General features: G+C 32.8%; 6 protein-coding genes and 1 pseudogene across 8 annotated transcripts; 3 read left to right on the forward strand and 4 right to left on the reverse strand.

Moving 5' to 3' along the window:
- The first annotated feature begins 550 nt into the window (after positions 1 to 550).
- On the forward strand, positions 551 to 1,800 carry LOC142542060 (thioredoxin-like 3-3). Its single transcript, XM_075648508.1, has 4 exons — positions 551 to 733; positions 1,047 to 1,172; positions 1,251 to 1,276; positions 1,435 to 1,800. The coding sequence occupies exons 1-4, from the start codon at positions 551 to 553 to the stop codon at positions 1,652 to 1,654; spliced, it is 555 nt and encodes a 184-aa protein (XP_075504623.1). The 3' UTR covers positions 1,655 to 1,800.
- An 11,149-nt stretch (positions 1,801 to 12,949) lies between these two features.
- Positions 12,950 to 16,859, forward strand: LOC142543519 (uncharacterized). Of its 3 annotated transcripts, XM_075650827.1 has the most exons (11): positions 12,950 to 13,153; positions 13,253 to 13,360; positions 13,586 to 13,965; positions 14,260 to 14,346; positions 14,431 to 14,874; positions 14,962 to 15,097; positions 15,185 to 15,347; positions 15,443 to 15,568; positions 15,738 to 15,932; positions 16,096 to 16,218; positions 16,491 to 16,859. In XM_075650827.1, exons 3-11 carry the CDS (start codon positions 13,686 to 13,688, stop codon positions 16,602 to 16,604), a joined length of 1,668 nt encoding a protein of 555 aa, XP_075506942.1. In that variant the 5' UTR covers positions 12,950 to 13,153; positions 13,253 to 13,360; positions 13,586 to 13,685; the 3' UTR covers positions 16,605 to 16,859. The 3 variants fall into 3 exon arrangements, with proteins under 3 accessions (XP_075506942.1, XP_075506943.1, XP_075506944.1); XM_075650828.1 differs by lacking the exon at positions 12,950 to 13,153 and having other exon boundaries at positions 13,172 to 13,360; positions 14,263 to 14,346; XM_075650829.1 differs by lacking the exon at positions 12,950 to 13,153 and having other exon boundaries at positions 13,173 to 13,360; positions 14,431 to 14,853.
- Positions 16,860 to 17,538: 679 nt separating this feature from the next.
- Positions 17,539 to 20,948, reverse strand: LOC142543520 (putative WRKY transcription factor 3). Its single transcript, XM_075650831.1, has 4 exons — positions 20,369 to 20,948; positions 18,783 to 19,399; positions 18,538 to 18,696; positions 17,539 to 18,177 (listed from the first exon to the last, which is right to left on the reverse strand). Exons 1-4 carry the CDS (start codon positions 20,813 to 20,815, stop codon positions 17,904 to 17,906), a joined length of 1,497 nt encoding a protein of 498 aa, XP_075506946.1. The 5' UTR covers positions 20,816 to 20,948; the 3' UTR covers positions 17,539 to 17,903.
- A 2,348-nt stretch (positions 20,949 to 23,296) lies between these two features.
- Positions 23,297 to 25,604, reverse strand: LOC142543521 (eukaryotic translation initiation factor 5A-2). The gene is made up of 5 exons (XM_075650832.1): positions 25,353 to 25,604; positions 24,389 to 24,511; positions 24,241 to 24,297; positions 24,085 to 24,159; positions 23,297 to 23,705 (listed from the first exon to the last, which is right to left on the reverse strand). Exons 1-5 carry the CDS (start codon positions 25,473 to 25,475, stop codon positions 23,604 to 23,606), a joined length of 480 nt encoding a protein of 159 aa, XP_075506947.1. The 5' UTR covers positions 25,476 to 25,604; the 3' UTR covers positions 23,297 to 23,603.
- Positions 25,605 to 26,461: 857 nt separating this feature from the next.
- LOC142542061 (cell division topological specificity factor homolog, chloroplastic-like) lies at positions 26,462 to 28,501 on the reverse strand (annotated as a pseudogene).
- Positions 28,502 to 29,619: 1,118 nt separating this feature from the next.
- Positions 29,620 to 32,575, reverse strand: LOC142543522 (uncharacterized protein At5g01610-like). The gene is made up of 3 exons (XM_075650833.1): positions 32,178 to 32,575; positions 31,443 to 31,497; positions 29,620 to 30,189 (listed from the first exon to the last, which is right to left on the reverse strand). Exons 1-3 carry the CDS (start codon positions 32,277 to 32,279, stop codon positions 29,810 to 29,812), a joined length of 537 nt encoding a protein of 178 aa, XP_075506948.1. The 5' UTR covers positions 32,280 to 32,575; the 3' UTR covers positions 29,620 to 29,809.
- A 15,177-nt stretch (positions 32,576 to 47,752) lies between these two features.
- Positions 47,753 to 48,798, forward strand: LOC142542062 (uncharacterized). The gene is made up of 2 exons (XM_075648509.1): positions 47,753 to 48,049; positions 48,139 to 48,798. Exons 1-2 carry the CDS (start codon positions 47,753 to 47,755, stop codon positions 48,796 to 48,798), a joined length of 957 nt encoding a protein of 318 aa, XP_075504624.1.
- Positions 48,799 to 51,617: the final 2,819 nt, after the last annotated feature.

The raw sequence follows: 51,617 nt of genomic DNA on the forward strand, positions 1-51,617 counted from the left end.
ACATTGGTCAAAATTGTGTAACTATCCGTCAAAATTAAGTAATTATCGGTCATATTTTTCTTTTAATTATGGATTCATGTGTTAGAAAAAAGGTCGACCCAAAAGCAACCTTGATCAACCTAAAATCAACATGGGTCGACCCAGAGATCAACATGGTCGACCCAATATCAACATGGATCATCAAGGTCGACCCAGAAATCACCAAGGTCGATCCAAAAACTGACCAACAACAAAATTCCACCATAAATACTTAAATCGAAATAAAAAAGATCAATACAATGTCCAATAATTAAAAGATCAATACAATGTCGAATGATTATCAAACATAATACAATGTCCAATAATTATAAAAATCAATACAATGTCCAACGATCAACAACGATCGACCAACTTTGGTCTTTGACCAAGCTTTTGATCGACCAATTCTTCAAAGAATTGGTCGACCAAAGCATTGGTATTTGACCAAGCTTTGGTCAAAGACCAAAGCAATGGTTTTGAATTGGTCGACCAAAAGCTTTGGTCTTTGACCAAGTTTTGGTCGACCAAAGCAATGGTCGACCATTGTTTGGTCGACCAAAGTTTTGGTGGACCATTGTTTGGTCGACCGCATGGTAGACTACTGTTTTTTGGTCGTTTCGACCAAGAAGAAATTGGTGTTGGTCGACCAAGAAGAAAATTTCTTCTTGGTAGACCAAATGGTGGTCTTCTTCTTGGTAGACCAAAGGACCAAAATGTTGGTGCACCAAGAAGAAATTTCTTTTTAGTCGACCAACAAAATTTTGGGTCGATCAATAAAATTTTGGATTAATTGGTCGACCAAAGCAATGGTCGACCATTGTTTGGTCGACCAAAGTTTTGGTGGACCATTGTTTGGTCGACCGCATGGTAGACTACTGTTTTTTGGTCGTTTCGACCAAAACGTGGTCGAAATTTTCTTCCTCAACCAGTCGATCGACGAACGAAAATAAACAATAAATCGAAATAAACGTTAATATTATCAGATTATATGTAATCAATTTAATGATATATTTATACTTAAAACACAGAGACATTTAAGTAAATTAACTTATGAATCCTTTTCGAAGAAAAATTCTCAAGGTGACCTTGTTAGTGCCACTAGCGATGATAATCTCAAGGAAATCCTTCGCGAAGTCAGAACTTCAAAACTCCCTGTAAGCAATAAATCAGGCAATTTATATTTTTGGCTATAATTTGTTGCTGAAATCTATGTCGGAAATTCTATTTTTCAGGCAGTAATCAACTACGGTGCATCATGGTTTGTCGATACCGCTCTTTTGTTTCTTTATTTCGATGTCTTCGTGTGTTAGAATTGAATTATAGAATAGCGGGTACATATGCGCACCAGGTATTTGTTGAAATGTTGAGATGGAAGAAACTCATTCGTCGCGGTAACTCGGGTTTGTTGTTTTTCAGGTGTGGAGTGTGCAGTCAGATTCTTCCTACATTTTGCGAACTGAGCGGCAAATTTTCAAAGGTTTCTTTTGTGTATGCTGACATAGATGAGTGCCCTGAAACTACTCAGCATATTCGGTATACACCCACCTTTAATTTCTACAGAGATGGTGAAAGAGTTGATGAGATGTTTGGTGTCGGAGAAGAGCGTCTGCAGGATCGCCTCTGGCTGCATTCTTGAATAGGTTCCTTTTTTTTGCCTTTATTTTCTGGTGTTGTGGGATTGAATACCATGATTTGTGCTTCCATGTGAATTTCTCGAGTCTTTGTTCTCTTAATACAAGTTTGAATGGAACGATAGATCGCCAAAGATACGATTTTAAATTATATGTGCAAAAATTTGTGTGACAGATCTCTTATTTGGGTCATCCATAAAAAAGTATTACTTTTTATGCTAAGAGTATTACTTTTTATTGTGAATATCGATAGGATTGACCGTCTCACATATAAAGATTCGTGAAACCGTCTCACAAAATGCTTACTCTATAACTTGAAGTGCAAGATTCATAGTATAATATAATCATAGTTACTGAGGATTCTACATCTGTATATTTTTTAAAATCAAGATTTCTCATTGCTTCTGAACATGATGACTAAATTGCATGTAATATAAGCCTTCGTTCATTTGTTGTTTACTTTGTTATGGATGTAAAATTAATTCCGTACATAAATTATTGGTTAAATGGTAAATTGGTACACAATCTTTTGTTAATGATTTAATTGATAGAGATGCGTGTGTGAGACACCAAATTGAGTATGTCTCTTGTGAGACGATTTCATGAATATTTATCTGTGAGACTGGTCAACCCTACCGATATTCATAATAAAAAATAATACTCTTGGCATAAAAAGTAATAATTTTTCATGGATGACCCAAATAAGAGATCCGTCTCACAAAATACGATCCGTGAGATCGTCTCACACAAATTTTTGCCCACCAAATTAGTTAGCTTCACAAAAAGTGCAATTTGATATGAAAGTGTCTCTCAACAAATATGCATAAATATTTACGTTAATAAATCATTTATTGGAAGGTACTCATCAATCAAACTTCGTGCAATTTACAATACAATAATTTTTTTAAGGATTCTTCGATCAGCTTACATAAAAAAATAAAAATAAAAAGAGCCCTGGACCAAATATTATTCATAAAAAAATTGTTTCAATCTGAATGAAGCACGCAACCACTGCCATATATATGTGTACTGACAAGCCCAAAGAAAGAATGGGCTAAATATATGTTAAAAATTAAAGCCCAAGAGCTATACTGGGCTAAAGGCTACCATAGCCCACACGAGTCTGTCTTCACTATCAGACTACTGCAAAAATACACACGTAAAAACTTAAATTCAAGATCTAGCACAAGAATGTTAAGGATAAGGAGTAACAAACCAAACAGTATTCGTCAACCTAGGTGAGATTGGTAAAAAGAGGAGGAGCAAGTACTGCGTGGGTTCGAAGAAGCAGGAGCAGCAAGATGCACGAATACAATATGAAGAGAAAATGTTGGAATATAATAATTGTCCATGTTTATTGGAACAATCGAAACATGATGTTTTAAGTTGTTGTACAGTTCAAAAACTTTGAGTCGCACCGTTACCACCAGTTATATTTTTTGATAAAGCGGTAAATGCTCGTACCTACAAAAAAAACCTGAATCGAAGTTGAAGTATAAGAACTTGAAGGATTTGAAAGGATGAAAAAGAATATTGAATTTCATACATTCCTCTCAAAGCAGATAAAAGGATCCAAATCAGGCCAATTTAATTTTGAGGACCAAACAGGTGGAGTGAACGTGAGCTGTGGATTGAAAATCCAAAGCAGCTAAAATCCAATTTCTCACGAATCCTACACTATTCCATTATAGCCCCGATTATAATGGACCAAAATCAAATATATATTCCGAAAAGATTTCTAAAATTTTAAGGTTAACTGTAAGACATGGTTTTCCTTTTCACTACTTTGATACACACACACAAAAAAAATAATAATAATATTTGAGACAATCTCACAAATCAATTTTGTGAGACGCATTTCCTAAATTTGTGAGACAGATCTTCTATTTAGGTCACTGTAAAAAATATTATTTTTTACGTCAAAAGTATGACTTATTATTATAAATATGAACAAAGTTGATTTGGTCTAACGGATAAAAATACGTGAGACGGTCTACTAAATTAATTATTGATTTGGTACCACAATTTCCCTTTTTTTTTTTTTTTGTGGAAAACTTATCTTCTTGTTCTTGATACGGAATATAAACGCCAAAAGTGGGTGTGTACAACCTCCACCACAATAACACGATTAGGCCAAAAAACAAATGCAAAGCATATTATTTAATTGGATTTGGTCTCAAATTGAGGAATTCATACGACTACTTATTTTGAATATTTTTGGTGGCATCCACAGTTTGTGGGGAATATTTAGCTAGTTGATGTTGATGTACAACAAATAAATAAATAAATAAATATATATACACACACACACACTTACTTTATAATATATGAAAATATACTTCCAAAATTAAAATGCTTCAATTATATTTGTGATTCGTGCTTCTTTTCCCGTGGAATAGTTTACAGTCGTCGTGCTTGAGAATATCATTGACCAATCAAACATGTTTTTTCCATAGAATATTTTTTTTATATTTTATGAAAAAAAGTTAAACAAACTGATATCAACAAATAGAAGAAAGATGACACCCTTTAATTAGCAACGAAATTTGTAAAATAAATTTAGTAACTATTTTTTAAGAAAATGATATTTTTAAATGTATATGTCGACAAATAGAAGAAAGATGACACCCCTTAACTAGCAAGGAAATTTGTAAAATAAACTAAGTCAGTGTTATTTTTTTAGAAAATTAATTCATCAAATACACTTGAGAATATCATTTCCTTATAAAAATAAATAAAATTGACCAGAGTGAAAAAAATATATATATATATCTTCTTAACTAGATCATATTGATATTATAACAAGCATTTAAAATTCAAAGTTTAACTAAAGTTAATTAAATTTTTTTTATGAGTTGAATTTAAACTATGATTTTCTTTGACATGCCTTAAAGCACTGAGGATTTGACAATAGAGGATGCAAAATTCAATTTCATTTTCACTAAAATTATGGTGTTTATATTTTTAAAAGATTTATGTATGTATATGTGTGTGTATACGAAGATATGTGTGTATAGGATCGAGCGATTGCCGTTATACCAAAAGCTATAGCTGGTGGTAATGGTGCGACTCAAATCTTTTAAACCGCACAGTAGCTCAAGAACCACGGTTCGATCGCTCTACCAAGCAGGGACAATTATTGCACCCAACAATCTCCCTCTCAATAATTGCACATCTTGTAATCAATAAGAATCGATCACGTGACCTTGGCTCTGATACCAATTGTAGAACCGAGCACTTGCTGCTTTGCCAAAAGCTATAGCTGGTGGTAATGGTGCAACTCAAATCTTTTAAATCACATAGCAGCTCAAGCACCACAGTTCGATCACTCTACCAAGTATGGACAATTATTCAATCCAACATTGTGTAATACTGTTAGGACATGCTTGATATAGTCTTGGAATGGTCTATTCCCATTAACAATGTTGGTTGGATTTATCGATTCCATTTTCTCAACTTTTATATGTATAAATATATCTCTCTTTAATTTTTTGAAATCTTTTGATAATAAATATTTTTTATTTATTACTTAAAATATTATTAAAATTAATGAAAATGTATTATTTTAAATATAATAAATATTTAAAATTTTAATTAAATTAGAGAATAATAATAATAATAATAATAATAATAATAATAATAAATAGAACAATAATAATTAACAATAATAGACGTCTCCATATTTCATCACATAATTGAAATTCTTTTGAAATTTTTGAGTTGTCCTAAATTTATGTTAAACAAATTGAAGTGGTGCGTTGTTTTAAATATTAGGCTAAGCTATAAGCCTATAACTATATCGTGTACCCTTTAAAATCTTTTAAAATCGAAGATTAAGTTTACTTTGTACCATCGTATATTAAGGTATAGTTTGATACATTATAGGATAAACATGTGATATATAATATAATGATAAGTTAATGATAAATAAGATGTATGATATTATATTTAATGTTTGGTATGATTTTAATAAGAGTGATTAAATTTATATATTAGATTGTAATGACAAAATTAACATTATCATAATAAATTTTATAATTTCAAAGTTGTTACTTGAGTTCATATATTTTATATGTTTATACACCGATAGTGCTTGCATGATTTATTTATTTTTACCTAAATTTATATATTATATAATATGATAATTGAGCCCTTGATTTTGTGAGTCAAGTCAAATATCAATTTTTAAGGTTAATGGAGTGATACTAATAATTTTATTGATATTTATAAAAATTATTTATATAATTATCTCGAATTCATTTATATAATTATCATAATATATAATATATAAAAATATTTATTTGATTTTAATTTCTACCTACTAATATAGATTTATAAAAAATCATTTATAAATTGAGGACAATTAAGTCATTTGTAGTGTATTTTATCATTAAATTAAAATTATCACACCTAATAGAAGAGACATTTTATCCTTCTAAAAAATTATTTATCAAGGGCTTTTTAAAAAGGTACCAAACATGAGATAACGAGGATTATTTATCAATCTCTCCCTTATCCCATGTACCAAACTATGCCTAATTGATTCCATTAGAATACATAAAATCTTAATTTGTTGTGAAAAAGTAAAAATTTATGGTAAAAAGTAAAAATCTCAAACTCTCAAAATTTACTAAACTACACACTTTATAATATTTTTCTCTCTACTCAATTGTGATTTCCTTCACAAATGAGAGATCTATTTATAGGAAATCTTTACAAATAATCAATAAAAAAAAATACATCATTACCTACATCATCACACACTAATTTTCAATATTTACAACTCTTATTTTCAACATTCAAATATTCAATACACACATTTTAAATATATTTTTCAACACTCCCCCTTGTGATGATGATCATAATGATTGTCTTCATTACGTGTTTTTATACTGTCCTCGTTAAAAACCTTACTAGGAAAAACCCAGTGGGATAAAAACCATAGCAAGGGAAAAAGAGTGCAGTCACGTAAACTCCCCCTCATGTTGACACGAACAATTCTTCACAAATTTCTTAGATTGCGCATCCCAATATTATATATATGCTTTCTGAATATTGACGTAGGAAGCGCCTTTGTGAAGAGATCTGATGAATTTTCACTTGATTGAATGTGAGGAACATCAATACATTTATTCTTCTCAAGCTCCTTGGTGAATGCGAAGAACTTAGGAGGAATATGTTTAGTTCTGTCGCTTTTTATGTATCCTTCTTTCATTTGAGCAACACATGCAGCATTATCTTCATATAGTATCACAGGCTTCTCGTCAAATGATAATCCGCATGAGATTTGGAGATGTTGGGTTATTGATTTTAACCACACACATTCACAACTTGCTTCATGTAGTGCAATAATCTCGGCATGATTTGATGAAGTTGTTACGAGCGTTTGTTTCTGTGAACGCCAAGAAATTGCAGTGCCTCCACGAGTAAAAACATATCCAGTTTGGGAACGTGCCTTGTGTGGATCAGATAAGTATCCAGCATCGGCATAACCAATTATACTTTGATTAGCATCTTTTGAATACAAAAGTCCCAAGTCTGTCGTTCCTCGTAGATAACGGAATATATGTTTAATTCCGTTCCAGTGTCTCTTTGTTGGATATGTGCTAAATCTTGCCAACAAATTTACGGCAAAAGATATATCAGGCCTTGTACAATTTGTTAGATACATAAGGGCACCGATAGCACTTAGATATGGTACTTCTGGACCAAGAATATCTTCATCTTCTTCACATGGTCGGAATGGATCCTTTTCTATGTTTAATGATCTAACAACCATTGGAGTACTTAAAGGATTTGATTTATCCATATTAAAACGTTTAAGGATCTTTTCTCTATAATTTGTCTGGTGAACAAACATTTCACATTCTTTTTGTTCAATTTGTAAACCCAGACAATACTTGGTTTTTCCAAGATCCTTCATTTCAAATTCTTCCTTCAAGTATGACACAACTTCTTGAATTTCCTTATTCGTTCCAATGATGTTTAAATCATCAACATATACAGCCATAATTACGCATCCGGATGTTGTTTTATTAATGAAAACACAAGGGCATATTGAATTATTTACATATCCCTTTTTCATCAAGTGATCACTTAGTCGATTATACCATATTCGACCAGATTGCTTTAACCCATATAATGATCTTTGTAATTTCACAGAATAACATTCTCTGGGTTTTGAACTTTGTGCTTCAGGCATCTCAAATCCTTCAGGGATTTTCATATATATATTACTATCAAGTGATCCATATAAGTAAGCTGTAACAACATCCATAAGACGCATTTCTAAATTTTCAGATACCGCCAAGCTAATCAAATACCGAAACGTAATTGCATCCATCACGAGAGAATACGTTTCTTCATAATCAATTCCAGGCCTTTGAGAAAAACCTTGTGCAACAAGTCGAGCTTTATATCTCACTATTTCATTTTTCTCATTTCGCTTTCGAATAAAAACCCATTTGTATCCAACAGGTTTTACACCTTCAGGTGTAAGGACTATAGGTCCAAAAACATTACGTTTATTTAGCGGATTCAATTCAACCTGGATGGCTTATTTCCATTTTATCCAATCCTGCCGATTTTTACATTCACCAAAAGATTTTGGTTCATGATCTTCATTATCATTTATGATGTCGATTGTCACATTATAAGAAAATATATCATCAATTTCTTCTATATCTTTTCGATTCCATATTTTTTCAGTATTAATGTAATTGATAGAGATTTCATGATTCTCGTCAGTTTGTGGTTCTGACAGAATATTTTCATCATCATGTGTTTCTTCAGGAACACCATTCTCTATTTTGTGATCATCATGTGTTTCTTCAGGAACATCATTCTTTATTTTGTGATCATCGTGTTTCTCTATAAATTTTCTTTTTCGAGGATTTTTATCCTTGGAACCGACTGGCCTTCCACGCTTCAGGCGTTTAATGACATCATGAGTATCTTCAATTTATTTCTTTGGAATTTCAATTCGAGCAGGGGCATTTGCAGCATGTATATATGATTTAGTTACCCCTTTTGTGTCAGCAAATGCATCTGGTATTTGATTGGCTATTCTTTGCAAGTGTACAATTTGTTGTACATCTTTTTCACATTGTTTTGTTCTTGGATCCAGATGTAACAATGATGATACATGCCATGTAATTTTTTTTTTCGATATGCTTCTGTTCTCCCCCTAACATTGGGAAGATTTCCTCATTAAAATGACAATCAGCAAAACGTGCTGTGAACACGTCGCCTGTCTGAGGTTCAAGATATCGAATGATTGATGGACTATCATAACCGATATAAATTCCAACCTTTCTTTGAGGTTCCATTTTCTTTCGTTATGGTGGTGCAATAGGCACATACACCATACATCCAAAAATTCTCAGATGAGAAATGTCTGGTTCTTTACCAAATGCAAGCTGCAATGGGGAGTATTTATGATATGCACTTGGTCTGATGCGAATTAATGAAGCAGCATGTAAAATTGCATGTCCCCATATAGAAATATGGAGCTTTGTTTTCATAATCATTGGTCTAGCAATCATTTGCAGACGTTTAATCAATGATTCAGCCAATCCATTCTGTGTATGTACATGAGCAACAGGATGCTCAACAATGATTCCCATAGACATACAATAATCATTGAAAGTCAGGGAAGTAAATTCACCAGCATTATCAAGTCTAATTTTCTTGATTGTATAATCGGGAAACTGATTCCTCAATTTTATTATTTGAGCAAGTAATCTTGCAAATGCAACATTTCGAGTTGACAATAAACATACATGTGACCATCTGCTGGAGGCATCAATCAATACCATAAAGTATCTGAATGGTCCACATGGTGGATGGATTGGTCCACAAATATCACCCTGAATACGTTCAAGAAACATTGGTGATTCAGTTTGGATTTTGACTGGTGATGGTCTTATAATAAGTTTTCCAAGAGAACATGCTTTACATTGAAACTTATTATTCTGAAATATCTTTTGGTTTTTCAGTGGATGACCATGTGTATTTTCTATAATTCTTCGTATCATTGTTGAACCAGGATGTCCCAATCGATCATGCCAATTGGTTAATATCGAAGAATTATCAACTACCATGTTTGATTCAATGGGACTTATATGTGTATAATGCAATCCAGTAGGGAGCATTGATAGTTTTTCAATCACATATTTCTTTCCCGATTTATATGTGATAAGACACATATATTTCTTATTCCCTTCATTCATTGTTTGAGTATCATACCCATGGGAATATATATCATTAAAACTCAACAAATTTCTTTTCGATTGTGGTGAATATAAAGCATCATTGATCAAAAATTTTGTACCATTAGGTAACAAAAATTGTGCTTTACCACATCCTTTAATCAAGTCTACAAGACCTGATATTGTATTCACCGTTGTTTTTGTTGGTTTTAGTTCCAAGAAATATCTTTTATCTCAGAGGATAGTGTGCGTTGTACCACTATCGGGTATTCAAACTTCAGCTTTGCTCATAGCATTTTCCATTTTTTGAACTTCAAAAAAATATGCAATGAAATAAAATTACTGGCAATAAATATTTAAATATAACACATATCGTAATTATACAATAAAACATTATATGGATACATGGAAAATAAATTATTGTACATTTATATTCTACCACTATATTGTTCATTTTCAGAGAAATCGTTGAGAAAATCTGCAGCATCAATATTGTTCATTTCTATCCCACCAACATATTGATCATTTCAGAGAAATCATTCATAAAATCACCAGCATCAAAATGAGTTGAATCACTCAAACGGTTACTGCGTTCAGTGAAGTTGGTCTCCTTTTCTTTCCCCTTTAATGATTCTTTATAAAGTTTACAAAGGTGCTCAGGGGCTCGACAAACTTTGGACCAATGTCCTGGAGTACCAAATCTGTAACAAGAACTTTCATATCTTTTTGAGTGATTCTCATTAACACTCATATTTTCATGATGTCTTTTCTGTGGATGGTTTGGGACGTTCTTTTGAGATGAGTTATAAAAGTAACTATCTCGATTATTTTCAAAACCACGGCCGCGTCCACGACCACGACCACGACCACTTCCACGTCCACATCCACGACCACGACCTCGATTTCGTCCTCGACCAAAATCTTGTTTATAACTTTGATTTTGGTTTCCAGATTTAAATTCATTTTTGCTTACGACATTTACTTCAGGAAATGCCGTTGAACCAGTGGGTCGTGCCTGATGATTTCTCACTAAATTCATTTGTTCGAATCTTTCTTTTAATCCCTTCCACAAAGTCATGGGATGTCAACGCAAAAATATCATGGCTTTTGCCTTTTCTTGGAATGTCGATATGCCATTTTCTTTTATGGTCTCATTTAGACCCAATGACTCAAGATGCATTTATACATCGAGAGTCCATGGCATATAATTTTTTTTCCGTGATATCAAGAGCAATGAATTCGAGTTTTGCCAAGTTTGACATGATGGTACTAAAAAAATTACGATGCATTTTATTAGTTAATGAATATTGCAATACAAAGTAATGGATAAACAACAAGTACAAGTATTTGTAAAAATAAAGAAAACACACGAGGATGATATTCTCCGATAAATAAAAGACTCGTGAGTATGATAACCAAAATAATTAAAAATAACTTTGAGAAAGTCATCTTCTTTTTTCTTCGAAAAATTTGATGAAGAATAATTTTTAGAGAAGAAGAGAAAGTTGGAGTGATTGAATGTGTTTATGAGATCATATTTATAGGGCAAAAACTAGCCGTTTTGTTACCGTTTATGACCGTTGGTGTATAAAAAAATAAAGGTATGTATTTGTATAATTTTATGGTAATAATGTGGTTTATATAATATTAGACATATTTAAATAATTATGTATATCATATCATAATATTATAATGAGTGTCATAATTTATTTTGTTTAAAAACCTTATATGCTTTTATACTTGTCGTATCCCTTACCGGGAGTGTGGGATGTCGTCTTAACATCCTCCCAGGATTTATAACAAGTTTATGAAAAATTTATTTTTATTATTTCTAATAATAACATTATATTGTATATTAAATAAATACACAATAAATAAATAACAGTAAAAAATATAATTACTTTTGTTACTTTTTTCTTCTGTTTGGAGCTTGGAAAAGTATGTAGGACTTTTAGAGTTTCGTGCTGATAACGTGTTGTGAAAAAGTAAAAATTTATGGTAAAAAGTAAAAATCTCAAACTCTCAAAATTTATCAAACTACACACTTTATAATATTTTTCTCTCTACTCAATTGTGATTTTCTTCACAAATGAGAGATCTATTTATAGGAAATCTTTACAAATAATCCAAAAATAAAATACATCATTACCTACATCATCACACACTAATTTTCAATATTTATAACTCTTATTTTCAACATTCAAATATTCAATACACATATTTTAAATATATTTTTCAACATAATTGAATTTCTTCTTGAACCGTTACCTTATTATTATTATTATTATTATTATTATTATTATTAAATGAGAGACTTGAGGCCTAATTTCAATCAATTTTTCTTTTATTGATAGGTAGGTAGAAATTGAATGCTAGCGGGACAAAGAGTTAGTGGTCAGCTACTTAATAAATAAATTTTTTTCTCTAAATTAATTGCTATTTAGGAATAGAAAAATATATATTTTGTGCAATAACATAGATTATTGGTTGATTACGCGTCTTGAAGGTCCTTGCTACCTTACATTTGCAGAACAAACTGATTTCTTACAATAACTTTGTCTAGCAAATCATGATCAATGAAAATGGTAGACGTGTACATAAAAATACAAGTGTTTATGACTAGCTTAAAATAATATTTTGCTTCTTGATTTTCACCTTGTAAAAAACTTATGTGGAATAATTATAGTAAGACTGAGCGTTGTCGTTCTACCAAAAGTTATATATGGTAGTAACGATGTAATTCAAATTTTTAAAATTATACAACAATTCAAATATCACGTTGAGATTGTTCAACACATCACGAGCAAATATTGCACCCCTAACAATTTCCTCCAAATGACTAACAAGTTATGAGAATCAAACATGTGACATTTTTTATAGTACCGATTGTAGGATCGAGTGTTGTCGCTTCATAAAAAATTATAGTTGACGGTAACGATGCAACTCAAATATTTTAAATCGTACAATGACTAAAACACCAGGACAATTATTGGACTCAATATTATTAATTAAATTAGTACAGCACATTACATAACTTAACCATTGGAGTTCCTTTCTTTCTTTCCCTTTTTATTAAGAAGAATACTGGAGTTCCTTTCCTTGACATTTATGCTATTATTTATTCATAGATTTGACGTATAATTCTTGAAAATGCTATATCACCAGTTCCTAAAAATTATTCAGGTGGAGAAGGGCCAAGTATCAAAACATGTTCAATATTTTATATTTTTACTTTTTTTGGTAAACTTTAATTATATGTGGTACCTAGATTTCCTTGGGAAGTAATTCTTATGGGTTGGTCAAATTTTGGCAGTGTTTTTTCATAAACTTATTCTTCCTGTTGAGAAAATTTTCTAATTAGAAAGCCCCCCACTTTTATGGGCTCTTTTGCAGATATTATATTTGATGCATCAAGGCTAAGAAAGTGAGCACTTTTGTACTTCTTTTGAAGCAGGATCGGTTTTCTTGAGTTTATTATGCTTCATCTTTGATATATTTAAGGTAATTCAAGTTTGAAATAATCGGTTATTGTTGAACTTGATCGATTCAGGCTTGTAAACATCAGTTCTTGTCCTGTTTTGATTCTATGTAAACGTTTCTGTTTGAATAGTATTTTCTCATTTCTTTTGAGTTATGATGATAAAAAAAAAAGTTATAGAGATTGTATTTGATTCTCATATATCATCCTACATCAATGAAAAATCTTTCTTACTAGTCTGCTTACAGGGTTGCCTGGAATTCATGGTTTAGCCGAATTCTTGAACTTGGTATCTGATATGAAGGAAGCATTCCTTCTTACTTGGCTTTGTGAAATTTAGTCACGGTCATGGGTGGCTGTGCATCAAAGCCACGTAAACAGCTGAAATCCAAGGCAAAGTACTTGTACAAGTCATGCAAGTTTCGCCGCAGAAAGGTCGCCCCATCAGTTTCGATAGGCCACGATATGGATGGGGAAGTTTGTAGTGAGATCTTTACTCTCCGAAATTTCGTTATGAATGACACTGATGACCGGGAAATAACGAGATTCCGGAGATCTCAGGTGCCGAATTGCACTTTCCATCTGCCTGATCAGTGGCAAAGGAACCATAAAGAAGGTGGCGCAAATGGTACCTAAACTCAATCCTATATCTGAGATTTTCTGGATTTAGACTTTAACCTTGAATGAACACTAGCATATGATGAGCATTTAACATTCACTTGAAGCTTCCATTTATATGATTTCGGGTGTCTTAATACAAGAGTTGAGTTCTGAAATGTGAGGCACAAAAAGAGATTGCAAGGAATGAATGCATGAGTTATATTGTGATTGTTGTCGAAAAATTAGGTTATAAGTTCTTTCTACTTGATGAAAAGAGTCATAGATCCCGTTAGCTGATAGAATATTTATTGATTTCTTTTAGCAGAAAAGCGGCAAGAGGAAGAATGGTTCGACTCTCAAAGTGCCCTTGATTCTGATACTGATGATGATTTTGTTAGCGTTGATGGAGGTTGTTCTGAATAAATTTATATTTCTCTTACAGTTTGCAACCAAGCTAGTTCTTATTTGGTAATCTTTTTGCCTTTGATGGCAGATGGTTTCACATTATTAGACAGTGCGACCGTGAGGATATCAAATAGCCCCGTGACTCAAAATGAAAGCAACTCATGCTTCACTGACTACGGATGCAATCAACTAAAGAAAGATTGCTGTAAAACAGAATTTCTTTCTGGTAGTGAAGAATATGTAGAATGCGATGTTAACAAGAAACAAACCGTTGATAATTCATGCCTGGCAAAAGCTGAAGAAGCTTGCACCAAGAGGATGAAAGTGGATTTCGAGCATTTCTTAGATAAACATGAAGAAAGAAAACTGGACCATTCATTAACTCAGTTTCATTCTTCAGAGAATGTGTTGGACTTAAATCAGGCTCCAGCATTTTCAGGATTGGCATCAATGGGAAAGAAGGCAACTTTTATAGTGACTGCTGCAAAGAGGAAGTTTAGTGATGAAGATGGTCAGATAGAACTCTGTAACTGTACAATAACTATAACATGATTGTTATTCAGTATATTTAAATGACAAATTAAATGACCGAATTAAAGTTATACGAGTATAATTACAGGTTCCTCCAAAAGGTGTTTATATCATCCTAGAGCAGGTTTCCTAATTCCAGTCTCACTGGAGGAGAAGCCAAATCAAGGCTGCTGGTGCCCCGTTTCACCTTCTGCCTTTAAGCTACGTGGGGAGAATTATTGCAGGTGTGTTTTCAATTAACATCGATGGCATCATGATTTTTAGCTTTCTTTCAATGGCTTAGTAACTAGAATATGCTTTCTTGACTGCAGAGATAAAAAGAAGTATCCTGCTCCCAATCATAGCCCATATATACCTATTGGCATGGATTTGTTTGCCTCCCCTCGGAAGATGCATCACATTGCGCAGCACATTGAACTACCCTTTGTCGGATCAGAATGTGAAATACCTTCAATACTCGTCGTCAACATCCAGGTAAAGAGTTATCTCTTCAACTTTCAAAGTTTTGCATGTAGTACGTGGGATGCAATCCAAGAAAATACATGTAACTTGATGTTTTCTTGTGGCAGCTTCCTGCTTATCCTGCTGCCATGTTTGGAGATAGTGATGGGGAAGGGACAAACCTCGTGATATATTTCAAATTGTGGGAGAATTTTGAGAAAGAAACTTCTCCTTTATTTGTGGAAAGTATAAAGGTACTAAAGATCAACTCCTACCCAAAAATTGACGACTCACCTTATTTTATTCAACATTCGCTATAAACACTCAGGTTTTAAAAATGTCTTTCAGAAATGATAGCGCAAGAATGATCTATGACAGTTGCAAAACTTTTGCTGGCTGTGTTAACTTGGTAAATTTATACAGAGACTTGTTAAAAATGAAATGGAAGTGGTGACGGGATTTCCAAAGGAATCTGTAGTCCCTTACAGAGAAAGACTAAAGATAATGGTCAATCCAGTAAATCCTGAGGAACTTGGCTTGAGTTCTACAGAAAGGAAGCTTGTGCAGGCATACAAGGATAAGCCGGTGCTTTCACGTCCCCAACATTCTTTCTACAAGGTATTTTTTTAACAGTATAGATCATCGTTTCGAACCTGAGAGTAAGCGATCAAACAAAGATTCAAGTGATTATATTATTGAACTTTTAGCTTGAATTGTAACATCATAACGATTATTGTTTTTAGCTTCGAGTGTAACATCATGTTGACTCCTGTTTTTGCAGGGAGCTAATTACTTTGAGATAGACCTTGATGTACATCGGTTCGGCTATATATGTAGGAAAGGACTTCAAGCATTTAGAGAAAGATTAAAAAATGGGATATTTGATCTTGGACTAACAATTCAGGTGATTCGTTGAGTATATATCTTCCAAGGATCTCTTACCTTTTGCAGAACATTGTTTTATACTAATGAAAGTGTCCACTTCACGTGTTTGTTTATCATAAAACGCAAGTTGGAGCAATAATTGGAAGAAAATTGTAGGGTAGTAATAAGTAATAACTGTCAGCTATCTTGTTTGGTTGCCTGCGTGGTACAATAGTCAAAATATGATATTTCCATAAGATTTAAAAACTTGAGTTGCGTATTTGTTCTCATCAACAAGATTGATGGCTGCAGGCACAAACCAGCGAGGAATTGCCTGAGAAAGTTTTGTGTTGCGTTAGACTAAACAAGATCGATTTTGTAAATCTTGGACAGATGCCAACATTTGCAGCTGCTCTCTGTAAATGAATAAGCTGAAGGGAAACTAAACATTGTTGCTAATTGTAAACAGATTAATAGATTATCTAGAATATGTTGAGCCAAATCAAAGGAGTTGAGTTTCAGTAAATTTTGACTTCTTAGTTGTATTTTTGAGAACTTGAGTGCCTCGAGATTCTTCAATTTGTGATCTTTCGAGTCACTGTTTCTTAAAGTATTTCCATAAGTTGTGAGACAGAATCTCAACCTCAAGCTAATTTTATGATGTATACTTTGTAAGTCACTTGACACACGGGCTTGTGCGTATTGGACGCATATATTAGCAGAGGAAGTCCTTGTATTTTTTGGCTTTCCATACCAGACCTTGATAGGTCCGAAAACCTACCCTTATGCGCCGACATCTAAGAGGTCCGTTCATGAGATTTGATAATTGTCTCCCAAAATACGAATTTTTTTTTATCGTGATAGTAGCACCGCAGATTACAAAATTTTCCGAATGATATCAATTTCGAACTCACTTTATGAAGGGAGAAAAAAGGAGAAATATGCATATAAACACATGCAAGTACTTGAATGCTCGGGCAGAATGATGGTTTTTATTGGTAGGATCACAACCTTTTGATGTGATCAAAACTATTCGGATGGACCCGTAATCGTTGTGATATTTCTCTTCTAATCACAATTCAACGGTCCCGAGTGCGTCTATTTGATAATGTTCACATCCTTATGATGCATAATCATATGATTTAAGAGCTTTGATTGCTCCCGCACGCCTTCTCAACGACCAATTCCACGGTGTCATCATATGCCATGGGATCGAGTTCCAAAGTCACCCTGGTTTTCTTTCAAATATGCATACAGGAAGGCTATTTAGATGACAACCATGCGGAGTACAACATTTGCTTCTAAATCACCCAATGCCATTTTCACGATTCAGGCTCAATTGTTCATCTCCGAGACATAATAAAAGGGAAGATTAACCGGCTTTACAACCAAAGGGGTGTTTAGAAATCCATTATTATTTTTTAAATGCAACAATATCACAACAAAATATTTGTAATTTACAGAAAGAATGCACATACAAGAGCACAAACACCAATGTTTCCTATTCAATATATATACAAGCAACCGTATCCAACTCATGCTTTTGTATCTTGTGGTGCAATCCATTTGTATTACCAAGTTTCTGTATCTCCTGTATGCTCGATACCGAACAAAAACCACAGCTCAAAAATTGCACAACAGACCTCCAAGAAAGTATTCTAGTCAACCGCTGCATCACCTTTTTCATGTTCCTCGATCAATTTTTGAATTATTTTTTCAATAAAGCTATGTTATCTGTTCTTCTTTAAATTGCAGACGTGCTACAGGCTGTTGTTCATTGCTCCCGAATTCAATCCTGTTTGATGCTGCTCCATCGGTTAAAACATTCTGTGATCTGAAATGAGAGGCGGAGGCGGCGCTATGGCTGCTTGCTTTAGCGGCTGGTACATCGTGAGTGTGTTTTCCTTCATAAGTTGTTATGACAGCTTTTGGATCGCTTGCAGCTCTTTCAACATGCTTGCGGACATTGCATCCGGGACTAGTGCACTTGTAGTAACTTCTGCAAAAATGAGCAAACAATGTCAAGTCGTTGCAAACACGGTATAAGTGGATGAAATCAGAGTAAAAGGAGGCCTATTATTTACACATTTCAAATATGGTTCAATGGGTCCTAATAGTTGAATAGGTTACACTAAAAAGCTCAATCGAGATTAAGATTCTTTAAGCCGGAGTTTACCGGACAAGCTCGAACTCAATTAGAGTTGTTCAAGAGCTTGCGAGCCAGTTCATGGATTTAAGAATAATTTGTGGGTCCAAGCACAAGTTTCTTTGTGTTGGGCTCGATCAAGCTTGAGCTCGATCCATTTACAAGAATTTAGAGTTTTTTAAACGAAATGTAACGAACGAAAAAATATTTCACCTTGGATAAGGGTTCCCTTTAACAACCTTCTGGCCATATTTTCGCCACCTATAACCATCATCTAAAAGATCAACTTCACTGGTTGTTTGCACTACGATTCTAGGCTCTGTCACCGTGCGGTGGTTTGATGCTTGCTCTGATGTCTGGACCTCAACATTCCTGCACGAGTGTAATCAGACAATCCTTATCAGGGGATATGCAGAACAATCGAGTATAAGATTATAATCCTGTGGAAAACAGTATACCTTCTTTTGAATTCGGGTACATCTTCATTTCTTCCATCTAACCTATTTTCAGCGTCCCCCGTTTCATCACTATCACTTGATGCAGATGTATTTTCTGGAATAACTTCATCTTCATGCCTAGGCCTACTATTTCCGATTTGAACCTCGAATCCTGTTTCAGAACTTGGGTTTCCAGTATCTCTGGCACGCTTACTGGGCGGGGAATGGTTGTGTTGGCCTTTGTATATAATTTCGGTTATTTGGCCATCAAAGGATCGTTCGACTTTCTTCTTAACTGGACAATTAGTATGTGTACATTTATAATAGCTCCGAGGATATTCACTCCCCTTAACTTGTTTTTGTCCATATTTCCGCCAGTTGTACCCATCATCTGAAGGTTTATCCACGGTGATGTTTAAAGGCTGAGGTTTCTGATCAGACTGAGAAACATCAGACGACTCCTTTATATTGTTAGGATCTGAAATAGGAGGTATCTGCTGCTGCAAAAGTGGCGGCTGCAAATGCAGAAGTGACGAAGCCGGAGCCGCGGACAAAGATGGGTATGGGTGCTGGATGTGCATCTGGGATTGAACTGGAATCTGAGCCAGGATTTGTTGATGCGATGATCCAAATAGTCCCTAAATGTGACCACTCAAAACAATTTAATAACATCCTCAAAAAATCAACACAAGTACCAGCTCTACCTACTAGAGACAAACTGATAAAAAATCATCCCAGAAACAATTCAGTTTTTACTGTCCTATGTAACAAATACCTACGAGGAGGGGTTGAACTTGAACTACAGGTTTCGGGCTCAATTCAGTCATCACAAGTCACTCGCCCCTTCTCCCATTTCGCCCTCCCCCAAATTCCAATATCTGCACCAAATTATAACTCACACCTAGGCAGTAAAATCATCAAGAAACGTTCAATTTACACATCGATGGAGATAAAGACTCATCGACCAATAGATAACAGAGTGACAAAGCATTCAAGAGAAGTAACCGGTCACAAGAATCTAATAAGATACAAAAAGTCTTCGAACAGAATCCTAACAGGCACGGCCCTCAACAGATTGCATCCAAATTTCACCCCGCAGCCCTCCACTTATAAACCTTAATTCCGAAATATCCTAGGCTCACCGATGTCACAATTACAACAAGGACGCAGCTTCAAAAATGAAGCAAGTTCTGAAATGTACCACACAAAAATTTTGTAATTCGATAAGAATATCGAATGATGATTAAAAAATATATCGATCTTGAAACTTTGTCCACGAGATATTTCCCTATATTTTATCAAACAAATACCCCAGCTCTTAAGAAAAGTCAAACCAAGTCTTTAGCGACAAGGAAACCATCAAGAAGACCAATCTCCAAATCTCCATTCCATGTATATTATTTCATTTTTTTTCCTTCACAAATTCAATCATTTGCTAAAATAATCTTTGAATTTCCCATTCTCTGTCCACCCTTACCCATAACATAACCCATTAAAAAGAGCTTTTTTTATATCGAAACTCGAATCACATTCATGCCAAGCACAGGAAACGCATATCATATTAAATTAAATAACGTTGTACCAAAATCAAAAGCCTAAAGAAGTACCTGCGCATACGAAGAGAAGCCCGGTGAATCAAGCAAGCTCGCGGGGCTCAAACCCGGAGGTATCGTAAATATTCCTGGCATCGGAGAGACCGCCAAACCTGCCGGCCGACTCTGCTGAAACCTGAATTCACCACTACCACCTCCAGATTCCCGACTGGACTCTTCCGCAGCCTGCTGCGGATTAACAGAAAAGCCCTGCCTGACATCAGGAACCTCGGCAGGAGATGACACCGCACCAGACAGAAGCTGAGAAAACGAGCGGCAGTCGGTGTCGGGATCATTTTCAGCAAAGAAACTGGAGACCAAAGTCATCGGGCCCGGGCTCACCCCCGGCCCGCCAGTAAAGAGATTCTCGATCGACCTCGTGGAGGGCAAGGAAATCATCGGTCGCGTAGATGTTGTCCGAATATTGGAGGATGACCGCGGCGCCGGATTTCGCTCCTCCATAGTCCTGATTCAGTTTGACTTTGACTTTGAATGTTCCAATCGTGCAAGAAAAAAAGTTTGCAGGAACACAGAGAAAAGCAGTTCGTGTTTCGTTTGAGTTCTTTGATAAAAGTCGTCGCCTCTGTTTATTTGTCAAGTTTCCATTTTTACGGTCTTCCTAAATATCTGTATTATTGCAGTCAAGGACCTGTACATATCCCATATCACACTTTAGCCCCTACTATTATTATCTATTAATATATATATTATATATACTAGATATAAATGTAATACACTTATTTATGTAATGATAGAAATTATGAATTATAATCACAATATTATTACATATATTTCTTGAGTAGGTCTCTTGTGAGACGGTCTCACGAATCTTTATTTGTGAGACGGGTCAACCCTACCGATATTCACAGTAAAAAATAATAATATTAGCATAAAATGTAATACTTTTTTCATGAATGATCCAAATAAGATATTCGTATCACAAAATACGACCCATGAGACCGTCTCACACAAGTTTTTGCTCATATTTCTTTCATCTTAAGATGTGAATTAACATGATGTTAAACTCATGATTTTGCGCGGATTTGAAATTTTTTGTATTCTTCAAGTATATTTTTTTGATCCAATTTTAAATTTGTTTTCCAACCTATTCATTTGAAATACAGCTATTTCAAATCTTTTAATTTTATTTAAAATCTTCCTATAAATCCAAATCTTGGATAGACAAAAATGAGGTGAAACTTAATTTTATTCTAATTTCAACAATAATTATGGTTGCATTTGAAATACACCGAAAATATTTGTTATTTAAAATTCATTGTCAAATCATTCCTCAAATCAAATTTTTCTCTCGAAATAAAAAATTTAAATTCAAGTGCAACCTAATCTTTTCAGCTTTTTAGCAAATTTCAAATTGTAACTTAGCTTTGAAGGAATTTGATAGAACTTTGTTGAACTAATATGAAGTTTTCCATTTCTTGGTGTTGGCTGGATTTTTGTATGGTACGGTGTCTATGTTACCATTTGTCAAAAATATTTATAGTATAGACCAAAAATAATATTATGGTATGATATTGTCATATTTTAATTTCATTATTCAAATTGTAGTTTTAGTCCTCCGTTAGTTTTTATCTTTATGATATATTCGTAGTTCAATTTCAAATTTTAGTTTCACCATTCATCACTTTTACCATTATGATATTTAGGAATTGGAAGGCATTGTTTGCATATTGAAAAGGAGTGTATTGTTAATTTTTATTCCTCTTCAAAAAACAAAAAACAAAGGCAAAAACTTGTGTGAGACGGTCTCATGAGTCGTATTTTGTGAGACGGATATTTTATTTGGGTCATCCATAAAAAAATATTACTTTTTATGCTAAGAGTATTAATTTTTATTGTGAATATCGGTAGAGTTGACTCGTCTTATAGATAAAGATTCATGAGACCGTCTCACAGTAGACCTACTAAGAAACAAATGGGTGTATATTTTTGGAGTCGCTAGTAGTTGGACATGTCTACTTCTTTAAATTCAAACCCCAACAGATAGACGGGGGCAGCTTTGACAATTAATTACAAGCATACGCAATAAATGTCAAAATATAATTAAATTGATATATATATATATACATATACATATATTGTTAACTGAACGGACGATTATAACCCTGCCAATTTTTGGTTTTGTGAGTTATTTAGAGTCGGCTAAGTCTATGAACTGGTTAAAATATCTTTTAAGCGAGTTTTTGAATATTGTTAAATTTCTTTTCAGAGATTCATTATAATATAAAGATAACAGTAGTGCATATACAAATTTGTTGTCTATTCATTAGAAAAGAATATTAAGGTTCTGATGATTAACAGACAAAAATTTTTGTGAGACGATCTCAAGAGTCGTATTTTGTGAGACAGATCTCTTATTTGGGTCATCTATAAAAAAGTATTACTTTTTATTGTGAATATCGATAGAGTCTGTCTCACAGATAAAAATTCGTTAGACCGTCTCACAAAAAACCTACTCTAATTAATATTAGAGGTTGGATTCCAAATCCAATGGTTTCAAACTTATTTTCTTGCTTGAATGAATTCAACTCGTCAAAATATACAATTTCAATCATACTTGGTGAATCTCATCCATATTCAAAACAACAAGTGCCAAATCAATCAAATTTATCAATCCAAATCGATTATTCCATTGAAAAACATATAAAATTTTGGATATTTTTTTTAAAAAGACCCTACCTGATGCATTTTTTTTTTTTGAAACAAAAATAGCTCTCTTATATATTTCTACTCTATACATGACCTGAGACGAGCTACTTTTAAAAACAAAATAAACCATGGGTCCATTATTTTTATTTCCTCTGTACTTTTCCCACGACTCAAGTACCTTAACTGAAAGAAACACAGGGAATGTCAAGATATGTTAATAAAATGACAGGAACCACAAATGTAACACCACGGCAATAATTTAACGAGCAATTGCAATAAAACTAATAAATTTGCTGCCAAATCCAATTCATTCTCCCCACATTATAATAAACAAGATGAAATTCAAACAGCTCCGGGAAAAAAACAAGAGATAAACTAAAGACAAGCAGTGTCACAAGATGAACCGAGTAATACGAAAAGGTAATAACTTAACAGTCGAGAGCACAAACCTGCCATCAATTCAGTCTTGATAATTCCAAACATGACTGGCGAGATAGTCCTCCCATCATTTACTAATCTGTAATATAACGTCTATTTCATTGTAGATTAAAAAACCATGGAGCAATCCTGGCAAGCGAACAAGCTACTTGGGACCAATGTCCTTGAGGGCACAGATCTGCTCCTCTCCCATGGCAGACATAACACTCACTACAAGATCCTTCCCCTCAGCAAACCCATCTTTAATCTGTGTATCAGTATAAACAGATAATCTTAACAAGGGATTAACAAAGATATTTTTACCTGCAAAGCTATAGTTCAAAGATATTCAGGAGAAATAGCTTTGTCACAGCTAAGGACATATACAAATTTGGGAAACGAAGGGATCACAAGGGGGTAAAGTGAGAAATTGAATGGATTTTGGAGGTGAAGCTTGTAATTTTAGAAAAATTTTAAAACAAAATTACAAATTTATTTAACTCATCCACCCAGCCCATCGAAGGTCAGTGCAATGCAAAAAACCATGGTCACACAACTCCCGACTAAAGAATTAGGTATCAAATAAATGGTGATTGATAAAAAGGAGATTTCTAACACATCAAATAACAACATAAAATAAATCCAACCTGAGTCAGGAGACTATCATCAGTTGGAAGCCTAAGGTCATCCTTAGTGTTACCATTCTCGGTGAGCAAGCTCACCTACACCATTAATTTATCAGGCTATTACACACTGTGTTGTCAAAATTAAGTGATATAAATAATAGAAAAGTGATCACATACAAATCCATCCTCAGAGATATCAATAAGCTGGTAGTCAGTACGATTGACATGTGGAACCTGTAATTAAGAAAAAATCATTTTCAATACTTTCTCCAGAACAAATAACAGCAATGCATTGAAAGCACAATAGCAAAGAGGATAAGCTTACGTCGCAGTTATGGGACGACGGAACAATATCTTCAAGCTTCTTGGAAGTAAAGATGTCAATGGCAACAAAGTGACACTTAGCATGCCCGTGCTTCCCAGTTTTGGAGGTTGAAACTTCCACAACCTGCAACAAAGAAGCATGCAGTAAGAACTCAATAGGTCTCCTACATAATTACCAATGCAAAGACATTGGAAGTGGCAAGAGCAATCGTAACAAGATCATGCATAACCTTAACCACAATCTTAATTCAAGTTATTCCGTACAAGCAAGTGTATTATTTGGTTTGTTAAATAGGACAGCAAATATTTTTATACTCCATGTCCTAAATTGTCCATACCTCTCTTTTCTAGGGCGAGTACTCGCAACGAATAGCCTCTCAATTTTCTAAATTGAACATTTTCTTTCCCCGAAACCCTTAACTCGCAGGCAAGGGGCGGGCAGATGGGCTCACTCCTTGAAGGAGGAATAAAAAGTCAAACTTCACTTGCGATTTTACCAAAAATGAAATCTTCGACATCCCCACTTCTCTAAATTCTTATTCAATCCTGTGAGGATGCAAACTTTGAGAATTCGTAAGGTGTTCAAAACCAGTATTTAAAACTCCGAGACAAGCTCACAGCCTAATCATAAGATCACACGAAACAGATAGACAAGCCACAAACCCAGTAATGCGAACGACAACACCAACAAAATTAGAACTTCACCCAAAATTGTTGTTGGAAATAAATCAGAAAATTGAAAACCAACACTAATAAACAACATAAATCCCAAATACGACAATCGACTAACAAAACAAAATAATTATCGCCATCATTAGACGACAAGACAATTAATCAGATCTAAAAAACAAAATAATGACAAGCATGACCACACAGCAGAATTATACACGTGAAATTCATTAAAAAAAATACAATACTCGCACCCTTAGATGCATAAAATGAATGAAACAGAGAAAAAATCGAACCTTGCAAGGGCGACCCTTGATGACTATGTAACCGTTCTTACGGATGGTTCCAGCCTGCTGAGGATATGTCTTCGATGCGCCGGCGTCGGCCTTGGACTCGAAATGATGCTCCTCGTCCGACATCCTCGGCGAAGAAGTTCGATCGGAGGAGCTGGTAGAGATTTAGAGAGAGGAGTTGGTGAGATAAAGCAGAGAGCCGAGCCTGGGGAGTAGAAGCTGGGGTGTGATTATATAGGGATTGGGAATGCAGGGAATTGAGAAATTAGGGCTTTTTGGAAGGGGAGAGGATTTAGAGCCGTTGATTTCTGGGGTGCATGGATTGACGGATGAGATCTTTTTCAGGTTCTCGCGTCAAAACGACGCTGTGTTCCGAGGGGATATTTTTGTTTATCTATTTAAGCCGCCTGGTTCGACTTTATTTATTCGGCAGGTTTTTTAGCGTGCGAACTCGTGCAGGATTGTAACGGTGGACCCGCATGCGGGAAAATGGCATTTCCCACGTATAAATACTGTTAAACGAGGATGCATATTTTTGTGTAATTTATTATTGATATTAATTTAAATATTTGAAACTATAGAATTAATTAGAGATTAGATGTATTTTAGAAACTTTATTTTTTCCTTAATAATGTACGTAACAAATTATTAGAATAAAATAAAATTGTGTGCAAGTTTGCCTTCGAATCAAGATATTTTATTAAAGAAGTTTGAGGATCAGGGTCCGCGTTTGGTTCGGATGATTAGCCGAGATAGATTATTTTATCCTACCTAGTCAGCTGTTTGATACGCGTGATTATTTAACCAAGTCAATCCCACCTATGAATGATTAGATTATATTAGGTAGGTTAAAATAATAACTCCTCACCCCTAGGATTATTTATCCAACTCTTAATACCTCCTATTTTTTCAATTTTACTCTTCTCTTATATTCAAACTCACCACCACTTCCCGCCACCGACCGCCGCCGCCGGCCGACCGCCGCCGACTATTTCCGGCGCCGGTCGAAATTTCCGGCCGGCCGTTTCTGGCCGCCGCCGCCTCCCGCCTACCGTTTCCGGCCGCCGTCGCCGCCGCCGACGCGACGAAGGGGAAGGGTTATTTTGTCTTTTCATCAAAAAAATCAAAATTATCCTACACTTAAAAATCTTACCAAACATAATATTATTTTACACCATATATTACAATCCTACCACAATCATTTTCTTTATCATTTACATACTAATCATTAGTTTATCCTATCCTTCCAACCAACCGCAGCCTAATTTTACACATTAAAATCTTGAAATTTGTCAGTCGGGATATAGAAATCAAATTTGACATCAACAGAACCAGAGCTCTCTCCAGTGTCTTTGTATTCAATATTTGTTATCATTCCAGTCTCATCATCCATTTGATACTCCGATCTCACCCTTCGAACCGGCACTGTGACTGAATAAATGGTACCATGATCTGGATCTGTTGACACACTGAGCTGAACTTTGTCCTGTGATTCTATCTCGACGAAATCAGATAGTGCAGTTACAACATTGCTCACGATCTTCTGTTTTGCCACTTCACTAACGTCACATCTATCGGAGAAAAGAATCATCTTGAGGCGTTGCTTAGCGATATTGGCATTTGAGTTCTTTCTTGATGGTAGTTGATGGAAATATAATCTTCCATGCCAAGTTTATACGCTCAAAGAAGTTGAGATGAATAGCATTGAGGAGGAAGCTCTCCAACTCCTCGCTGATGGGATTTTGGGAAATCTTGTATTCTGGGAGAATTCCAAGCGGATGTTTAGAATGACAACGAAGGCTACGGACATCAAGTGCTAAGGGAGAAACATTGGATGTGGAATGTAAGAACATGCCGCAATCGACCTACAATATCACACATAAGTATGTTTACGATAAATGTGCTCAATATACAGATAACGATGTAACACAATGCTCAGCAACCAGATTAGACTACACACTTCAAATTCAGAATATCACTTCAAAAAGAATAAGTCTGCTTCCAACACAAAATGGGTAGACAACTTCCATAATGATACAAATATTCAACCTAATTTTCAGTGCAAAACATTCAGCAGCAGAATAAAAGTCCCTTATTTTCACACCACAACCCACCGTGCAGATTTTTATAATATCTTCTATATAAAAGGTACATTTTATGTTATGATTCAAATATGCATTGATACACGACATGTTGCTGATTTAGTATTAAACTAGATCTGAATGCCGAACATCAACAACAATTAGCCTATGGTCATAGACAGCTAAATATGCATCCAGAAGCCAAGATTCAAGCTTGGATATCGTCAAACAGCGCAGAAAAAAATGAGACAAAAAGGAAATTAGCTAGATTTCGGGTAAAAATCCTCCAACACAACTAATAACTAAACCCCAGCCGTACCAAAGCAAATTCTTCACAAGAACGAAGATTACAATTAAGCCTCACAACCTCGTTTAACAAATGTATAATAATAATGCGAACACAAAAACAAAACTACGTTTCTCGGCAAATTATTGCCCTCATCGAGTCCCCAAACAAAGCCCTAAACTACATTTAGAAAAATTACTATCCCCTAGCCAGAAATAACTAGAATTTCTTCGATGAAAAGAAATTTCTCGAAATGCGTGATATTTAAGATGGTGGAAAGCTTAAAAACAAACCTTAGTAGGGGGGTAATGCGTGGAAGCGCGCAAAGAACTTAACTTGCAAGAACTCAGAGCTGCAGAAACCCTAATATCACATGAATCGCCATTGGCTTATCAATTTCTGAATCAAGCTCACTTTTCTATGGAGAAATATTTCCTAAAAGGATGCGCCCGATGATTTCAGGTGCATTCATAGTGGGTGTGGACGTGGATGCTTTAAGCGACGTCGTTTCCGTTAAGTTTTTTTGAAAAACGTCGTTTCGATGGAGTAGCACTGCTTTTTGAAAACAAATTAAATTTTTAGTCATCTATTTTCTTCTTACCATTTAAAAAAAACTACAATTTTAGTCATAAAAATTGATATGTTTGAATTTTAGTCATAAAACTTGTTAATATTTTATTTCCATCCAATAATTTGGATTTTTTTTTGTTTTACTTTTTTTTGTCTGAAACCATTAATCTATAAAATATTACTTATTGAAATTAATACTTTACTACATTACTCATGGAGCAAAATAAAATATATATTATACAAATTAAAATTTATCTAAAAAAAAGAGAACTTTTTCCTCTATTTTGAAATATTGGGTGTCATTTGTTTTATTTCCTATTTTGTTTTTGTTTAAATTTATTTTAAAATGTGTAATATATGTTTATTCTCTTTATGTGAACTTAGGAGAACATTCATGTCAAACGAATAATATTCGATGGTGTTAGTGATTTTTGGCAAAAAAATATCAAATCTAAAATATATCAATAAAATTATAATTTTTTTCATTTACAAAATAATAGAAAAGATCTATTCAAGTTGATTGTTTGATTAGATAATTTTGAAAAATTAATTTATAAATATTTATGACTATCTATCCCGTAAACAGTACTGAACCCAAATTATGCAAAATCCACTAGTAATAGAAGTCCATTAAACGTGAAAAAATGTGGGAACCTCATTTTACAAGCCCGTAAAAAAGTCGGTTGATTTGCACGATCGAAGGTGTTGATCCATGATCCATGATTGATGATCGTGGAAGGTGACTAAAACTGCTCGAAGAAGTTGAACAAAAACCAGCAGCGAGAATAAGAAGAAAGCACTCGCAACAATTCATCAACAAACATCACAAAAAATGATTTACAAATTTCGTTAATTCTAGATCATTTCGTTTTTACTCATTTTCAGTTTGTATGATTTCAGTTTCCTTAACTTTTATCATATTCCATTAAAGCAGTGTTAAACAACTACTTCAAACTTTTTTAAAAAAAAAAAAACCCCACAAAATCCGTAGTTTTTCAAACGACAATAAAGAACCATCTGGTGAAAAAAAAAAAGATGCTTTTGTAATTTAAGTCGGTTTCTTATTCTTTTCATATAGGTTTTCATGATCAACAAGTTAAATATCACCATAGACTAGTGTAATAAATTTATGAGATACCAAAATATCAATATGTAATTGTCGAGGCCTAAACCACAAAAGCCTTCAATGTGAATCTGTTTTGTTGATTTCGATTTCGGGTTTTAGTTTCGTCTATTTCCATCACTTTCTTGACTCGGCCATTGTTGGTATTTTTCATCACTCAAACTTTATCTTTTGGTGGTATAATTCATGAGCTAACATGGGGATAATCCCTCAAACGAAAATATTTCTCAAGAAAGACCATTCTTCAATCTGAAAACACACCATTTTCCTTTTTGCTGCAGCCAACTTACAATTATGTTCCAAAGCATATTCTTTGCTAGCAAATCAATAGCAGTAAGCTACCAATACCAATTCAAAAACATAATCTGACGGAATATTGTCGTTTTTATCTCAGAATCACTCAAAACTCTTCTACTTTAATACCTTCTTGAGGCACGGAATACGCATCCTTCTGCCTCGATTTCTTGACACCAGCAGTGAAGCAAACTTTTTCCCCTTTGTTGCCTTCAATGGCCACACTTGTCACCTTGACCCATACTAGGATCTTCGTCTTCATGCCTTCTACACTGATGAGCTTACCCTTTAGGAGAATGCATTTGACACGTGAGGAGTATCTTACCACAGAGGAGTCCTTGAAGTTTATTTCACAAGGAAACGGTAAATGAACAGTTAGCCTTGATTTTGGCTCGTCAAATTCATAGCATGTAATGTTTTGAGGGAAAAGGCCCGATGGCAAATTGTATTCTCGCAGAAGATCAGGCAAAGTTCTTGGTGGCGTCCCTGAAAAACATCAGCATGATAGAAAGGATATGCATTTTTTTCGATTTTTATGCGCAATTTTCCTAATTTTTCAGTGAGAGTCGATAATATATATTAGCATAAGAAACAGGAGTCCCAAAGTGAAATTAGGAGTGATGAAATAAGTCCATTCAAAATCGAGCTTTTAAAAACTCTTGCAATTGCAACGAGTTTCTAAATTTCAGCCTAGGCGGCCCTAGACGCTGACCGACCGCAACGAAAAAGTGCTAGGCGGCCGTAGGCCCCCAAAAAATTACTTTTATTTTTTTTGGTTTTCTTTTGCCTTCTATTTTTGAAATTTTTTATTTGACTTTTAATTTCGAATTTAAAAAAAATGAGAAGACCCCAATCCAAAATCCGCCGAGAAATGCTATTTGTTGGCTTGCTCTAACACACCAAACTTCATCTTATTATGTTGATATCATGGAATTCACCTAGCGGCGCTTAGTCCCCACCAAAGAGGCCTAGGCGTTGGTCTAACACTAGCGCCTAGCGAATTTGAGAACAACAAGTGGATACTAAGAATCAAGCTCATATCCCACGATTTGTAAAAACTCAGTATTATACACGTATAATGCTATCACCTCCTGCTTTGAGACTGTACATTCTTGCAGCGGCTCAATACATAACAATGTTTGTGTACACAGAATGTGATGCACAACCATATTGCCTGCAAAAACAGCTATAGAGGGGTCTAAAGACTCTAAACTTAAGAGGCTCCTTTAATTGACACACTAGTTTTTGTATCTAGTCACTTTTCTTAGGCTAATGTTGTCGGTGCTCTGATTGAGAATGGGAGTAGCTGAGTAGCATAAGGGATAAACTGTGGAAAGATTCCCATTGTGGTTGGTGTTAATAACGTGACCTATATATACAATTGAGAGAGGATTAAAAGTACATGTCCTGAATATAAATAGTTTGTCAAGTCATAAGCCCCAGAGAGGAGCCCAAACCAAAAACAGCCTTCATGAAAAAGCCTCCTGAAATTATTTGACACTCGACGATTGTTTGTGAAACCCACGTGGGACATGACATAGATGCCATGGCTCTACAAATAACCGGAGCTACACGTAAAATGGTAAATAAGTTTGAAATATTTTATCATTTAGATCTGTGATCCCCTCAGGCCTCATTAGTTCTATCATTACTGAAAACCAGGAGTGGACGAATATACCAAGTTTGTGAAACCTGGTTTAGAATCAAAAGCATCATGGCTTATAATACAGTACACTGACCTTTGAGCTTGTTAAATATCCATTTTGCTTTCTCCTCAACAACATTTGAAACTGTCTGCAATAATATGCCAGTTTGCCAGTCAAAAAGTTTGTGTAAACCAGATGGAAAGTGTATTATAATAACAAGCGGGACAAAAATTGTCAAGCACACCATCTTCTAAGCCTAAACCAGAAAATGCAAACGAAATTGATATCCAAACAGTGCTAACTAAATTCATTGACAAATATAATGAAATGTTCATAAAGTGAGGGTCTCTCTTTCAATTCTCAAAACCATTCATCCAATTTTTTCCATTTAGAATCAAAGCATCCCCTGTTTCTTTTGTTTGATTTTCCACCTCCGTTTTCACATTTTAAACACGCATGACCAGAAAAAAGAAAGGGGTGAAAGAAAAGAAAAGGACACACACCTAGAGCAAATAAAGGGAAAAATTTTAACCCATTTTCACCTTACATAAAGGTGAATCAATAATCATTTCAACACAAGCATATTAATTATTACACACACAAATGTAAGCAATTAAACCAACAAAATATTTGTCCCCCTCTTTAAATCCTAGACGATGCCACAGGAAACAGCATCGTTCATCCCTCGCTGGTAATAAACAAAAAAAAAAAAAAAAAAAAAAACCCACCAAGAATACATTTATCAAAGAACAAATAAATCAACAACACAATTTCCACTCAGAATACCAAGTGATCGGATACATTACTAAAACCAAATAGAGTGCATACACTGAGATCTTGAGAAATGTTATTAAACTCTTCTTTAGCTTTCTTTGAAAGCCAAAAGCTTCCAGCTTTAATGCTTCCCACTTTGACCAATGCCTTCTCCATTCTTTTTCTTCTCTCTCTGTGCTCACAAAGCTCTTGAAATTTGGTTGAAGCCCTTGGTACCCAATGTTGGGTTGTGCTTTATGAGCCTAAAGAAAACCCATTAACAAAAATCTTATAAACTGTGGAAAAACGAGGACAAATATTCAATGCGACGTAAAAAGTAGCATAATACATGAGACAGCCCTTCACACGATTCCCTGTAATGAATTGGAATTCTCATCTTGTTGTGGGAATGTGGTATCGGATTCGGCTCCACTCAGATTTAAATAATTGTGTAGAAGAATGTGAAATTTGATTTAGAGCACATAGTTTTGAAAATTTTATTTAAAAATTAAGTGATTGTGTTCCCCTGTTTTTACAAAATATTCAAGACAAAATTCAAAATGAGACATAATAAAGAAATAAAGTGTTAATGCAAGTCTTGGAGGCTAGTTGCTTTTTATTTAAAAAAAACATTAATTCATTTCGAGGTAGAAATAGCAGAGTACGTACTCAAAAAAATCACTAATACATATCGGTGTTTTCAACCAAACAAAAAAACTAATATAAAAAAAATGTTTAGCTAACACGTGAACAATCTCGTTGAGATTGCTAATTTATATTTCATTTTCCTTTTTTTCTCTCATAAATTTGTAAAAAAATTGTTAATCAAAGAAATGAATGACTCGAATTGAGGAAGTTTTAAATTTAGAATTTGTTTGCCCATATAATATATGACTTGTGTTGGATTTTTTATTTCTCATATTTTTAAACATGGATGTTTTTTTTTAAAAAAAAAACCCCCCAATAATAAAATAATATCATGAAGAGATAAAATACCGAAATATAATTTAGATAAATACATATTTTTCATGGATATAAGTTGAAAAGATATAAATTTGGTTGGCATGATTCATTTCCTTAGAATATTAATAGCATAAGACAAAAAAATAACTTGGATCCTAAATTTTACATTTTCAAAGAAAACAAGACTTACTAGCTTACATGAACATGGTGAAATATTTATAGGATGAATAGATATCTTATTAGATGGCCTCATGGATCTTTATTCGTGAAACTGGTTAACTATGCTCATATTTATAGTAAAAAATAATATTTTTGACATAAAAATATGGGTGACCCAAATAAAATATTTGTCTCACAAAATTCAGTGAGTCTGTCTCACACGAGTTTCGTGTTATAGCAAAGATCAAATAAATTTATATTAAAACATGAATTAATTGCATTCCTAATGCTAAATCCCCATTACACTGACTAGATTCCGTGGTGCTTGTACATTAAAATTTTCAAATGCTATAAATAAAAACACAATGGAAATTTTACAAACCTAACTAGGCAAAAGGTGGGGGTGGATCCAGAAACCGTGGGCTTCTCCTTAACAAGCCCAGTTAGTTGACCCTTTTCTCTGTACTTAAACTCCACCCAATAATCTCATGCAAAAGCAAGCTTAATTTGGGCCTAATTTTACACATCATTTTTAGGGCCCATTATAATGTCGACCCATCCAAATAGATCCAGTACGTGAGTTTCACAATCCAATTTTATTTTTCGATCATTTATTTGTTATATCATACTAGTAGTTGATGCACAATCGTCGTTGTATGTGTAACATAATACACGAATATTTATTATGTATGGAAAAAATCTCAAAACATTATATTTTTGCTACAAATTATTTGACATTACATAATAAAAATAATAATAATTTCATTAATGAAAAAGAAGTGTTCATATATGTAAATGGGTTTTTAACTCAAATTTATTTGTAGTTACAAATAATCCCTTGTAATTACAAGTAGCATCATCTTGGATATATTTTAAAATACACATAAGATATTATTAAAATTGTTTAATTTGGTATTTAGTGGATTTTGAAATTCATCTGAATTTTACTCATCCAAACAAGTTATGGTTTCGAATACATTGATCAAACACAACTTCAACGGAAATTGTTAAATAATATTTATTTGTAGGCAAAAACTTGTGTGAGACAATCTCACGAGTCGTATTTTGTGAAACGGGTATCTTATTTGGGTCATCCATGAAAAAATATTATTTTTTATGAGTATTACTTTTATTGTGAATATCGGTAAAGTTGACATGTCTCACCGATAAAGATTCGTGAGACCGTCTCACAAGATATCTAATTTTATTTGTAAAGGATAATTACATTTACTTTTCCTAAAATTTGTTATAATTATGCAAAAAAAAAAAAAAGTCCAACTAAATTTATTCTATTGAGTTTTGTGAAAATTAACAAATTTGAAATTACAAACACTCAAATCTATATTTATATTAAAAATGTACACATTTATGTTTGTATTTATCTTATATTTTTAGAGGGTTAAATACATGAAAAATGCAAAGGAGGATGTCTACGACGATAGAAGTTATCGAGTTTATTTGTTATTTTTCATAAATTTCAAAGGATGTGTATTTAATATTTAAATATAGTTTAATTTTTTTAGTGGTGGTAAATATAAATAACCCTATTTTTAATGATAACATTAAGTGAATAACCTGATAAATTAAAAGCCATATGTATCTTATAAAATAATTTAAATGTTTTATTTAATATGATGAATGGCATACAGTATTTTGAATTCATCCATTATGCATTTATCTTATCCACTTATTTGCCTATCGTGCATTTATTTTATTTTTTCCCTGGTATCAACATCACTTCGCTGTCAAACGAGGTGATTCCTCTTAAAATTACACGCCATAAATGATTTGCGAAGGGGAAAAAAATCTAAAGTATGCATGTTACTATATTTGAGAAACACTAGATTTTTTATAAGAAGATATCACAGATTTTTATTGTAAAATTGGTAAGTTATGTTCATATTTACATTAATAATTGATACTTTTGGCATTAAAAAATATTTTTTAATCAGAAAACCAAATAAGATATATGTCTCACAAAATTGAATTGTGTGACCTTCTCCCAAAAATTTTTGTGTTTGAGAAATAATAGCTATATCAAAATTGTCTTTTTCACAACATTGAGCACGTTAAAAACAAATAATAAAATTTAAATTTCAACGAGCACACTCCCCGATAGATTGGTTGACGTTTACGTAAGGAAAGTCACTAAAGGTTAAATTGAACGAAAGTAATGTTTTCATAATTGGATCGATGATCGAATCGATTTACTTAAAACAGTTGTTCAACCGATCGGACCAAAATTTTAAAAATGTGAATCGGTTTGACTAGTCTTTACCAATTTTGATTGGATTGACCGATAAAACAATTTTTTAGAGTTGTTCAGACCGGATCAGTCGAACTAGTCAGTTCGGTCTGGTTCTGAAAATACCGGAAACATGAGACATTTTGCATATCAGTTGACAATTTTGACCTCATAGATTTAGTTTTACGTTAAAATCATTTTTACATTCTCTTATATCTAATACTTTATCGAGATCGCTATTTTTTGATAAATTAAACTAATTAGTTAAACATCAATACTATTACTACTAATAATCATCTCTTCCAATTTTTTCAAGATTCAACAAAATGCAGCAGTGTGCTTCTGCAAACGGCAAAACGGACAAAAACTTCGGATCCCAACGGAATTTGAATTTGGACAACTATTGTGGACCACTTGGAGGGCAAATTTGTCAGGTGACTTCGTGTGGTGGCATTTCGGGGGATTCAAGTAGACAGTAAGGAGATTTAGGTAATTTCGAAACCCAAGATTGGTGGATGTGAATCGACCTCGGGATTTGAAAAGGAAACAGTAACTTTTCTATACGCCGCAGTGTTGGAAGTCATGTACGGACGGGGGAAAATGTCCCCACCCCCAGCCCCCCCCCCACCCCTGGCCCCACAATTTAGTTTACCGGGATTCCGATTCAACCCTTGAGCGCACATCGAGGCTTCGACGTGATTCTCTATACAACTCAAGATAATAGAGCGTGATTCATGTTTTAACCTTCGAAATAATAACAAGTAAAAATTAAATTTATACAAATAATTTAATAATATTTACGATAAAAATTAAGATTTTCTAACAAACAAATTAATTTTAAGTAATGATAAATCATTTAAAATAAATAATAATAAAAAAAATGATTTGTGTCATAAAAAGAGAGAAATAAAGTTGAGATTTATTGTTCAAGATTACTTTTGTTGGGTTTTTCTTTGTTAAATTCTAAGAGTTGTAAATGGTTTTGTGTTCAAATTATTTATTTATTTTTTAAATATAAGAAACATCGTAAAATATTTTATTAATAATATTATTTAGCAAAAATAAAGATAATTAAATTTATAATGACTGGATTTTATAATATAATTGAATATTTTTTTTTGTCAAAATAATAATAATTTGTTTTATTTGGAATGTAAGATATATATTTGTTAAAACGTATAAAATAAGTATTACTTTTTATGCTAAGATTATTATTTTTTATTGTGAATATCGGTAGGGTTGACCCGTCTCACAGATAAAGATTCATGAAATTGTCTCACAAGAGACATACTCAAAATGTAAAGCCCAGTTATAAAACAAAATGAGATCGAGACCTTTAGCAGTACCTAGAATTTGAAGAAGGATTTTGTCAAAAATAGATATGAAATTTTAATATCCAGCGTAAACTAAGATGGGAAAAATGAAGAAGATGAGAGAATATGAGAGTACATAGAATGAATTAGATGAGACTTAAGAGTATCGAGAGAGAATGTCAAATTTGGGTTAAATTTAGAATGAGAAATAATAATTTAATATGTTTTTTTTTTTTTTATCACAGATGATTAAACATGCATAGATTTGAATAAGAAAAAAATAATGTTTGAAGAATATAAATGGCAAAATATTATGTAATACTTGGTTTTATTTTGAAAAGTAAATATATATATTATTATTTAATTTTAAAAGAGATATAAGAGAAAGAAAATTTGAATCGAGGATATTTTGATCATTATAATAAAATACACAACATTAATCCATAATTTTAAAATCACATCAAACATAATATAACTAATCATGTCGATTTTTTTTATTTTTATTTTTATTTTCTTATCATTTTAATTATATATCATTCATTTATCATAACTCGTTACCTTTCGCATGTGCTAGATGCTAAAGGCACAATTTAGATCGGAATGACAAGCGGATCTTGTGTCATCCTCATCAAAGTCCAATATGTCAAAATCAACATTGCAACATTTCTTCCAGATGCAAGAAAGTTTGTTATTCTAGATTTATTATTATTTTTAAATAATAATAATAATAATAATAAGATAAATGGGAATTTGTCTTACTAACTTGTGAAGTAGAATTGGACAATGTGTAATATGTCGCATGGATAGGACCAATATGGTTCTATATATAATTATATAATAATTAATTTAAGTTAGAAAAATAAAATAATAATTCAATACATATGCAGATTTTAACAAGTGTCCATATAAATTTATCCTCTTTTTATTATAATATAATTATATATATCCATGTACTTGGAAATAATATCGGGCCAAAGGTCGGGCTTTCATGTTAACTGGGCTTATATATTAAGAAAATCTTTTAAATAACGATTTCTCCAATTTTTTTTTAAAAAAATGTGACTAAGGTCATATATAATGAGTTATAAAATGTATTGTTTTTTTTTAAAAAAACAATTTTGTCCTAAATAAGACTATATTGAACAAATATGGTAAATAAAACTTTCGAATTATGGGGAAAAAATTTCAAGTTATAGCATAATCCATGATTTTTAAAAAACTACTATATAATTTTTGGATAATATTTAGTTTTACTATAAATATAGAGGATTTAATTAGAAGATTGTTTCCTATGATACAACGTTAATCGGTCAGATATTCGACGTACACAAGTCGCGTTCGTATGCTTGCACACAAATCAAATCTTTTCCAATTCAAATCGGGCTCGTGACTTGCATATCCTACGCCGACGTGCGTGAGAGAGAGCTTCTTCACTAATCATCCTTATACTTTTATGATAAAACAAAATTGATAAGTAAAGAGAACCAGTAGGGAAAAAAAAAAAGAAATTGGGAAGAAAATTTTCAGTGACTAGCTAACCAAACAATATGTCAGCATAGGAGACGATACCCAAATAAATCTAGCAAAAGTCCAAATCAATGAATATATATATATATTTTAGAATTTTGGACCACTTCAAGTTTAAGGCAAAAAGCACATGTATGTATTAGTCCTTCATTTTTTTAATATATGCTTTTTATTTTTATTTTCCACCCCACTTTTAATTTCAAACTTTTATAATTTATATGATTCGAAATTTTTTTAATGGGTTTTATTTACCATCAGATCACATTTTGATTAGTGTAAATGGGTTTCTTGGGATAACTAAAAATACAAAATCTTGAGATTGGATTTTAATTTGTTCCCAAAGTTGGGTAGGAAAGATTCACACACTTTTCATTTTATTGATTATTGATGAACAATGGTGGGAACCACCACGGTGTTCTAAGGTCACAAGTAATATAAATATATATATTCATGAAATTTGTTATGCCAAAAATCTATATATATATATATATATATATATATATATATAATTTAAAATGGTCACACCTTCTATTTATTTCACTGCCCTTTTGATATGGTTAGGTTTTCTTTTTGGTAGAAGTGGACCATATATTTCTTTCATTTCAAGCTCTTCAAACCAAGACAAATGTGGAAATAGTTTTAAAAATTAACTTAATCTGCAAATATTTTTGTTCGTTATATGATACTCATATAGGTAGTGTCTCCATCCACTCAGCACATAAAAGGTGTGTTGAGTGATGAATCACGACTACTCATTCATACATCATGGTTGAATGAGTGGTAATGCTTTATCCACTCAGCACACATATCATGTGATGAATGAATAAAGATATTACTCACGTAGGTAGTGATTCCCCAGAATATCCCGAGCCATAGATTGTGCCCGGGTCAGGAGTATGGATTCTGCCCGGGTCTTGGATGATCCGGGACAGTTGGCGATATTTACAAAGGAGCCTTGGTCACGGACGACCCGTGATATCGAATGGTTAACTCGAATAAGGTTGAATATGCCATAAGGGTTCATCAGAGGCCGTGCAATTGAGCATCCGTAACGTATTTTTCCCGGGATATTGGATACTCGGGCTCTCGTACAAGCTCCCGATAGATTTTCTACCCGGACCACCTCGATATAAGCACCATACTCGAGTGTACTAGCAGGATAAGGTGTGGGCGGTTGTCCCATCTCTGACACCGATCCAAGTGGTTGACAAAATCAGGTAGGCTGGATATGAGTAGTGTGAGTTTTGATATGATATAATATAGGGTATGACTAGCCGCCATGCTATAATTAGCAGGTAGCACGTAGAACGAGATCATCATTACTTCTCATACTATAAATATCAGGTTTTTTTTTTTTTTTGCATTTATTCCTCTATTCAGATATTGAATACTCACATTTACTACTCACTTATTGCATAAACTCCTACACCAATACCATAAGAATCACCTGGTTACATTGGTTTTGTGCTTGAATCATTTATTGACTTGAGCATCGGAGTGGCCACGCTGGACACCCCTTCGACGCCAATTCATGTGGTAATCTTCTTTAATGCATGACATCCTCTTCGTCCGGGAAAGAAGTTTCTAGTTCCGATACATCTTACTCTTTTTGGTAGAAGTGGACCATCTCTTCAAACCAAGACAAATGTGGAAATAATTTTAAAAAATGAACTTGATCTGCAAATATTTTTGTTTGTTATATGATACTCATATGGGTAGTGTCCCCTCTCCGTCCACTCAGCACATAAAACGTGTGTTAGGTGATGAATCGTGATTACTCATCCAAACATCAGTTGAATGAGTGATAATGTTTTATCCACTCAACATGCATATCATGCTGTGAACGGATAAGGACATTACTCACGTAGGTAGCATGAACAAAACCAAAATATTCGAGAGTACACGTGAAAAATTCGGTGCTAAAGTCTAATTATTTATAGAATGCTAGCATTACGTGAATCATACAACATAAAATTGAGAAAAATTGTATTCATCGCTTCTGTAAAAGAATATCGAAAAATCATTTAAAAAGTCAGATATATTTATCCATAAATCTGATTTTAAAAAACACGGGGTTTTGAAAAATAATTTACTTTTATATAGAAAGTTGTGTGCTTTTTTTAATTCTCAATCAAAGGACGTTAAAAATGTTATTCTTCCGATAAAATAGTCTCGAGAGTAGACCAACATTAATGTTAAGCGTGTAGGCTCTCACAACTGAACTTTCCCTTATTATACGAATGCTGTCTGAATAAAGCTGCAAAGTTTAAAAAGTTGACCTTTTAAGCACACATATTGTTCATTCTACGTGAATCCACCAACAAATCAAGAAAACAACAGTGTATGACTATATTGGAAAAGGGTTGATCAATTTGTAAGGAATTGAACATGGGATTTTGACTTACACGCTAATTATTGAATCGAGTTATTGTATAGTTTGGTATAGTTTGATATACGAGATAAGAGAGATCGATAAATAATCATCATTATCCCATGTTTGGTACCTTTTTAAAAAGCACAAGATAATATTATGGACTCTTGATAAATAATTTTATACAATAATAAAATATTCTTTTTTTGAGATGTGATAATTTTAATTTAATGATAAAAAATACCACAAATGACTTATTTGTCCCCAATATATAAAAATTATAAACCCTATATATGATCAAGTTCTAAATTAATATCAATATATGATAATTATATAAATATTTTTATAAATCTATGCTAATATGTAGAAATTAAAATCAAATAAATATTTTTATTTATTTTTATATATTATATAATATGATAATTATATAAATGAACTCGAGATAATTATATAAATGATTTTTATAAATCTCAATAAAATTGTTATTATCACTCTATTAACCTTAAAAATTGATATTTGACTTGACTCACAAAATCAAGGGCTCAATTATCTTATTATATAATATATAAAATTAGGTAAAAATAAATAAATCATGCAAACACTGTCGGCGCATGAACAAATAAGAAATATGAACTAAAGCAACAACTTTGAAATTATAAAATTTATTATGATAAGGTTAATTTTGTCATTACAATCTAATATATAAATTAATCACTCTTATTAAAATCATACCAAACATTAAATATAATATTCTACATCTTATTTATCCTTAACTTATCATTGTATTATGTATCACATGTTTATCCTGTTATGTGTATCAAACTATGTCTAAGTGATTATCTTCTCCTGTCTCTTGTATATAATATATATATATATATATATTGGTAAGTTACCATCAATAGGTTAGGTCATGCTAATAATGTCCACTAGCTAGTCGATAAAATATATGTCAACTTCACAATATATTGATCTATTGTTTATTTTTTAAAAAAATATATAAAAAATTGAATTAATTGATTAAAAATGAAAATACATGTTTTGAATTTTCTAAAACATGTGTATCGACAAGGTTCCAAGAATTTCAATTGGAATGATTTTTGGTTTGAATATATTTAGACGAAGATTATGGGAAAACAATAAATTAATAATTTGAAATTTTGATAAGTACAAAATCAGTAGGTATTGTAGGGTTATAGCGAAAATTGACTAGGCGAGTTGTTCGAACTTTGAAGGCTAAGGAAAACCCTTTATCGTACCATTTTTCACCCAAAAAAGTACAAATTTAATATAAAAATTTATCCCATCTTTATTTTGATCTAATAATGGATGCTTTGTTCCAGCATTAAATTTTGCGAGTTTCAATTTTGAGTAGGTTTTTTTTATACGATCTCACAAATTTTTATTTACGGGTCAATCCTACCAATATTCACAATAAAAAGTAATATTCTTAGCATAAAAAGTAATATTTTTTATGGATGACCCAAATAAAATATCCGTCTCACAAAATACGACCCGTGATACCGTCTCACACAAATTTTTACCTTCAATTTTTTTTATTTTTTTTAAAGAAAATATACATATATTTCAATTTCTCTTTAATATATGTAATATTGACATGAATTGATTAATAATAAGTGCCAAATGTAATGCCCGAGATTTTGATTCTATTAATCTGATATGATTTATTGATTATGAATTGATGTGATTATATCCGGGCTATCCTGAGACCAGATTGAGCAATGCATATGAAGTTACACAAGTGGTGGACAGAACTAGTGGCGCCCGAGCGGTAGTGTTTGACCGCCTGAGCGCCATTGTGCAATAAGTGTATGCTTCGGACAGAAGATGTGGCGCCCGGACGGTAGTTTTTGACCGCCCGAGCGCCAAGGAATAATCGGGAGGCAGAACCCCTCGCGCCCGGGCGGTAAGTTTCAACCGCCCGAGCGCCGAGCAAACGCCCGGGCGGAAATATATGACCGCCCGAGCGCCAACCGAGATTCAAGAAAAAATGACACGTTGCTGAAACATGCAACTTAGGATATATATATACATATATACGTTTGTTTCCTTCATTAGAAAGAAAAGAGAAGAATCGAGAAAATGTTCATGTATATGTGTTGAAAATCCTTACGCCTTTTGTGAGAAATCCGTCCGTCCGAATTGTAATCTGATTTCAGTACTGTAATCCTATCAACGTAGGCTACAACTTGACGTAAGTTTTGCTACGTTTTGACATGCTTTGAAATTATGTCATTGTCAGAATTGAATAGGATGCATATATGATGTTCTTGATATGTTAGACATCGTAGAATCGAAGTCAGATTAAGAAACAGCTTGATTATGGAATTATTATGAATTTTCAGACATATATCGGTTGATATTGGACAGATTTGAATTATAGATGATTATAGAATGTATTGGATATGGGTTATGGATTGTAACTGTTATCTGGTGATGTTGCATTGACGGGGATACTGAGATGGTACCACTATGCCGTTGATTTTGAATTAAATCCAGATTAATCAGATTCAGTGTTGAAGTGAGAATGGAACATTGATATTATGATTATCAATATGTCATTTCAGATTTACAAAGACAGTCTTGAGTTCAGAACTGATATTGCTTCAGACCGGGACTACAAACGGAAGGTATAAGTCAATGTGGTATTGGGAGATCGACTTGAGTCGGTTTAGACTTGAGTTTCCCTAAATCACATACTTTACTTTATTGCATTGATATTACATTGATTCGATTGATGTACTTGTTCTCTTGATTTATAGATAGCAGGTATTAGAAGAGTAGTCTTATGACAGAAGTGCCTGATAGTGGCGGGATCGCCACGGACACATTGCACGATGTCATAAGATAGTGTATTGACGATTGTGCCAAAGTCTGTCACTGGAGGATTGGCTATCGATGTGAATAGAATTGTAGCTTCTTCTATTACTGGTGATCGGTACCGTATCGATGTGGATAGAATTATAACTTCTTCTATTACTGATGATCGATGTCATATCGATGTGGATAGAATCGGAGTTTCTTCTATTACTGGTGATCGATACTATGCCGATGTGGATAGAATCAGAGCTCCGTCTATTACTGGTGATCGATACTATATCGATGTGGATAGAATCGAAAATTATTCTATTATTGTTGATCGATATGGAATGCCAACTTCTAGAAATCGGGATCCCTAGACTAGGATTGAGTATAATCTGAATGGTAGAGTTACGAGCATGGTCGACAGTTTGTGATTGATTATGTTTCAGATTTTGATACATATTGCTGATACCTGTTACATGCGTTATATTTGTTTATATGATTACATGTTTCGTTGATTTATACTGGGATTATATTCTCACCGGAATTATCCGGCTGTTGTCTTGTTTGTATGTGTACATGACAACAGGTGGGACAGGTTCAGGGTTGAGAAGATGAAGAGAGATCGTGATTAGAGTGGCGGCTCCGGACTTGGATTAGAGATAGGGTTGGACACATGATATTAGCTGTTAAACCTTAATTAAATAAATGTATGTGGAATAGAATTGGTACTTTTATATACTGAGATGTATATATGTTCTTATGTCACTACGTTCCGCATTTAAAAAAAATAAAAAATTTTAGACCCTGTTTATAATTGATTAATTAGTCCCAATGATGATTAAGAACTTGATTAGCGTCCGGGTCCCCACACCAACCATCCAAATTAATGGAAAAATACATGTTAATAATCTTCACACGTTGATTCCAAAATATTATTGTAATATTATATATATAAAAAAGAGGTATAATTTTAGATACGAACAATGCACGACAACTACAAGTGATTTAACATATCAATGTAATGGTAAAAATATCTATAAAAAGTTTAAAATTTTTGTAATTAAAGTATTTTAAAAACACAAATAATTTTCACAGATTAAACTAATATAAAAATTTGTTTTTGTCGTATGATATTATTTGTCTATTTTAGAGAACATCGACACACATACATCAAAAATAGTAATCTGACAATGCAAAAAAAAATAATTCCGACAAGATCTTATCTCATATATAATAATAATGAGCTGTAAATTTTTTACTTTTTTTTTAAAAAAAATATTTAAACTCCATTTACCTCCTCAAAAATGTCTTCTTTATAAACATGTATGAGATTATTATTATCAACTAAAACTTCATTTTGAGTTTTATATTTTTAATTTTTGTCGTCTGTGTTGTCAAATTTCAGTAATAATTATCTATTTATTATATTTTTTTTTGAAAATTTGAGTCATTTTTCATTTGGAAAAAAACATAACATTGGACACGAAGACGTCACATCGTTGACATGTCGAAAAAACTATTAGAATTCTAAAAAATAAAAACAAAAATAATGGAATAAGAATAAATCTAACAAAATAGATGACCAAAATTACCAAAAAAAATACACATAATTAAAAATGTAATTTTTATTTATTATCGTTGAAAACACAAGATTGATTACATTAAGAACGTAAATTTGGTCCTACTAAATAAGCCTTACTATATTATTTGTTAGTATCCCCAAATCGGGACTCACTTCTATGTGACTACTGGAACCAAAATAGAACGATATAATGTTAGGCCATTTCCAACCCATATCTTCTATTTTTGATCCTCTAAATATTACCAAATACTCTATTTTTTTAATTTATTTCATTTTCAACCCATTTCCTTTAAATATTAAGAAATACTCTATTTCTTTAATTTATTTCATTTTCAACCCATATCTTTTAAATATTACTAAATATTTAATTTCTCTAATTTATTTCATTTTCAAATACACACACATATAAATAATTAATTAATTTCATAATGTATTATTTAACTAAACTTAATTAATTCGCTAAACATAACACAACTACATGTGTATTCGACTCGTTTATTTAAAACAATACATTTATTTTGTCATCAAATTGCAAACAAAAGACAACATTCATCAAACAGACATTAAATATAAATCAAGACAAACATAAACGACACATGATTTAAAGAACAACACACAAATTGACCTTTAAAAATACTAATATTCTAAATTACTGTACTCCTCCCACAAATGGTCAATAAGAGAATCTCGGAGTGCATAGTGAGCCGATTTATCTTTTATTTTACGATGGCGTGCAAGAAACTCTTGAAATCGGACATGCTCATCACGTGCCATTTCAACATCTGGGATGGGTGCCTCGCGATAATCTGTGACTGGCACATTCAATTACATTTCGTCTTCAATGATCATATTATGCATTATAATGCATGTTGTCATGATATCATGCAGCACTTGTTTGCTCCAAACTCGTGCAGGTCCAGTGATTATCGCCCACTTTGATTGCAATACTCCAAATGCTCGTTCAACATCTTTTCTACAACTTTCTTGTCGTGCTGCAAAATATTTCTTCTTTGGACCTTGAGGATTGTGGAATGTTTGCACTAGAGTAGCCCACTTTGGATAAATATCATCTGCTAGGTAGTATCCCAGGGTGTATTCTTTTCCTTGTATGACATAGTTAGCAGGGGGAGCTACACCATTGGCTAAATTAACAATTAGATGAGATTTTGATAACACATTAATGTCATTGTTTGAACCTGGAAAATCAAAGTATGCATGCCATATCCGCAACTCGTAATCTGCTACGGCCTCCAAAATGATGGTTGGTTTTCCGCTACGACCAGCATATTGTCCAGCCCAACCTGTTGGACAGTTTTTCCACTTCCAATGCATACAATCTAGGCTTCCTAGCATCCCCAGGAATCCAAGTTGTTTTCCAATAAGGAGAATCATTTCAATGTCCTCAGCATTTGGAGACGGAAGATACCAGTCACCAAAAACCTCCACCACAGCCCGACAAAATCTTTTTAAACTTTCAATCGCAGTAGACTCCCCGATTTTAATATACTCATCCGTTGAATCTGCCGCCATACCGTATGCTAAGATACGCATTGCAGTTGTTATCTTCTGGTATGGGGACAACCCGGGCCTCCCCAACGCATCTACTTTCTGTACGAAGTAATTGTCATGTTGTTGAACGGATTCCATAATTCGCAAGAATAGCCGACTAGACATTCGAAAACGTCTTGAACATTGATTCATTGTACATTGGAGACTCAGAAAAATAGTCATTGTACAAGCGTTGTTCGGCAGCTAATCTGTCTCGATTAATCACAACATGGCCAGTGATTGAGCCTTGCCGGTGTAAATTATCAATTTCTTGGAAGTAATTGGAGACAACGGTAGCACTGTTTATGAGTTGGCTTAAAACCGTTTGTTGTTCGTCAATGCGATTCAACTCATTCTGTATGTTGGCACTAGGCTGATCTTCGTCGTCTGATGACGACGAGGACGCATAGAAAGAAAAACTTGAAAGACCTCCTTCATGAAAATTCATTTTTGAGCAAGTTGAGTAAATTATCAAGAAGTCACTGGTCTTTAAATAAGTGGTGACACTTATTAGTTTAGTTATGTTAGATATTTTAATTTATTTTTAATATTATATGGAATAAAAGCCAACTCATTTTTTTTGTCACGGGTTGTGTATTTCAATAAAGACAACTGACAAGGGGGGTTGTCTAATTTATATAATGCATGTTGTCACGGGCTATGCATTTCCACTAAAATCCAACTGAGGAGTTGTCTAGTTACAGTCAGCTGTCACGTGGTGTCTAGTCACAATCAGAGACAACTCAATAGCCCACTCTTGTCTATATACTAGCTGTCACGAGTTTTGCATTTCAAATAAAAGCCATGTGATACGTTGTCTAGTTGCAGTGATCTATCACGTTTAATGTCAGAGATGCATTGTACATTTAAAATAAATTTTTTATGTCAGAGATGCATTGTACATTTAAAATAAAGTTTTTTCAATACACACCTTTAGATCAAATTTCGTATCCCCAAACAAATCAAACTAAATTATTTAAATTTCTACCGTTCGATCAGATTTAATTTTAATTGAGACCATTGATCCAGATTTCTTATCAAAATGTTTTGGCTATAAATTGAAGCATCATACGAAGCATTGAGATCACTCTTACAAATTGAATAATTATTTACAATCAAATGACTTCATCTAAACGTGGTGCTGCCTTCTCAATCAAGGAGGACAAACTACTCGTGATGGCTTATCTTGATGTCTCCCAAAATCCAATAATTGGTATAAACCAATCATGCGATAGGTTATGGTCACGAGTGGCAGCTACATACAACGAACAACTCGTTGGTAACTCAACAGAGCCTCGAACTACTAAGGCCCTCCAATGTCGCTGGTTCAACATAAACAAGATTGTCCAAAACTTTAGTTCATGTGTTAGCCAGGTGAAACTTAGCTGTCCAAGTGGTGCTTCTGAGAAAGACATTGTGAGTAATTAATTTTTTTTAATCATATTTCTGTGAAACTATATTTTTTTACTTTATGTGACTAAGATACAATTCATACCTTATTATAGTTGGATCAAGCAAAAGCCTTATTTAAGCAATCAACTGGGTCGACTTGGCGGTTGGATCATGTATGGTCTTTGCTTAAGGACCAAGAGAAGTTTAGGTCATCAAATGCTATTTTACCGAATTTCATGCCAAACCGCGGGAATATCGACTCATCCCAATCTGACTATTCTCCCAACACAGAAACACCAACGCCCGATTCTGGAGGGCTATCTGGGTTTGCTACAAACCTGGATGAAGATAATCCATCAGGAGGGAGTTCTCAGCGTCCAATTGGCATAAAAAAGGCCAAAACCAAAAGAAAAGCTACTGAAAAACACTTGAAGGACGTTTCCACCATGGCCAAATGTACTGAGAAAATGGTGACTGTTATGGAGAATGCTGAAGTACATCGACAACAACTCATTGATGTTGAGAAACAAAGAAATGCAATAATGGCTTTTAAAGAAGAAAACAAAATACTAAGGATGAACCCTATGTGCGTTGATGAATCAGTCCGTGCATACTTGATCAAAGAACAACAAAAAATTTGGCAGAAAAGAATGGAGACGAGGGATGGCTCCGACGGAACTTCTACACCGTTTGGACAGTTCTTCGGAGGAACTTCACCATCCGGGTCCGACCTTCCACCATACTATTGTTCTCTCATGATTGCAATGAATTAAGAATGTGTTTATCTTTATTGTTGTGTGTGTGTATATTTTTTTTTATTTTTGGTGATATATTTATCTTTATTGTTGTATGTGTTTCTTTATTGTCTACTTTATTATGTCTACAAATATCGCATGTTTATCAAGTTAAGTTAAATCGATAATAAATGTTTGTAGTAAATTATGTTATGTATTTTTTTTGTCATTACATTGTTCATCAAATTCTATTTCGTGACTATTATAAATTGTAAATTATAATTAATTCATGCAAAAAAATAAAACAAATAAAATAATTTTTTCAAAATTATATAATTCAAAATATAAAATATAAAATGGACAAAAAAAATTATCTAAAATTAAAAAGTTTTAAAAAATTCGAAATTAAAAAAAAGTGGTCAAAAAATTATTTAACATTAAAAATAATTAAAAAAACCCTAAATTATTAAAAAATTGGCCAAAAAATTTGATAAAACTACAAGGGTTATATTGCAATTTTCATAATGGCAATTCTGTAATTATTTGAAACCTTCACCCCATCCTCCATTTGAACAGTTGTCCTCTATTTTTAGAAGATTACTATTCCTTCCTCTAAAATGGAGTATACAAATGAAGATGGGTTGGAGGAGAATCCATTCTCTATAACGAAGGAATACTTCCATTTTGGAGTTGGGTTGGAGATGTCCTTAGTCGAGAAATGGTTGGTAACAAAATCGTTTAAGCATAAGATTTAAACTTATATGATTACAAAATATAAATTGTAAAAAAATCATAATATATATATATATATTTATATATATATGAATTCATCGAATTCTTTTTTAATGATTAATTTATTATATTCTTCTACACGGCAAAAAAAAAAAAAAAAACATTGTTATTAAAAGCGATAGCCGTTAGGCAGGCGGCTACCTCCGTCTAGCACTTTTGTGACTTTTTATATTTAATTATCTAATTATTTTTGTTAATCTCTATCTTTCTCTAATAATTTTTCTATATTATATTCAAAATTAAAATCAATGACGTATTTTTTTCTTTATGGGATATAAATTGATTGAAAGATATGCATAACAATCTTTTTTCTTAAATTTTTTTTCTATATATTAAATTTAGATAACATATTGAATATCGCAAATATTATTTTGTCTTTCAATGAACGTACGAAATTTAATTATCCGAAGCACCCATTTTTAAACTAGCTACTATTATTATTATTATTATTAAAAGGTCATCTTAAGTTCATTAAAAATATAAATTTATATTTCCCAAAATGCTTCTTTAAATTTTCATGATATTCCTGTATAGCAACAATAACTTCATTGTAGTTATAAAAATATTTTAAAATATTTTTGTGATGTTATTTAATATAATCAAATAATTTTTATATTTTCAAATTTTCAATAAAAATGATTAGATTTTCAATATTTATTTTTTTGTTTAGAAAGTTTTTATAAAAGATTTATAGAAAGAATATTAAAAAACTCGATGCTAGATATTTAATAGAGATATATTATATGCTTCCAGGAACAGATCCTGAACCAATCAGATTTGAACACAATAACGGATTCCCTTTTCAGCAATTATGACAAAGTACAGTGGTTATATTGTAAATATTTAATCTTTCCTACCCAAAACTCTAATAAAACTCTATTTTATTCAAATCTTATTTTTATTTGATTTATTAAATTTATTTTATTTTTTGAACAAAATATGACATTATTCAATCTATCTATTTGACTTATTTTAATTTTTATGTTAAATATTTAATTATTAAAATAATATAATAATATTATATTATTATTTAAATAATATTTGTAATAAAAAAACAAAAAAAAAAAACAAAGAGCTTTGCGATGTTATCTATACTATACTATATTATTAAGTGTGAGCACATCATAATAACTAATTAGAAAGGACACTAATTTTTTTTTCCAAATTTACCTTATATAATAATAATATTACACTTTTGTTATTTGTTTTTGTTTTTAAATTTCAACACACTTTTTTTATTTTTATTTTTATTTCAATCATTCAAATATCAATTTAATCATTCCATAATTTGTCAAATTTCACTTTAGTTCACGCAAACTAGTATATATTTACGTGTATGCATATCATTGATCGTCGGTGGGACCAATATTGTTCGTTTCATATCATTTTAGCCACCGGGATTAATTATTAATTAATTAACACACATATGATGCGGCACTTTGAGATCCTTGATTAATGACTCATCAAACTATACTTTCAAGCTTTTGGCCATTTATAATTTAAAAAAATTGATTTATTCACCTAAAATAGAAAGATTTAATATTATTACGGTGTGATAATTTCGAAAAATCAACTCCCGATAATTATTATAAATATATTTATGAACGAATCTTCATGTTCCATATTTAGAATGAAAAGTAATACATTTGATATTAAAATCAATATTTTTTATAGATTAGATCGGATAAGAGATATATTTCATAAAATTGATTTACAAGAGTTTTGTGATATAAAAAATAAATAATATGTGAAGCCATATAAGAGAAAATGGGAACTTTGTAAAAAAAAAAAAAATTGTAAAAAAAACATCATTAATGGAAAGAGGGACTAATCCTGTCAGCATTATAATGTGCAACTCTTCAAAGTAATGGTTATTTTAATGTATCCACGACTTATTATTATTAATGATATATGATATATGGGATTTAAACGATTCGAATTGGATTGAGCTGACTATAAGTTAAAAAAATTCAATTCAAATTAAGTATATTAGAGCTTGATTTGAAGCTAAATTTTTTATTTTTTTGCTCGAGTTTGGCTCAAAAAGAAGTTTGAGTTTGAATTCG

Source organism: Primulina tabacum, chromosome 4 (genome assembly GCF_025594145.1).
Source record: "Primulina tabacum isolate GXHZ01 chromosome 4, ASM2559414v2, whole genome shotgun sequence".
Classification (NCBI taxonomy): Eukaryota; Viridiplantae; Streptophyta; class Magnoliopsida; order Lamiales; family Gesneriaceae; genus Primulina; species Primulina tabacum.

Excerpts from the sequence above, each read along its gene's own strand:
- LOC142543520 (XM_075650831.1), bottom strand. The coding sequence starts at position 20,815 with ATGGAGGAGCGAAATCCGGCGCCGCGGTCATCCTCCAATATTCGGACA. Across the intron at positions 19,400-20,368 it reads GCTTCTCTTCGTATGCGCAG|GGACTATTTGGATCATCGCA; the intron begins GTACTTCTTTAG and ends GGTCACATTTAG. Across the intron at positions 18,697-18,782 it reads GTACCCGAATTCAAAAGAAG|GAATGTTGAGGTCCAGACAT; the intron begins GTATACTGTTTT and ends ACACTCGTGCAG.
- LOC142542060 (XM_075648508.1), top strand. The coding sequence starts at position 551 with ATGGTCGACCATTGTTTGGTCGACCAAAGTTTTGGTGGACCATTGTTT. Across the intron at positions 734-1,046 it reads GTAGACCAAAGGACCAAAAT|AGACATTTAAGTAAATTAAC; the intron begins GTTGGTGCACCA and ends CTTAAAACACAG. Across the intron at positions 1,173-1,250 it reads TCAGAACTTCAAAACTCCCT|GCAGTAATCAACTACGGTGC; the intron begins GTAAGCAATAAA and ends TCTATTTTTCAG.
- LOC142542062 (XM_075648509.1), top strand. The coding sequence starts at position 47,753 with ATGACTTCATCTAAACGTGGTGCTGCCTTCTCAATCAAGGAGGACAAA. Across the intron at positions 48,050-48,138 it reads GTGCTTCTGAGAAAGACATT|TTGGATCAAGCAAAAGCCTT; the intron begins GTGAGTAATTAA and ends ACCTTATTATAG.
- LOC142543519 (XM_075650827.1), top strand. The coding sequence starts at position 13,686 with ATGGGTGGCTGTGCATCAAAGCCACGTAAACAGCTGAAATCCAAGGCA. Across the intron at positions 15,098-15,184 it reads CGTGGGGAGAATTATTGCAG|AGATAAAAAGAAGTATCCTG; the intron begins GTGTGTTTTCAA and ends TCTTGACTGCAG. Across the intron at positions 16,219-16,490 it reads ATCTTGGACTAACAATTCAG|GCACAAACCAGCGAGGAATT; the intron begins GTGATTCGTTGA and ends TGATGGCTGCAG.
- LOC142543522 (XM_075650833.1), bottom strand. The coding sequence starts at position 32,279 with ATGGAGAAGGCATTGGTCAAAGTGGGAAGCATTAAAGCTGGAAGCTTT. Across the intron at positions 31,498-32,177 it reads ACATTTCTCAAGATCTCAGT|ACAGTTTCAAATGTTGTTGA; the intron begins GTATGCACTCTA and ends ATATTATTGCAG. Across the intron at positions 30,190-31,442 it reads GATATTTAACAAGCTCAAAG|GGACGCCACCAAGAACTTTG; the intron begins GTCAGTGTACTG and ends GATGTTTTTCAG.
- LOC142543521 (XM_075650832.1), bottom strand. The coding sequence starts at position 25,475 with ATGTCGGACGAGGAGCATCATTTCGAGTCCAAGGCCGACGCCGGCGCA. Across the intron at positions 24,512-25,352 it reads TCAAGGGTCGCCCTTGCAAG|GTTGTGGAAGTTTCAACCTC; the intron begins GTTCGATTTTTT and ends TCTTTGTTGCAG. Across the intron at positions 24,298-24,388 it reads CGTCGTCCCATAACTGCGAC|GTTCCACATGTCAATCGTAC; the intron begins GTAAGCTTATCC and ends TCTTAATTACAG.